At 38.8% G+C, this 54,099-nt stretch overlaps 1 protein-coding gene across 1 annotated transcript; it reads left to right on the plus strand.

Annotated features, from left to right (window-relative positions):
- The first annotated feature begins 7,016 nt into the window (after nt 1-7,016).
- DEUP1 (deuterosome assembly protein 1) lies at nt 7,017-53,716 on the plus strand. Its single transcript, XM_075425588.1, has 14 exons — nt 7,017-7,060; nt 15,898-16,069; nt 17,429-17,524; nt 22,992-23,126; nt 26,418-26,531; nt 29,344-29,553; nt 34,445-34,590; nt 35,217-35,322; nt 37,442-37,639; nt 38,671-38,757; nt 41,131-41,330; nt 47,043-47,184; nt 52,071-52,112; nt 53,546-53,716. The coding sequence occupies exons 1-14, from the start codon at nt 7,017-7,019 to the stop codon at nt 53,714-53,716; spliced, it is 1,863 nt and encodes a 620-aa protein (XP_075281703.1).
- Nucleotides 53,717-54,099: the final 383 nt, after the last annotated feature.

Consider the following 54,099-nt stretch of genomic DNA (forward strand, 5'->3'; position numbering starts at 1 on the left):
AATAATGACATTCAGATCATTAGAAAACTAAACATTGAGCCCAAAGATAAAAGAAATAAAATTAGTTAGGGCAGATTATATGGTTATCCAAGCATAACCTGAAAATACCATCTTCATATAACCAATACAGTCTTGCATTTTATATGAATACATTCTTATGCAAGTGAGTATTGCGAACTCCCATGTCATCTCCTCAGCTGATAACTGTGAAACCCTGAACGACAACTTAAATGTCACCACTGTTAATTATTTCTCTACAAGTTATTTCAACAGAATATTCACTTAATGTGCTTGAGTCAAAATAGTAGGCTTGCTCTTAAATCTATGCAAGATTACAAAAGTTCCAATTATCCACCTTTCAGTTGTCAGTCTTAAATGTGACCAAAAGCAGCTTCTACAATCCTTACCACACTTCGTGCCATTGAAAACTGTAATTGTAGAGATACCATAAAATAATTTAAATTTAAGATGAAACAAAAGGCACAGTTTGTTTCCTGCAATCCCTTCAGGCACTACAAACTCAAATTTATGCTATAGAGAGCTTATATTTTTTTATAACTTGCCTATTTTAACTGGAATAAATTTTAACAAATCCATATATCAGTGTGGCACAATACAGCAACTGACGCAACCGTGGCGCAATGATAAAGCAACACATGAAATTCACAATATGAACTTTAACAGAGATTTTTTTCTTTTTTTAATTGCAGATAAGATCACAGACAAGAGACTATTTCATTTTATAAGTAAAAACAAGCTAACCAAGAAATATTCTTGTCTATAGAGCACTAGAAACCATACCCATGCTGCTAAACCATAAAGTATTATTTTTATGCTGCAGTAGCAATAACTGTAAAGGCAAGACTATGCTATGCTAAAAGATGTTGCAGTAATGCTACACATTATTATGAATTTCCAGAAAAAACATAAGCAGAAAGCTTTAAAAGAGAGATGTTTCTTCTGTGCTTACATTATCTAGCATTAGATAGATGAGGTTCAAGGCCAAATGCCGGGTCCTGCCCTTGGGTCACAAGAATCCCATGCAACGCTACAGGCTTGGGGAGGAGTGGCTGGAAAGCTGCCCGGCAGAAAAGGACCTTGGGGTGTTGGTCGACAGCCAGCTGAACATGAGCCAGCAGTGTGGCCAAGAAGGCCAACGGCATCTGGGCTTGTATCAGGAACAGTGTGGCCAGCAGGAGTAGGGAGGTGATCGTGCCCCTGTACTCGGCACTGGTGAGGCCACACCTCAAGTACTGTGTTCAGCTTTGGGCCCCTCACTATGAGAAGGACACTGAGTTGCTGGAGCGTGTCCAGAGAAGGGCAACGAGGCTGGTGAGGAGTGTGGAGGACAAGTCTTATGAGGAGTGGTTGAGGGAGCTGGGGTTGTTCAGTCTGGAGCAGAGGAGGCTGAGGGAAGACCTTATTGCTCTCTACAACTACCTGAAAGGAGGTTGTAGCAAGGTGGGTGTCAATAGCTTCTCCCAAGTAGCAAGCGATAGGACAAGAGGAAATGGCCTCAAGTTGCACCAGGGAAGGTTTAGATTGGATATTGGGAAAAAATTCTTCACCAAAAGGGTTATCAAGCACTGGAACAGGCTGCCAAGGGAAGTGGTTGAGTCACCATCCCCGGAGGTATTTAGAAGATGTGTAGATGTGGTGCTTAGGGACATGGTTTAGTGGTGGAGTTGGCAATGTTAAGTTAATGGTTGGATTCGATGATCTCAAGGGTCTTTTCCAACCTAAACGATTCTATGATTCTATGATTATTTTTTGTCATCATGAAAGAATGACACAGAAAGACTAACTTGTAATTGTCACAGCAACAGGCCTAACAGCACCTTTACCCCCTTTCTGTATTCTCTTAGAGCACTACCCTTAGTTTTCAGGTTTCTGATTACAGCATAAATTCTTACAATTCTCCACTTTTAGACTAGGTCCCAGCCTACAGTATGACTTATCAATCAGTTTACCTGGCAAATCCAACTAAATCCAAGCTCTTTCTGTTCTTCCCTTCAGTGATCTCATAAGCTGCTTAAGAAAGCAGTAGTTCTGAGTTTAAACTAGAAACAAAATATTTAGAAACAGCACTCTGCCTCTATGTCTGTATTATGTCAGGATTTATCACCTCCTGCCAGAAAATTAGTTAGGCACCTTCAGAATCCTCAGGCAGATTTTATGCTTATCTGATTTTCACAAACGGAAATCCCTCTTGCAAAGGTTCTTTTTTAAATGTCATTCTTCTCTTATTGCTTACATCTCAGGGATTTTTTCATAGGTTTTATTGTCTCTCAGTGACTTCTGCATATTTGTTGATGGATGGCTTATAATGAGCTATTCCTTCTAACACAGCTTCTGTAAATTAAGTTGGTATGTTCATAAACATCCAAACTAACATACAGAATGTGATTATTAAATTATTCCAGAGCTGCTATGAATCCATCACATAAATATCACTAAACCCATATGATTACTAGGCTGAAGAAATGAGTGTGTTTCTTATGAGAGCTACACTGAGCTTACTACAACAAAATGGTCAATCGAATTTTTCATCTGAGATTGCAAGGTAAGGTGTAAATATATCCTGTAAATAAAAACTGTATTTAAGGTTAAATATACAAATGCATTTAGCTTTTACCTACATATTACACTATAAAAATAATTAATCTTGTAGAATTCAAGTGACAAATATCTAGGAAGGATAACTAATAGGTATATAATCATTTGTCACTTAAATTACAACTCAGTTATGGTACTCCCTTAACACCACCTCTTTTATTCTATTCTGGAAATATGCTATATTGAATTGTATATTATTGATTTAGTGTTGGAAATGTACCAAATTATCAGAATAATTATTAGACTAAAAGCATTTTACTCTACTTAGGACTTCTTTCAAATATCATATTACAATTTGGTGGTGGAATGGGTTTGTTAACAGAATTAATGTTTCCTCTCTTTCAGCAAAGTCTGTTAAAATAGCTATGTGCTTCACAAATATTATTGACAAGAGCTCGGCAACCTCATGTAAAGCCCACACCAGTGACAAAAGACATCTAGTGTGAAGAGATTCACTTTCTGTGGTTCTCTCCAAAACAGGAACGTCCATGGAATGTACTCTGTTGGTGACAGGATACCTGTCAATAATGTGTTGCAATGCGACATAAAAAAGCAGAAAATAATTTCAGAGTTGCAGATACTGAAAGATCAACATTTCTCTTTACCCTGCTTCTTCCAGTTTTTGTACTGGAGCTCTTCATCTCACCTGGGTGCATGCATCCCAGGACCAGGCTGAGCAAGGGGCATGCTCTTGACGGTACAGAACATTATGCACCCTGTATCACTCTCTTGTTACCAGCTAGTTGTGACAGTGGCTATCTTCCTAGCTAATTCCCCTTGTTTTCACGCAAACATCAATGTTGTGCCTTTTCTTCTCTGACATTTGGTCACACTCTGTTGTGTCCCTGCCCTGATCTGCCTCCTTTCCTTCTGCAGAAATGTGCTACAGCTTTCCATTAATTTTAGCCTATAGGCTGATTTGAAGGTAGTTTCCTTTTTTTTCTGGTTATTGTAACTTATAAAGCATGTGTAAAGCATGTTCTTTTAAATCAACAAGTTTTGCTTCTCATAAGACAAGCTCTAGTTGAAATGATGTGGATGAGCAAGAGCAAACAGAAAATGTCAACAATTTGATATGGGATTTTTTTAATATAGTGAATGAGATATTTAAAGGCACATCAGGGAGTCAGAAACACAATTCTGGCTAATGGCAGTGGGAATTGTCCTTCTAAAAAGCTTTAAAAATGTTGATATGTAATTTTAAAACTATTTTTCTGCATTTTTTTAAGTTGCCCCCCCCCTCCCAATTCTATTTGAGCGTGACAGATGGAAGTTAAATTTCTGAGTAACTGATTGCCACTGAGAGAGGATGAGACAGGGAGGAAATTAAAATATATGCACTGGGAATATGGCTGAAAAATTCAGTTCAGTGGCTCCAGATGAACAAATGGAAATTTGCTGACAGTTACATTAAAGATTATTTTTAGAACATAATACTTTAAATCATCCTAAATTTAAGTATTTAAAAATAATCATCCTAGATTTCACTGTTTCTTTAAAAAAAATCTTAAAACAGTATATCAATTAGAATAAATTATATTTTAAACATTCCAGGTATCAAAAAATCAAATATTTCAGTGTGATTTCTTCACATGAATTATATTACAGTAAGTAAATAATGAAGAAAAGTGTAATTACAGAAGTGTACTGAAGAAAATGCTTTCAGGGCCCTGAATGCAGCAATAGGTCCTGCAGCTTCTTCCCCTCTCGCCCAAGGGTTTGGCTGCCTGTCCCCAAGGCCAGCTCTGGCACGGTGCAGCCGTAACCTGGGGTAAAGGCTGCTACAAGACAGAACCGTGAGATGCTGTGCTGGGAGCGTGTGCCCTCCGCTCCGGAGCAGCATCTCAGCTCAGGGCCATGCCCTGGGCGCTGTCTGAGCTATGCTGGGGCTGTGCCTGCGCTCAGCACCGCGTCGTTGCTCCTAGGTTTGCTGAGTTGCGTTCCAGAGCCACCTCAGATCTGCCTGTCACCACGGGCTGGTCTGTGCATCCCTTGGCTGCCGCAGACGCCGGTCACTGTCCCTGTCCCCGCTCTGCTCTTCTGGCCGGGCGCTGTGGGACACCCCGCACCATCACCCTCAGCTCCGCGCTCACCTGCCCTCGCCCAGCAGCTGCTCCTGCCGCTGCCTGACAGACGAGGATCTCCAGTGTTCCTGGGATGTTGCTGAAATGAAATACGGCCATGAAAAAAGTGTAAAGCAAAAATAAAAGCATTTGTAGTGATCTTTTCAGAAAACTACCAAGGAAAATTGTCAGCCATTTTCCAGAGCGAGTAAGCTAACTTTACCACGAACTTTCTTGAAACTCTGTCGACAATTTTATTTTAATCTTTCATTTCTAAAAACATTTTTCATAATTCATAGCTTGATACAGTATTTCTACTGACATGAAAGCCATCTGCCTTAGCACAGTAGGCAGGAAACAAACGAAATAACAGATTATTCCTTAGAACTGGTATTAAAAATGCAGTTCACTTGGCTAATTTAAGTAAACAGTCCAAGCAGAACAAACAAAAGCTCAAAATTTAGTGTACATGACATAGACTCGCAGCTCCCGAGAATGCTCTGTGCAGTTTCAGGACAATAAATTCAAAGTGAATTGCACTGTCCTGGTAAAAAAATTCCCTAGTGCTTGAAGAGATCTATAAACCCTAAGTTTGGGAGCACAAATTATTACTGTAAAAAGCTGAAATAGCTGTGATTCTTAAAAGTGTTTCGTTGTCGAATAAGACAGGCTGAAGCCCACAGAAACCTAAAGGGAGGTGTCACCCAAGCCTAGGTCGTGTGCACAACAACCTGAGAATCATTTGAAGCCATTTTACAAAAGCAAGAAAGAAAAGGGTAACGTTCAGCCTTTGCATTATCTAGTGATAACAGCGTTGGGGGGGGGGGGGGAGAAAAAACCCACCCTGCCTGCCGATTTCTTAAATTATGCTCAAGCAGAAGGAAATGTGCTTTATCCCGGGTGACGCTGCCTGAGGTGAATCTCACCCCAGCTTCCTTCAGCCTCTTCAGGGCCCCGCGCAGGACACGAGTGACACCGGGCAGCTCCCGGAGCCTTTTCAGGGCTCCGCGGGGCCTCCTCGCACCCTTCGTCCCTCCCTTCGCGGACCGCAGCCCCCGCTCGCCGGAGCCCGCCGGGCCCTGCCCCAGCCCCGCCGCCGTGCCCTCAGCTCCCCACCGCCCCCTCCAGCACCCAGAGGTGCGGCACCGGCGTCCGCCCCTCGGGCCCCCCCCCGCCCTCCCCGGCCTCGCCCTTTGCCCCCGCGCCTGCTTGCCCTGGCCGGCCGCCTTCCCGCCGCGCCCCGCCGCCCTTCGCGTTACCGCGGCGACGGGAGCAGCCGCCCGGCGGGAGCTGGGGCGGGACGGGGGAGCGCGGGCGGCCGGGCCGCCGAGCTGATGCCGCGGCCACAGCCACAGCGGGTGCGGAAGGAGCGGCGGGGGGTGCGCGGCAGGTAACGGCCGGGGAGGGGGCGGCCGCGGGGGGCCGGGGGACGCCGGGGGTGCTCCGGTCTCCTCAGGCGCCCGGCACAGGCATGGCTGCCCTGGCGCCTGTGTCGCCTCGGGTGTCTGTGCCCCGTGGGGTCAAGGCTGGTGGCCCTGTGGCAGTGTCACCTCAGCTGCTGGTCCCTGTGGAGCCAGTGCGCCTGTGGCAGTGTCACTTCAGGTCCCTGTCCCCTGTGGAGCCAATGTCCCTGTAGCAGTGTCACTTCGGATCCCTGTCCCCTGTGGAGCCAGTGTCCCTGTGGCAGTGTCACCTCGGGTGCCTGGTCCCTGTGGAGCCAAGGCTGCAGCGCCATGTGGCAGTGTCCACACATCCATATGTACTGGTACCGGCGCCCTTGAGACCCCCACTGCTTGTCCCCACGGGGAACTGGGGCTGTTCCATGCCACCCTGTCACCCCTCCTGTGGCCAGCTGCTCTTCTTGCACGCAGCCTGGCTTGCCCCACATCCCGGTGTCCTGCTGGACCCACAGAACCAGACTGGTCCCAGAACCGGTCTTGTGCTGATCTTTCCGCCAAGGTACTTGAGGGCTGCGTGTCTCAGCGCCGCATCAACTAAACAAGGGAGCAGATAGTCAGTGGGAATCCAGTATTGTGTCTGACAGCAATTATAGCCTGGATATAGGTTAATTAGGGTCCGGGGAGGTATGAGACATGGTTGTTGAATGCAGCCATGAATCTGTGACAAATTTAGGTTTATGTGTTTTAAAGTGTCTTGGCAAATCATTGACGGCACCCAACAAGGAATGATCCGAAACAACTTCATGGAAATCCAGGGCTGTGCTCAAGCTAGCACCACTTTTGGTAATCTCAGTACTTGGCTGTGTAAATGCACGCATTTAAGAATCTGAACTATTTGATTTTTGTTGTTTCAACAGGTAAAAGAATGATCAGTAATATGGAACAGGACTTAGAATTGTTTCAGGAACAAGCTGTCGCTAAGTAAGTAATGACTTACTGTCTAGTAATTGAATATATAATGGAATATAATTATGTGGGTTTATTAAAAATGTGAAACAAAATATTAATGATTTTAGAAGCAAGCATGATTCTTTCTCAGTTTCTTCTGCTGCTTTCATAGAATCACAGAATCATGGAATGGTTTGGGTTGGAAGGGACCTTACAGATCATCTCATTCCAACCCCCCTGCCATGGACAGGGACACCTTCTGCTAGACCAGGCTGCTCAAAGCCTCATCCAGCCTGGCCTTTCTATGCAAACAGGAGAGGTTGCTGATAATTAAGACAACACATCTTGCTGCTTTAGCTAACAATCTACTCACTGCTTCTGTTAGTTACTTAAATTTTTTAAATCTTCATACCCGAACAAAAGGAGAAAAAATTAAAGCTGTGTGGGGTATTATTAAAATGTTAAGAAACGTTACTTTAAACTATTCTAAAAAATAGTTGAAGTTGCTAGGCTACAGTAGTATAAACTTACATATCACAGCTCTTAAAACATTCAAAAATCTTAAAAACAAGGCTATTAATGCTAAACCCTTACCCTTATTTTGCACAGGTAATAACCACAATTGTTCTTACCAAGTATTAAGTGCAGCTTTCATCACAATACAATCATCCTATTTTGACATAATCCAAGTTTAGTTCTTTTAGTGTTAATCAAAAAAAAAAAACTGAGTACAGCACAAAATCTTTCGAAAGAAATTTAAATATGGGTGAAGTCTGATGTAGGACCATCTGTATGATGCACATTAAGTGTAAAAGCATTTCTTAAAATAACAGAAACACACATATTCTAGCACACCTTATTCTAGCCCAATAATAGGATTTGGAAGTGTGCTCTGTTGTACTGAGGAATAATGTCTGCACTTTTCATGACAGAAAAAAATTGCTACATTAACATATTATATTCTGAACAGTGTGGCCCTTTTTACTTGCTTTGAGGGGCATTCTTTTTGTTAGTGATATGACTGGTAAATATGGTCGTATAAAAACTTGAATTAAAAAAAAATCAAAATATTGATATTTTTTGACACTTTTTTAACAAATCAGAGGCTTATTTCAAGAGTTCAGATCCTGCCTGGCCTTCATTGTAATCAACGTATGTGAAATTCCAGGCCATTGCAGATGAATCTAGAGAGTGATTTGTCCCACCATAAACCAGGTATTCTAGGTAGCTATTTATTTCCATTAACTATACAAAGAATCTGGAAGAGTACTTTAGAATACACATCCAGTGACAGGAGACATTCATTTCAGTCTGTGCTGACAGTATTCCAACAGTAATGCAGATAGCTTTAAAATTTGTGAATATGGCTGAATAATGGTGGTAGAAATCATGATAATTACATCCCAGGTGCAAGAAGTCATAAATCACAAATTATCCATCCACAGATGTGTATGATTCTGTATGGCTGAAAACTGGTAAATAAATGAGTTGTAGTTCATATAATGGAACTTTCAGGTGGAAGATTCTTATGGACTATTGTATCGCAACCGGTTGTTGTATTTCCTATGTTTAAAGCAAGTTTTAAGAAGAGAAAAGGAATTAATATCGGCTGCAGAAGCTGGATGAAGGGTAAAAACCTGATGAATGTACTACATAAGATGGAAATCTTCGTTAATGTTGTTCCACACAGGTTTTGCTTTTGTTTGCATAAATATGGTCATACATATTTTCCTATTTGGCAGCAAACTTGAGTAGTAAGGGAAGCAGGCATGAAGTAGTGACTGACAGCAGGAACCAAACATTTCTTAAGATGTCAGTTTCTAAATTACAACTTCTAAAGTGTATGGACAATTAGATGCTTTCTATGTCTACTAGGAAATAATCAGAAAAATACAGATCTGTGCAGAACTCCAAAGCAAAAGGCAGGTAAATAAAGCTAGAAGGTCTAACTAGTGCAAAAATCATTTGTGATAAAGGCCTGGAGTTGGTGAAACTTATTATCTGGATTTTGGCTTGTTCTAATTGGGAAACATCTAGGTGTTACTTGAAGATAAGTAGTTATCACAGCAGAATGTGAATCATCTCTAATTTCACCAATATGGAAACAGAATAAAAGACTAAGAGCTTGCCTACCTCACTTTAAAAATGAGATACCTTTAAGTGTTTTGAGCTGTTTCAAAGTAAATGCAACAAAAAAAACCCCGCCTGCCACTCGCATAAGGACAAGTCATTACTTCCATGTGTGAAGAATCCATTTGATGTATGCATTCAGCAGAGTGGGAATACTGAATTCATATGAGTAAAAACCCTATACTTCTGCTTTTTATGGGAAAACTTGGTCTTTATGTGTTTGTTTACCTGATGGCATATTAAACAAAAGATGCCAGAGTTTTCCGCATTCCACATCCAGTGGCCCAATAAATTTCTCATTATTATGATACTGTATGATTGGCCATATTTTCAGGGGGATAGTTAGCACTCTTTTCAAAACACTGAAGGGACTAAAATAATATGTATTAGGAAGAGTGCAGCCAGCAGGTCGAGGGAGGTTCTCCTTCCCCTCTACACTGCCCTAGGGAGGCCATCTGGAGTACTCTGTCCAGTTCTGGGCTCCCCACTTCAAGAAAAATGAGGAGCTACTGAGAGTGTCCAGCGGAGGGCTACAAGGATGGTGAGGGGACTGGAACATCTCTCCTACGAGGAGAGGTTGAGGGAACTGGGCTTGTTCAGCCTGAAGAAGAGAAGGCTGCGAGGGGACCTAATAAATATTTATAAATATCTGAAGGGTGGGTGTCAGGAGGATGGGGCCAAACTCTTTTCAGTGGTTCCCAGTGACAGAACAAGGGGCAATGGGCACAAAGTGAAGCATAGGAAGTTCCGTCTGAACATGAGGAAGAACTTCTTCCCTCTGAGGGTGACAGAGCACTGAAACAGGCTGCCCAGGGAGGTTGTGGAGTCTCCTTCTCTGGAGATACTCAAGACCCGCCTGGACAAGGTCCTGTGCAGCCTGCTGTAGGTGACCCTGCTTCAGCAGGGGGGTTGGACTAGATGACCCACAGAGGTCCCTTTCAACCCCTACCATTCTGTGATTCTGTGATTCTGTAACAGTTACGACAGCAAGTAGTACCTCTGTGCTAGTAGATGGGGGTAACTGCCAAATACATCTTTATGCAGATCTGTTTGTAGTGCCATGGCTGTGATACAGAGTAGTTCTGATACTGGAACAGCAGCAGTAATCTACAGCTTCAGGTACAGCTTTCCTTATTTAGCTGCAGGTGTACCTAAAGGATCTAGCTAAAGGAGTAGACCGAGAAGGTGGAGATAGACTGAGAAGCTGTTTCAGAAGAAATTTTTCCTTCAACAGCTCCCTTTTAAATATTGGTGGTCCTAGGTTCAAGAAACGTGCAAGAAATGTTGAGAGCAAATTTTCTAGCAACAACTGCAGGACTTGCCTTGTGCAGGATGGTTTGGAAGAGATGGGTGAGACTTCAGAGGGAAAGATGTCAGCTGTGCTGGGCCTGAAAGGGTGAACTGATGATCCGGGCTAGAGGTTGCATTTGCACTTGCATAACAATATTGAGATGATCCGTGTGACACACAATGAAGAAAGTAACTATTTCTGAAGGCTGAAATCAGATGGCTGAGTCATTGCTGGAGGGTCACCAAAGTGCTGCCGCCTGACAACATGCGAGGCTGGAAGGGCACAGGTCCTTACAGCAGTATCATAGAAAAGGTAACAATCCTGATGCGGTAGCACTTCATCTTCTGTTTTTAAAATCCCATTTTATATTCCACCCAGAGGAAATCCAAGTTTGTTGGATCATTAATGCTATTTTGAGATGAGTTTCAGGCATGTGCCGAGGGGATATTTTTGTTTTGTGATGTGTACATCTCAGTGTACCACTTGCTTGCACTTTGGTTATTATCATTCTATGACTCACATTAAATTTTAAAAAGGCATTGCTAACAGTTTTAACATTAAAAAGCCATCAAGATTTATGTGTACTTAAAAAGTCTTTCCAAGCTTAATGTTGGTAATGTGAAATTTTCAAGCATTTGTTGATACAAAAAAAGTTTTAAAGAATTTTACTTTAAAAAAATCATGTGGAGTTTTAATTATGATATTGTAAAGCTAACAAATTTGCTCCAATTTCCTGTAATAATTATCCCAACAAGAGATACGGACCATTTAAGCACCACAAAAAAAGATATTCAATAAACACAGACCCATTCATCCACTAGATGACCTTTAAAGGTCCCTTCCAACCCAAGCTATTCTACAATTCTGTGTTAAGGAACTCTCATGTCAGTGCAGCGCAATCAGAAGCTGAGCTTGCAGGATTTGAAGTGCATAGTGTGTGGGACCAGCACTTGACCCAGGGCACAGCCTACACACAGGAGACTTCAGGGCACTAGGAGGGCAGTCATCTGGAGAGCTGCCTGAACAGCTGGGACGTGAGAGACTACCAGAAAAGAAAGGAAACATTTCATGCTAGCATGATACCACACAAGATGGTGGTATCAACTACCAGGAGTAAAAGCATCTGCTTGTATTAAGGTTTAGTTTGCACACTCTTTTACAGTAGAGGACTTGCTGTTCTTCAGCGATGTGCTGGCAGCACGCTCAGCAGCTGAAGGCTCGCTGGCATCAGGGATGTTACCTCCGAGTGCACGGCGCAGTTTGTGTTTGGTGAAATGTGTTTCTGATGAAGCAGAGTTCCTAATTGCTTGGCACGTTCTTGGTTGCAATGTCGCCAAAAAATGTACGCCAGATTGTAACATTCGTGACACAAAATGCCATTCTGTGCTAATTTTGGGTATTGAAATCCTCTCCAAGGTTTCCTAGGATGGTGCGGTTACAGACACACCGCTGTGCTTTTTAGCATTAACTCTTTTGTAGGTTGCTGCTACATTATTCAGATGCTACACCATCTTTTGTCTCTGTGTGACTGTCTCTATGGCAATTATTTCATAAAATAATAGCTATGCTCATTTTAAGGAAATAGCTATGCTCATTTTAACAAACCATCGTGCCAGAGAGATATGAGAATGGCTTCAGAATGATTAGCATTCATAACGGCACTTTATGTGCACACGGAGGTGCACACAGAGGTGTGTACCATTGGCAGTCAAGAGAATACATAGCATTTAAATTTTTATAACTTAAAGAACCAATTAAATTATAACCAGTGGCTATCACTTTTAGATTTGGAGAAAATGTCAGTGAGATAAATAATATTATTAAAAGGAAAATGGAACATGTCATAACTCAAAACCATGTCACAGCATTCTTAGATTATTCTAAGTGAAGAAACTTGTTTATAGAATCATAGAATCGTAGAATGGTAAGGGTTGGAAGGAACCTTTAAGATCATGTGGTTCCAACCCCTGTGCCGTGAGCAGGGACATCTTCCACTAGACCAGGTTGCTCAGAGCTCCATCCAACCTGGCCTTGAACACTGCCAGGCATCCACAGCTTCTCTGGGCAACCTTATAGGAAGTTTAGAAGTTTATTACAACGAAAAGTAAAAGGTTACAATTTATTTTTTGCATCAGTTTAGGTATCAGGAAGGATAGTTAACAAATTTAGGAAAGAACACAATTGCTGATTATATCAACAGGAAATTCAACATAGGCTTCTAATAAAAATCGAAAAAAGAAAGACTTAAAAATTATGCAATAGTATGAGGAAATGAAAATCAAATGCAGGTTAAACTTCAGTTGAACAATGGATAGTCACTGTGACAGATTTAAGAAGTGAAGAGAAAGCAGGTATGCCACTAACAGTTTACAAACAGTATAACTGGTTGAGATAAGGGAGAGAGAGTTGAGAGTGGAGAAACAACACTGGTTTTATTTACACCTTCATTTAGATATTGCAGTAATTGGACACACTAATCTCTAAATCACTGCAGAGAGAAAAATGCAGAAATTTTGAAAAGATGGAAGAAATTTTGAGAAAAAAGAAAAGAGTGATTTGAAGATTTTAAATAAGAATTTTTTTTCATGGCCAAAATAAGGTTGCAACAACTACAGATAACGCATTTCAATACATTCCAATAGAAGATAAAAGTATGTCCTCTAAAGAAAGTCATGAAGGTGTATATTAGAGTAGTTTATAAATGAATATCTTATTCAGAAAAAAAAATGTAAAACAATTAAAACGAGAACAGGAAACAAGAAAGTTATAAAAAAGGCTCTAAAAACTCAAAAAGAAGTAGAAAAGTTTATCAACAGTTAACTCATGAGAACAGGATATGCAAGGTAATAGATGCCAGTAAAAAAATTGTGTGGAAAGTAAATGTTAACAGAAAGTGAAACAAAAGAGATGCTACTCCTCAAAAGTTTAAAATTCAACACTTTATTCCATTGGCTAAAAACAGTCAGTGAAAGGTTTTCCTTCACTTCAATGAGATATATGCCCCTTTTGGTACTGAGTAGAAAAGTTGAGAGCAAGTTGAGAAAAGTAGAAAAGCTGGAGAGCAGCTCTGTGGAGAGGGACCTGGGTGTCCTGGTGGATGACAGGTTGACCGTGAGCCAGGAGTGTGCCCTGGCTGCCAAGAAGGCGAAAGGGATCCTGGGATGCGTTAAGAGGAGTGTGGCCAGCAGGTCGGGGGAGGTTCTCCTCCCCCTCTACGCTGCCCTGGTGAGGCCCCATCTGGAGTACTCTGTCCAGTTCTGGGCTCCCCAGTTCAAGAAAGATGAGGAACTACAGGCGAGAGTCCAGTGGAGGGCTATGAGGATGATGAGGGGACTGGAGCATCTCCCCTATGAGGAGAGGCTGAGGGAGCTGGGCTTGTTCAGCCTGAAGAAAAAAAGGCTGCAAGGGGACCTAATAAATATTTATAAATATCTGAAGGGTGGGTGTCAGGAGGATGGGACCAGACTCTTTTCAGTGGTTCCCAGCAACAGGACAAGGGGCAATGGGCACAAAGTGAAGCATAGGAAGTTCCGTCTGAACATGAGGAAGAACTTCTTCCCTCTGAGGGTGATGGAGCACTGGAACAGGCTGCCCAGGGAGGTTGTGGAGTCTCCTTCTCTGGAGATATTCAAGACCTGCCTGGACAAGGTCCTGTGCAGCCTGCTGTAGGTGACCCTGCTTCGGCAGGAGGGTTGGACCAGATGACCCATAGAGGTCCCTTTCAACCCCTACCATTCTGTGATTCTGTCATTCTGTCCAAAGGCAGCTCTTACCATTAATGGAATAGAATTCTGCTTCTTTTATTTTATGGGGAGGAAGTAGGCAGGAGTGTACATTATCTCTTTTATCTTTTTCCCAAACCCTAAAATCCTTGGTGAAGTGGATAAAGAAGCATTTAAGTCAGGAAAATAAAATGTTCAGGAACATTTCAATAAACAGTTTTATTTAATTATGATATAAAGTTTTCTTCTAATTGGAATGTTTCACTGAAAGTTGAAACATGAGTTCTGGAAAGATTCTGACTTTTAAATAAATCATTTCAAATCTGAAATGCCAGCTGTAAATTTACAGATTGAGAGAAGCTGTCAATTCATAAAACAAGTGAGGTTAACTGGGAAATAAGCTCTCCAGAATAATTCAGGAAAAAAAAATCTCATATAACCTGGAAGGACTGTATAATTTTGATGTGAAATAGTAATTTCTACAAATAAAAATTTTTAGAGTGTAGAAATAATTATGCAATTTCTTGCATAAAAAAAGTATCCAAAGCCAAATTTTCTATAGCCTTTACCTTTCTTATTTCAAATTTTTCTTACATTCATCATCACATACAAAGTTGGAATGGATATGGAATAAAGAAATCTCCATACTAAAATTCAGACACTTTGTATATATCTGCTAGATAGCACACACCAGCTGATTTAAACATTATTTGACACTGTCTGGAAAAAGTTTCATTTTTTAAAATTAATATACTGCTCTTACAGAAGTCTCAGTATAAGAGGGCAACTAAGAGGGCAACTTTGACTGTTTTCAGTTTTTGATGGCCCTTCTAATATACCGTAAATTAAGCATATATAATTATTTTGTTACTAAGGTCACATCATATTCCTAAAGCAACAGCATAAAACATTGTCTATTACTAACAGTGAAGTTGTAGTGTAAAGGATGTATTCTAAATTTAATCTCAGAAGTTTGGGAAAAAATGTAATGTTTATGTTGCAGATGTTGTACAGATCTCCATGAAATCCAGCACACAGTCCCTTCCTTTTTCGAAATGCACTCACTTCTATGCTTCCTAGTCAAATTAAAACTTACTATTATACAAGTCACCTTGTTATTTAAGTCCACGTTCCACAAAGAGAATTGGAAAACTGGGTGTAAAAGTCGAACAAGCAATGAAGAATTGTGGCTCGCTTTCAAGCCAGCTGTTTAATAACTTCTTCCAACAAACTCTGCCTCGGTCACAGAATCACAGAATGCTTGGGGCTGGAAGGGACCTCTGTGGGTCATCTAGTCCAACCTCCCTGCCGAAGCAGGGTCACCTACCTTATGTACCCTTAGTGGGAAGTCCTGTGCCCTTAAGCAACTGAATATTCAGCTTCTCCTACTCTTGTCCATTGTCCACTGCATACTTTCAGCTCAACTTATGCTCATTTGACAGTTAACCCTGAAGGAGTGAGAGGGTATCAAACAGCATTTAAGCTCGGCAGATAGTCCAGAATATGCTAAATACTCTGATTTTGACTTCAGTCAAACTTAAGACACATGAAGTGAGATTCCACCTGCATTTGAAGGCATCGTTTAGCTTTCCCATTTCTTTCTTTCTGATGTTGAAAAGTGGTTATTTCCATCAGAATTAAAATAAAATCTTAGCAATGTAAATAAAAAATTGTTTTCTCCCTTATTCTTTATTTGAAAAACTAAATCTCTTTTTTTATATTATTAGAGCTTCTCCGTGTGAAGCTGAACTTCAGGAATTAGTGCATCAAATTGACATCATGGTAAACAGCAAGAAAGTGGAATGGGAAAAGAAGATGAAAGCTTTAGAAGCGGAGATGGATATCCGGGATCAAGAATTAGCGAGTGCCCAGAGCGAACTGAATCAAAAAGGTCAAGAGGTATTTAAGAATATCATGTTCTATGAAGAAAGTATTTATTCTGGGAGTTAGATGATAGTATGCTCTAAATGCTTTATAAAGAGACCTGTTTCTTCTATCATATAAAAATACCAAACACCCTTTAAAGGTCACTAATTATCCTTAATGTTTTGTTTTGAAGTGTGCTTCTGTTCTGAAAAGTGATTGTAAAAATTTCATTGAAAGTCTGATATTTCTTCTTTTTCCCTAAAGTCTGAATCAAATATTCTCAGTTTAGCTGTGAAAAGATAATTTGATGTTTTTTTCTAAATGCCAAAACTTTTAGTTTCATCAGAAATTTTAAATGGAAATCTACAGTTCAAAAAGTTTAGCAAAATTATGTGTCTGTAATTCCTGTTTTTACCAGATTTTTATGATTTTACATGATATACTGTCTTTGTATGATAATTTTATTATTAATAGTGAAGATTCATGTTGTATTACCACTTAGTCTTGTTTATCAAACTGAAAGCCCCAGTGTACCTGATGTCCGTACTTCACAGTCGTGTCTGCTGAAAATTCATTCAGAAGCATCAGCAAATCCTAGCGCAGCATTCAGTTCTAGTTCAAGACATCTGAGGTTAGGTGTTTACACATGGGCAGCCTTGTGTGAGCTAGGTGTCTAAACTGTCAGTGGGACTTTTGAAAATTAAAGAACTCTCCCTAATGAGCAATTAGGAACTTGCCCTTAGCCATTGCAGTCAGAGGAGCCAAGAGAATAATTCAGCTAGCCAGTCCTTAAAGCATCAGTTTATTTGCCTGGACAGAGATGTTTTCTGAAATATTTTAGCGTATTCCACCTAGCTTCCAGCTGCCCCTCCAGAAAAACATAGATGTCATGTATGCTTTTTCTCATATTTCTCAGATCTTTGTGAAACTCTCAGATAATTCAAGATATCTCAAATGGCACTGTACTCAGGGAGCTGAAATGAGTCTACAGCATCTCCCAATAATTTGTACATAAGTAGATGAAACTCATTCATAGGATTATATAAGCCATTCAAGCAAAAGTTTCACAACGAGGCACAGCGTTTCATTTGCGTAGTTGGGTTAGAAATGCTTTTGTTAAACAGTCTTCATGACAGACTCATACAGTATTATCATTAAATCATAATATAAGCATACAGTGGGATTTTTTACTGTAAAATATCTAACTTCAGGTTGATACAATCTGAGTTTGTGGTTTACAGTTTTATTATTAAGTTACTGAATTAATATATATTTTTAATATCTATCTTTTAAGCAACAGTCTTCTTTCAAAGTTTCAAATGACTCTTCCAAAAATTGCATATTTTGGAACACTTTCGAAAAGGTAAATTTGAATGCTTGTTTTAACTGTAGGTGGGTCTGCTTCGACAGAAACTGGAAGACTTACAGAAAACTAAATATGAAATGGCTCAGAATTATGAAATTCAGCTTCAAGCACTAAAATCTCAAGTAAGAAAAATGTCAGTTTCATTACTTTATGATTGCAGTATAAAGGGTTTATACATGCCTAATGATGTAGATGTACTTTTATGGATTTGGGAAAGATGAATTTTGTCATGTAAATGGTGATGACTACAGCTTCCTACCAGGCCTCATTATCATTTCTGTACTGACATGTCCAGACTCTTTGGATGGATTTTGATGTGATTGTGACATCTATTATGAAGTCAGATACTCAATTTCCTGATTTTCAACTAATAACCTAAAATCTTGGTGAACGAAGAAAATAGATTGTTAGAGTCATGCTAATAAGACTCTGATGTACATTAGGAATTTTAAGATTGAAACTGTTCTTGTCATGTCTTTGCTATAATTTTTTTCTAGTTCTAGTTTGCCTGATTTACAGGGATTATTAAAGTAGTCTGACAGCTTTCCATAAGTGAAAAACTAGAGTAACCTGGATTATTGACACTGGGAATTTGTTTTGGCTTTATTTATTTCAGTGTGCACTTGTAGCCCAGAAAATCAGTTGTATCCTGGGCTGCATCAAAAGCAGGATGGCCAGCAGGGCGAGGCAGGGGATTCTGCCCCTCTGCTCTGCTCTTGTGAGACCCCATCTGGAGTCCTGTGTCCAGCTCTGGAGCCCCCAGCATAGAAGGACATGGAGCTGTTGGAGCGGATCCAAAGGAGGCCACAAAGATAATCCGAGGGCTGGAGCACCTCTCCATTGAGGAAAGGCTGAGAGAGTTGGGGCTGTGCAGCCTGGAGAAGAGAAGGCGGCAGGGAGACTTTATTGCGGCATTCCAGTGCTTAAAGGGGGCCTATAGGAAAGATGGGGATAGGCTTTTTACCAAGGCCTGTAAGTGACAGGACAAAGGGTAGCAGTTTTAAACTGAAAGAGGGTAGATTTTGATTGGACCTAAGGCAGAAATATTTTACGACGAGGGTGGTGAGGCCCTGGCACAGGTTGCCCAGAGAAGCTGTGGCTGCCCCCTCCCTGGCAGTGTTCAAGGCCAGGTTAGACGGGGCTTTGAGCAACTTGGTCTGGTGGAAGGTGTCCCTGCCCATGGCAGAGGGGTTGGAACTAGGTGATCATCAAGGTCCCTTCCAACCCTTACCATTCTATGGTTCTATGATTCTATGATTCTATTTGGCTGTGTTTGCTCTGTGCCTGTATTTTTATTTCTTCACTATTTTCCACTTCAATCATGAGTGTAAATTCTGAGCGAACTTCACTCTATTCTGTTTCTCAGATTTTAACAAGTTAATATACACAATTCTACATTGTTTTTCCTTCTATTCTACTGTTTCCTTCACTGGATTCTCCTATCAGAGATTTAGTGTTATAATTAAAAATTTCCAATTATCACACTTATCGTAGAATCATCTTGGCATGCATAAATTGAATTCCATTATTTTCATTTAGGGGTGATAACATTTACCACCCAAATCCATCAAACCAATAAATACATAACTTATTTTTAAGGTTATGTTGTCTATTTTTTCTTTTATATATGGAAATTGGTTTGGCAAACAGTTCTGTGCGTGAGCAGAGAATGTTTCAGTTATTATGTAATTAACACTTGTAATCCTTTGGTAAAGTAGCTAGAAACAAAAACTGTTTTAGAATTTACACAATTTATGGAAAAAGAAATATCTTAGCATGCTTATTGAGAAGATAAACATCATACAATGAAAAACGGTGTGACTTTTTACATCTAAGTTGTAAGGTATCTCTAGCAATGCAGAACTATCCCCCAAAGTACAGCAGAACTCTCTTTTCTCATCCTTTTTCACATTTCCTGCAATATTTTTCACTTTTTTTTTTAATACATGCTAAAAATGGCTGACTTTATGTTACATGTTGTTGCTAAGAATTTCACTGAAATTGAACTTTCTGAAATTGCAACCTCAGGTCTTTTTTCATAATTTTTTAAATTTTGAAGTTGTTATTTACCCTACAAGTCCCTTCCATGGGCAAATAGAATCTGTTTTCTCTTTGTGTTTTTTTAAAGAATCTTACAATCCCTAACCTACAAATTTCTCTCTGTAACCCTGGTTATACTTCTTGCCAAGATTCTCCTTTTTAGTTACCCCTCAGACCACCTAACCTTTCTTTCAGTTTCCTGATTGCTTCTCCTGTTATCTTTATGCAAGAAGTTTGGATTTCTAGCTCTTCAGAATATACATCACTTTCCCAATCTATGCCTCCAAACATTTCCTGCTCTCTCAGTCATCCTATTTATTTTATCAGAGGTTCCAGCACTGATGCCGTTTGCCTTTTATTTTCCAATTCCCATTCCTCCCCTTTCACCAAACCATATTTCTTCATGAAATATCCATTCAGTACGCATTGACCCAAGGAGTAAACTGTTAAGTGCCTAAGTTAGGAAGCCTGCCTAGATTCTGTATGTGATAAACAGAAAGTTTGCCTGTCAGAATAATTCCAAGCACCTATGCTAGATAGTAGGACTGTCTTACTCATCTCCTCTAGCTTTTACCATGTCTCCTTACTGATTTTCTTTCTTAAATTACAGTCCTGCAGCGTCTACAATAGAATGACTTCAATGTCCCCGATTCTGAGCTGCACAAAGTCATATTTAATATATAGAGCTTTCCTGACAAGATTAATCTTAGCCTTATCATCTCCTTTTTCTCTCTTCCTTTGGTTCTTATCCTCACTTGAAAGTTATACCTCCTTCTACACTGTATAATCTTAAGAGCTACAATTTAGTTTTGCACAAATGGGATGAGTGTTACTATTTACCACTGGCATTGTATCTTTCTCTGCAGATATATTCGTAAAATACCTCCTGATTTTTGTTCCTTCCTAATCTTGGTAGAAATAGAAAGGATCACTTTTTCTAGCTCTAAGAATGCTAGGCTATTCAGAACAAATTTCTGCCTGATGTACTGCTTCTGTGGTCCTCAGTGCTTTTTACCCTTGATATGATAAAAGCAGCTATTTAACGAGCAACAGTCCCACTGAACTGATTGTGTGCCCATCGAATGCAGTAAAACCTGTATTTTTCTTGTATTAGGGAAATAGTTCCTGGTATGTCACCTGAAACTCTTAGGCCACGCTGCTGCACTCATTCAAATGTACAATATTTTGTCATAATTACAGCAAAATCTTTAGGGGTTCATCTTCATTACTTTCTTCCTTCACTTTTTTTGTGTACAAATGTTTAGTAGTTATTCTAATTTTGAAAATGACAGAAATCTCTCAGCAAAAGATCAAGAATCTATTCTTGCTTTAAGCCCTTTAGCAACTAATTGCCTCACTTAGACATTTAAAAGCTAGATGGCTATGTCTGAGCTACCTCAGGCTCCCTTTAGAATCAATGAGGAGAAACGGACAGCCCTAGAATATGATTCATCTCAGTGTATGACGAGAATTTAAGAGAGCTGAAATGACTAAGTCTTTGCAGGAAGCTTTTTCCAAGGCAGAGAAGCTTAGGCTTGGATGTCTAATTTTCAGAAGCCTAGACTTAGGTAATTCCCATCCCAGAACTCAGTAAAATGCCTCAGCTTTTTTCTAACTTGTACAATATGCAAGTAGAACAACTTGCACCTTATTTTTAAATCACATATATAGTGTTAAATGGTAAGATTCTTGCCTTTTAGTTAGTTGCCGGTCATGATAACATCCAGACTATAATCTGTCTGAAATAATTCCCTACTTTCATTAATCTAATATTCAAACTAAATTTTCTCATTTTGTCCATTCTGTTCCATTTCAGATGGATTTGGTGAAGTGTTGGATCCCCTGTTTCCTAGCCTTTCTAATGTGAACAGGCTAATACTTATCTTCATCTGGGTTTGCTCTTCCCAGGCAGTTCACATATGCCATAAGATAATCAAGAGCAAAACTCCTGTTATTTGAAAAAGGATATGTTTCTTCCAGAGGCAATGAGTTCCATGTTGTTTGAGCCTGGATAATCTGACCCATTTTAAATATTTTATCTTAACTGTGTTTTCCAGCAAGGTAATTTTCAAATACAGGCAGCTTCTCTGCAAGACTTTTGATTTAATTTTGATTTAATTCATCACAAGGTGGTATCTGAGCTCTGTAAGTCCATGTTACAGGATTTCTATTCAGAAATTCCAAGCTGTTCAAATCTATCCTTGGATCTCCTCATTTCATGAAACTTTCTAGTCTAGGACAATCATCTGCTGGTCTTTTCAATTACTTTTGCTGTTTCATATTATGAGTTCCCAAAATCTTCTCAAAAGTCTGTAGGAAGTTTCCAGGTGATCTTTGAACTCCAGTTTCTGTTCTGTATGTTTTCTGGGCCTTTTTGGCCATCGTTGTTATCTGCCCAGATCTCAGTTGCTCATTCCAGGTTTGTTCAATAGGATTCCATTCTGTTTCCAATTACTTCCTTGGAAGTAAATTTTTTTTTTCCAGACAGTAGTTTGCTTGAGCAGTTAACAAAAATATGAGGTTTTATGGATTTTGTTTGGTTAGAATTTTATGTTAGAGTCAGAATTTTTTAAGTGAAGCTCTAATTATTACAGAGAATGTAAACCATCATAAATAACTGAATTTAAAGGAACAAAACACTAAGAGGCATGGTCAGTATTCATAGCTTCTTTTCTACTCAACATTCTTCACAAAGTTCTTTCATTCAGCTTCCCTTACGACCATATTTTTAGTGTTTCCTTTGTCAATATCCTTGGTTTTCCTTTTAATTTTTTTTCAAAACCAGCTGTACATATCTCTACCAGGCAGCGACAGTTTGCTGTATCAAGCCGGTAGATGGCCACTAGCCCCCTTTCTTGTGTAGTATAGCTAACTGTTGATCAGACTGGCCATTCTTCTGAAGGGGCTGCTACCTTCTGAAGGGGCTGCTACCATTTGAAGATGCTGGTACTTCTACAGGTATCTTCCCTTCTCTGCCTCTGACTCTTTGCCACTGACTCTGCCATTGACTCCTTAGCCATGCTTTCAGGGTAAGATCAATAGGCTGAACAGTATTTACTGTCTAATTCTCATAGATACTCTTTGGTACTTAAGGATTCCAGAAGAACACAATCATCACATACATAATATTTCAACAATTTTCATGATTAAAAAATAAATATGCAAATTTAAAATATGTTAATAATAATCCTTCATGCTGGCTGGTGAAGCACCCTTTAAAAATGTCAACACAAGATGGCAGTAAACAAGTGTAGAACATTTCATATAAACATTGTAGAGGAAATGACACTATGGGTAACAGTGCGATAAAGAACTTCAGCAGAATGAAGTAGCTGTCAAATCAACCCATTTGAACAGTTAGTTAGCATTTATATGAGAGCTTAGTCTTGGTCATCTCTAAGACATTAACTGTATTAATTGATTCGTTGTTACATTGGTTAAATATTTAAAATGCTGAAGCTGCAGTTGGCAATTCTATTTTAAAGAAAACTTTGACCACATGGTCATCGTTGATAGATTCTGCATGTTCAACTGTCCTTTCATTTTTAGTTTTCGAAGTTGACAAATAGTTATGAAAAGCTACAGTCACATCAGTTAAAACAAAAAAAGGTTGAAAGTAGAGAAAAATGTGAGAAAAGCCCAGAGACACCATCTGAACTGAGCAATTTATACAAGAAACTAGAGGTAAGAATACTTAGTTTTTATATTCTGATTTTAATATATATTTAAAATTAATTTGTGGTTTATGGTGGTAAACTTTAATTTCCTGATAATTCTACAAAAATTTTTTATTTTTTTTGCTCTGGCAAGAAAAGGTGCATAGTTTAATATTCAGGTTTTGTTTCTTTATCCAAGTTTTACTATTTTTTTTAGTAGTTTTATGAGTTAATATAGATAATTTTCTTCATAAGTGTAATTATAAATTCTTACCTTTTTCCTGATCAATGTAAGTGTCCTAGATAATATAATCTGTAGAGGTATGAGACCTTTTACGTATGCAGGATACTGTCACGTAATACCTACCATTAATTCAAGTTTTATAGACCCCAGAACAACTTTGACCACGTAGGGCTAGATAGAAAAAGGAAGGTGGTGAGGCACTGGCACAGGTTGCCGAGAGAAGCTGTGGCTGCCTCTTCCCTGAAATTGTTCAAGGCCAGGCTGGACGGGGCTTTGAGCAACTTGACCAAGTGGAACATGTCCCTGCCCATGGCTTTAAGATCCCTTTCAACCCAAATCATTTTGTGATTCTATGATGTAGGATTGGAAAACTGTTTGTTATACACATCTCTTGTGAGCACCTATGTGCCAGAGGCAACCCACAACCTTGACCTCAGTGCCTAGTTGGCCTGAGTAACTCATGAGGATCAGGCACTTACGTAAACATACAATACAAAATCCAACATACTGAGTGGGGGCTCGATACTGTGAGATGCTGAGGACAGGATTTTGGCATATTCCCTATCCTTCCGGACACAGAATGGATTTTAGCCAACTTATTCCTGGATACAGGAAGATACTGATTTCTGATCATAATTCCCGGTCTTGACTTTTCAGCGTCAGAAGTTACTTTATGATCTGTGGAATAATCAAATATTTATTGGGCCAACAGGAGAGTTAGCCAGCCCAGAGGACTGGCATATAGAGAGTGTGCCTCCAAGTGGTGGCTGCTCCCCAGATACTTTTCTGGCTGCATTCACTGCTGCAGAAAGGGATATCCCTCCTCGTTTCTTATAGTTCAGACATGTGATCTCTAGCTGTGCTAATTTTTGCTTGTTCTTTTTAACTTGCCCAATAAATTTGCTGGTATCCTGTGTAAAGTAAAACAACTTCAAGAGGAAGAATTCCAGAGCCTTTTGAAAAATAACATTTGTGTGTTAGGTAGAAAATTAATATGGAAAGATTCTGATTCAGATTGTGTCTGGAGAGAAGATTATGATACTGAGTCTTCCACATATGGGAAGAACAGTCTAACCACTAGTCTGATGAAGCATTGGACGATCACAAATGGGCACAAACTGAAGCATAGGAAGTTCCGTCTGAACATGAGGAAGAACTTCTTCCCTCTGAGGGTGACGGAGCCCTGGAACAGGCTGCCCAGGGAGGTTGTGGAGTCTCCTTCTCTGGAGATATTCAAGACCCGCCTGGACAAGGTCCTCTGCAGCCTACTGTAGGTGACCCTACTTCGGCAAGGGGGTTGGACTAGATGACCCACAGAGGTCCCTTCCAGCTCCTACCCTTCTGTGATTCTGTGATTCTGTGTGAGCTAGCTGCCCAGCTGCTAAGCATTGTGAAGACTTACAGGCTTATGATGTAGATTTATGCTGTAGATTATTTAGGCACTTTGAGAACTTTACAATCAAAAAATTAAGATCTAATAGATTATAAGTACTTTTGTACTTAAGCTGCAGTTAAGAAGGGTTTTAGGATCTTTATTTTGGACTTGCCTGTCTTCTGTGTTATTCTAGAAAACATAGGACTAACTTCTGCGACCTTCATATGACTGTTCCTACATAATAGGACACATCCTAGACACATCCTAGGTCTACATAATGTTGCTGCCTCTTCCATGTGGAAGAGTCCTCACCATCAGAAAAGTTACTATGCTTTGGACGGCAGCATAGCTGCCAACATCTGTTACTATAAGAATGATAAATGGGTTAGTGACTATCTATCTATAGTCTATCGTTGACTAAATATATCACTACTGTGAAACTGTCTGATCCAGCTAATTTGAGAATGACCTTATTCAAGATTAAAATGTGAAAATAAAGTAACACAATGCTATAATTTGATTAATTGTGCAGTATGAAAAATGAGTACTTGGAATATATTCAGCAAATTCTTGCATTCAGGAAATAATTACTGTGTGGAAAATCTACTAAGCTCAGCAGTGCTTTAGTAAGGCCTTGAACCTGCAGTCCTCGTTAAGTAGTCTGAAACTCCATTTGTATCACATTTTGTAAAATGGGAAGATGTTTATTGGTTTAAAATGCCAGAGTAGATATTAGGAAAGCTATGAGAGAAGATTTGTATCAATATGTGTTGGAAAGCATTTGATTTTGTTTCAGTAGCATTTAAAATTTGAGGAGTATGCCAGTTCAGGGTATTCGTAAAAAATCATGGCTTTTTGGAACCAACATTTCCATTGTGAAAAAGGAAGTTCTCATAACAGCTTAAAAGTATTACAGTTTTCACTGTATAAAACAGTATACTGTTATTTTGCTTATTCTTCAAACTCAAAGAGCAACAGCTCTAGTAACTGGAGTTGTCCTACTGATTTATAGGATACTGCCTTTGAAGTCTAGTTGTGAACATATAAGATCTCGTATCAGTTAAGAGCAAATTCAAATACACTGTAAACAGCAGTGTAAGTGCAAATACAAAACCAGTATTAGATAAATCTGATATAATAAAATTTGTTAAACAAGATTTTATTTAAACTCGGTGAACTTAGAACCAGAAGCAGCAATTGTAGAGAGACCAAGAAGTAAAATTTATTCACAGTAGCTGCTGTCCCATTTGTTAAAAAAAAAAAAGAAAAAAGCACGCACTCAAAATATTTGTCTGAAATGAAAGGTTTGATTCCCTGCTGATTATTCTACTTGACACTGATATAGCTTTAAAGTCACAAGAACTATCCTCCAATGAAATGGGTGTATTACAGTCATAACTCTTAAGATCTACAGCAATGGAAGTGATTTAAAATACTTTATTATTTTTATTCAATGATTGTGTTAACCACCCATTTTTTTCAGATTAACAGCCCTTAAAACTGAATTTTTTCTGGTGGGGATGGCTGGGTGGCTGGTTTATATCATTGTTCTTTTTTTATTCTATCCAAAATTATGGAAAGATTATGTAATAATTAAAAAGCTACATTTTCCTTAGAACAATACAAATTACAAAGTTGTTTAGATTAAGGAAAAAAGTTATTTTCCCTGTGTTTACTTGTCTTGTTTTGATCTCTTTCAGGAATTTAAGGCAAAATCAAGAGATAGGGATAAGAAGGGGACAGTCTGCCAAAATTGTCTTGTCTATTTAGATGCTCAACAAAAATTATTGTCCGAGAAATGTCATTTATTTCAGGTAAAATTCATACCTTCCTGCTTTAGGAAGAAAATGAGAATTAAATGACCTGTTAGCTCAGCTAGAGTTATTTTAACTTAATTTTAAAAATCCTAACACCACTAAGCTTATAGTGAATCTGACAGTTCATGGATCTATTGGTAGTGAGTACATTGCGTTAGATAAGGCAGACCCGTACTGAAAGATCCGATGATACATACAGTTATTTTAATTTTATTTTTCTCATGGAAGTGAGAAAATGAATAAATATAATAATAAAAATTACAATATTTTTAAAATACAATACAAAAAAATCCTGCAAAAAGCAGTGCGTGTTCCTTTTTACTTTTTTAGGTATACTGTGGTTATACTTTTATCTTCTATGATATTTACTAATACACAATTAATTGTGATAACAAGCTATTGAAAAGTATCTTATGAAGTAAGTAGTACATGCCATTACTATGTTAACTCAAATATAAAGTTCCCTTAAATCTAAGATAGTCCTCATTTTTTTGAAGATGATAAATATACATTAATATAATTTATGCAGAAAAATGAATTTCTATATGCCACTCCAAAATCATACTTGCAGTTGTTTGTTGGATCACTTATGCCTTTTTTATCATATTTTTCAGCTTTCAAGTTACCATTCAGTCATTGGATGACTGAGATTTTTTCATTTGTGAATTTGCTTATTACTTTTTTTATATAGCCTACTGTTCTAGCTTTTTTTTTTTCAGTTCCTTCCAATACAGAACAAAATATTGATTTAATGATGTCTTGATGACCTGTCCTGCTCTAAAAAAATTAGAAAATAACTTACAAATTCATTGGGCCACACGGCAGCTTGAAAATTAAGTAATAGGAATCCAGTTACATTGCTGACTGGTAATCCCTTTTTCCGCTGTTACTAAGCTCATTGGGTCTTAATCTAGGGAAACACTTCCTTAACAACTCCTGTGAGACTCTTTACCCATATCCCAAGTTTGCAAAGATGGCATTTAAGTTTTGTTTATAGATGCTGAAAGCATTATATTGCAACTATTGAGCTTCCATACAAATGTGTTAGAAAAGTAAGGCTTTGATTAGACGAAACTACTGACTGGTGCATGTTGACTACGTAGTTAGACAAGTCAAAATAGAGGACTCAAGGTGATCATCCACATTTTCCTGTTGAGGCTTTCACTGCCATCAGTGAATTTTCTTGGAAGACAATTTTCTTCACAACTGTGACATAACACTGGCTAATTTATTAAACAGGGGTCTGATGGACTGTTACCCCTTAACTGTTTCAAAACATTAATTGGTCCTGTGTCTTTGTCTCGAATTCCTCTTTTGTGAGGTCTTTGATTTCCAGCTGGAATCTAGCATTTTGGTATGCCAGACTCCATAACTTAGACGTCAAGGGGACCATAATTTGTTATCTATAGAAATGCAACTTGCCTGCAAATTTCTTTTGGCTTTTTATTTGATATGCAGACAATGGTCAATTCTACTTAGGTGTTCAGCCAACACAAATTATCGGAACATAGTCAATGACATGAAAAGCTGTTTAAAGCATGGCTTTTTGAAGTCCTTGTCAGTGAAATATGGTGTTTGTAACCCTGTTTCTTTTTAATATACATTTTCTTGCTCAACTTGATCTCTGCGCATGATGTATGGTTTCCAGGTTATATTTTGTTATCATTTTTCAGCTAATTCTCAGTTTTCTGAAAGATTACTGCTGCTAGTTAATCTCCCAGTAGAGGGATCCATGCGGATAGTTTTTTAAAAGGAAAAACAGTTGCCATAGTAATTATACTTCTTCACAGTGCCTTGTGAATTCACAAATGCTGCCAAAACCAGTTTTCTGAAGTTTTGATTTTAGGACTTTAATTAGTACAAGAAACTGAATGGAATGTGGGACTCTCTGCAGAATGTGCAAATGATTCTTCCCCAAGTTTAAGGACAATGATAACAAAGGCATACAGTTCCTGTAGTAACTGAGCTGTTTATACATGATCTATGTAATGCTAGCCCTCTAGTCAAAGGTTAATGTCTGTCCTGAGGCACACACACACCACTCCTACTGAGTTCAATGAATCAAAGAACAACATCTCTCTCAAATTATTCTTTATAGGTAACTGCTTTTAGCAGGTCATCATAATCACCTTTTTCACATTTGAGGCTAATTAACATTAAGTGCTAGGGAAATACACAGCAGAGGAGAAAAATCCTTGAAAAAAATCTGTGCCCTTGAAAGTTTCTGAAACATGTTTTTTATTGAGGGCAAGGAACACGAGACTCAAGAAAGGAAGTGTCCTTTTCAGCCTGAAGAAGAGAAGGCTGCGAGGGGACCTAATAAATGCTTATAAATATCTTAAGGGTGGGTGTCAGGAGGATGGGGCCAGACTCTTTTCAATGGTGCCCAGTGACAGGACAAGGGGCAATGGGCACAAACTGAGGCACAAGAAGTTCCGTCTGAACATGAGGAAGAACTTCTTCCCTCTGAGGGTGACGGAGCACTGGAACAGGCTGCCCAGGGAGGTTGTGGAGTCTCCTTCTCTGGAGATATTCAAGACCCGCCTGGACAAGGTCCTGTGCAGCCTGCTGTAGGTGACCCTGCTTCGGCAGGAGGGTTGGACCAGATGATCCACAGAGGTCCCTTCCAACCCCTAACATTCTGTGATTCTGTGATTTAAAGAAGTAATGCAAACTGTTCCAGTTGTGCATCTTTTGCCATCTCCTGGTGAAGATCAACATAGCTTTATGATTTTAGTAGTAATGGTTTGGTCCTAGCAATTTACACGTAATTGTTGAATTTCATTTAAAGGATTTTCTTTTTTTATAGAAGCAGGCCCAGAATTATCAATTCCAAATAAGCAATGAAAAACAAACCCAAGATGTAATTAGCTATGGCCAGCCTGAAAATGGAAAGGATGAGTTGATTATTGAAAAGCTAAAGGCAACTGTGAATGAAATAGCAATAAACAAGAATAAACTAGAAGAGGAAAATCTGAAACTCCAGGAGGTTCTAAAAATGTACCAAAACCAGTTCCAGGTAGTAATGGTTTTTCTTTTTCATGATGACCGTGGAATTAATGTTGGAGAATTGATTACCGAGGAGTATCGTTTAAAAAGCTGTACTGAGATGACTATATAAAAGATCTGTATATTAGGTATATTCTTTGCAGGAACACAGAACGAGCTGTGAACAGTACAATTTTTGAAGTAACATTTAAAGACAAAACAGAAATATGTTTGATATGTAGTAGTATATTTTATTCTTGTCTCTTTATCTAGGGTTTTATAACTTTCCTATATCCGTATCATCTACAGGAACTTAGCCTAGTTCGCTTGGTTCCTTGTATATAAATGACTTCTATGAAATCTCTTTATCTGATTTATAACTTATTGTCACTGTGCCATATGACTAGTATATAAGTATATACAAAGTGTATGGTATACTTTATTATTATTGAAAGAAGATTTTGCAGTCAGTGAATTTTTAAGTTGCCAGCCATGTGAAGAACCACCAGTTTTTATTTTATCCTTAGTTTACCGTTTTTCAACGTAGCACTGACCTAAGAAAACAGCCATTTGGGCCTCTTCTTTTGGTCGTGATATATGAGTTCTGACAAGATTGAGATAATACAAGATTTTTGCAGCCTTCTTTATTAGCTAGTTTGAAACAGATCAGCAATGAAATTCTCATTGCTCTTTTTTTTCTGGTAACGTATATAAATTATTCTTTTGCTTATTCAAGGTTCAGTAATATATTTAGTGGCCTATAGTAACTTCGACTGTTTCTGGAGAAAGGGAATCTATTCCTTTTTGTAGACAAACTTGCAGAGTTATAACTTCATAAGCAATATACTTTATAGGAATTAACATATATGTGGGGGAGGTTAATTTCAGGTGTTGTCAGACCCGCGAAGTTTAGCGCATGGGATATTTTTACATTTCATTTGCACATGAGTTCATGGACTCATTTGCCTGTATAGAAGTTATAGATACGCGAGCAAAAACCTCTGTTTTGGGGCCTGTTAAAAAGGGAGCATCAAAAGTAGTGGGGCTAGAATATGGAGTGGAACGAATCATGGCAGCAGGAGCAGGTAGATAGATGCTGTCCGACGGAGAGAGTAGATGTCATCTGTGCTGTAGCCTTTAAGAAAATCTTCAAGCAAGAGGATTTTTGGAATTGCATGAATAGAATACAGGAGCTGTAGGAAGCACTGAAGACATTGTAAGTAGAAGTGGAGCTAGATGTACATAACATGATCAGGTAAAGGGCAGAAAGTTGCAGAGCAACTGTGCTGGTGGCGTGGAATACTGCTGTGTTAGTTAGAAAAGCCACGTTTGCAAATAGCTGCAGAAGGGAAACACTGATGTAAAGTCAATGTATGGTGAAAAGGTGTAGCTCAGAGCCAGAAGATGTAAGCAGGTTTGCTTGAAGGAGTGCCAGCAGCAGGATGGGAACAGTTGTGAGGAACAGGTGGGAATCTCGGTGAGGAGAAGGCTGATGGCAATGGCAGCAAGCCTAGTATTGTGCCTCATACGTCTTCTATGCCTATGACCATTTCATGTCAGCTTCTAAATATTTCTCTCATACTATTAATTACCAAGGAAACAGTGATAAAATGAAAGGTATGGAAGACCAGTTTGTTGGCTGTACAGAAAATACGAACTTCAGAAGATCCAAATGGAGACCGCAGTCTATTTCTCTACCTTATGAATTGTCTGATAAACCCAATTGCAGCCATACGTGAGAGGCAGCCTGAAAACAATCACACAGGAGGTTTGGTTTTTGAAAAGTCTGCATAAAGTCAGCTGCTGGACACTTAATTTACAGAGAAATGCAACATATAATTCTATTTAAAAGGCTGAACACTGTATTGGGTTTGCACGGCAAGGTTTTGGTAGGAGGGGGCTGTAGGAGTGGCTGCTGTGAGAAGCTGCTGGAAGCTTCCCCTGTGTCTGATAGAGCCAATGCCAGCTGGATCCAAGACGGACCCGCTGCTGGCCAAAGCTGAGCCCATCAGCGATGGTGGTAGCGCCTCTGGGATAATGTATTGAAAAAGGGGGAAAAAACTGCTGTGCAACAGCAGCCAGAAGAGAGGAGTGAGAATATGTGAGAGAAACAACTCTGCAGACACCAAGGTCAGTGAAGAAGGAGCGAGAGGAGGTTCTCCAGGTGCCAGAGCAGAGGTTCCCCTGCAGCCCATGGAGCAGACCATGGTGGGGCAGGCTGTGCCCCTGCAGCCCGTGGAGGTCCATGGTGGAGCAGATCTCCACCTGCAGCCTGGGGAGGACCCCACGCTGGAGCAGGTGGATGCCCGAAGGAGGCTGTGACCCCATGGAGAGCCCATGCTGGAGCAGGCTCCTGGCAGGACCTGCGTGCCCGAGGTGAGAGGAGCCCACGCTGGAGCAGGTTTGCTGGCAGGACTTCTGACCCCGTGGGGGACCCACGCTACAGCCGTCTGCTCTTGAAGGACTGCACCCTGTGGAAGGGACCCATGCTGGAGCAGTTCCTGAAGGACTGCAGCCTGTGGGAGGGGCCCACACTGAAGCAGTTCATGGAAGACTGTCTCCCATGAGAGGGACCTCACCCTGGAGCAGGGGCAGAGTGTGAGGAGTCCTCCCCCTGAGGAGGAAGGAGCGGCAGAGACAATGTGTGATGAACTGACTGCAACCCCACTCCCCGTCCCCCTGCGCTGCTCGGGGGGAGGAGGGAGAGAAACGGGAGTGAAGCTGAGCCCAGGAAGAAGGGAGGGGTGGGGGAAAGGTGTTTTAAGATTTATTTTTAATTTCTCATTACCCTACTCTCATTTGATTGGCAACAAATGAAGTTAATTTCCCCAGGTCGAGTCTGTTTTGCCCATGACGGTAATTGGTGAGTAATCTCTCCCTGTCCTTCTCTCGACCCGTGAGCCTTTCCTTAGGTTTTTCCTCTCCTGTCCAGCCGAGAAGGGGGTGATGGAGCAGCTTGGTGGGCACCTGGTGTCCATCCAGGGTCAACCCACCACAAAGAGCTTTGAGTAGAATTAGAACAGGAGCTCATCAGGAAATTTTTTAGAGTTCCTTTCGATATCAAACAGGCAAGCTAGTTGAAGCAAAATTTTTCACAGAAGAAAAGAGGGGATTTGGTAAATTTTTCAACTTGAAACAGATTCTTGAAAAAGTTCTGTTTCATTAGATATTTTCTAAACAAAACCTAAAGTTTTCTGGTTCAAAGTTAATTTTCATTTTGGTGTTTTATCTAGATGCAATAAATATTTCCAAAAATAGTAAGTGGTACATATCTAAATGGTTTTTTTGAAGTGGTGTGTGAAACTCTTGACCTGAAGTTCTGTGTCAGTTATTATTGTGGCTGCTGCTGTGGCTGCTGTTGTTCTTGCTATTATTATAATTCACAGAAGAAAATACTATTTATGAAAATAGGTATGATGACTGCAGTCTGCCACAGATGATACGACTTCTACCGCACAGTTGTGCAGAATTCATTCCCCTTATCCACCCTAGAATGAAATCAGAGGGGTAACCCTCCCACAAATTCACATATTATAAAATAATTGTGGCTATTTCTTGAATGTTGAAGTCATGAAGATGATCATAAGCAAGTCTTGCAGACAATTTTAACAGTTTATTAAGCTTTATTTCACTTGAATATGCCCAGACTTGCATTTCAGAATTTAAAAAAGCTCTCTCAGCCTTAATTTAACAAAGGATAAGATGAATGAATCTGTATATGCAGCCCCTATAAAAAAAGGTGAAAGCACTTCATATCTGTTGTCAGCAGCCCTTTCAGCCAGAGGAGAACCACAGGCTTCTTGGGAGGAAGGTCATTCTCATACGAGGCTCTAAGGGAAAGAAACCTTTGATGTTCCTTGCTTGCGGTGTCATTTCTGGATTCCAGTTGTCTTTTGAAAGTTTAAAGGCTGTATTTTTGCTTTTAAACATAGAAACTATATTAAAATAAACTGAAGAAATTATGAAAAATCCCAGTGCTTTTAGTGCAATAGTTTTAAAGGCAAAGGATCAACATCCTTGGAAAATCCTTTCTTTATCTGGAACAGACTTTTGGATCTTGGGTGAGAGGAAATAAATATTCTCTGGATATTATTATTGCAAGAATCTGACTACATTTGTTATTTCTGCATTATATTTCCAAGTTCTTTTCTTTAGTATGTTTTCAGTACATTTTGGGGAAATTCTGTTTTTTTGGGGAATTCAGATTTTTTATTACCAAATATAACATGTATCTTCAGGTTGTCTATCACATTATCAGTCAGAAATTAAAGGCAAAATAGAGACAAGCTTTGTGGAGTCCCTAAGAAAAATCTTTTTGTGGTTACTTAAAATTTTGTGATGTTCATTTAAATAAGCAATAGCTCCATGCAGATAGAACTGGTTTTGGGGATGATTGAGCATACACCTTATCTAAGTGCAGGTAGTATCTGGTCCAAGCTTCCAGGCAATGTTTAATGATGACGTGCACCTAGTCCGCCTTTCTGTAGCCTTGTACTTTTCAAGCTTATAAATTTGGAAATGCTGCTAGGAAGATAGAAAATGCAAGTTACTTCTGGCACTAATTCCTGCATGTGAAGCATGTTCTAGGGTGCAGAACCTGCTGAAACAACCAGAGTATGTATTTTAGATGCTTTTAGTACAATAAAGAACTTCTGAATGTTGTTTCCTATGATAGTTTCAGAGACAGATGCAGTGGAGAAATAGTTAAAGAATATTCGGTATCTGATTTTTTAGATGACATTTCCAGAGGAAGGAACTGACATGAAAACAATGCCTTTTTCAGAAATGAAACTCAAAGTAAAAGCATGTGTGTTGTTTCATGCAAGTGATACAGATATGGAAAATTATGTGTTAAAATACTGCATTTTGAGCTACTACTGTCTCATTTTATTTAACTGTTTATGTATTTGCTTGTTTTTTAGAACATGGAGGCAGGCTTTTCAGAAATGAGAAATGAGCTGCAGTCACGGGATGCTCTCTGGAGAAGGATACAACTGGAATGCCAACAGCTGCATGCAGAATTACTGAAAATCAGAGAGTATAAAGACATGCAGGAAATTCAAATAATGTATGTATGTTGAAGACAATATTTAAATTAACAAGTACTTCTGAGCTAACAACTTTTCTTACATTTTATTTAAATTAAGCCCTTTTAAAAAGATACTCTGAATTCAAATGTCATATTCTAAACAATTTTTGAATAAACATTTTCATAGCAATTATATATGACAAGATTGCAGGCAATAGATGCAGGCTATGTTAAAAGGCTTTAATGCTGCCTAGATCTTTACAAATGAATGCATTTCATTTGTTTCTATTTATATGTTTACGGTGCCTTTCTTTTTCTCGGCATTAAAACACTTTGGAAGTAGTGCAATTAAGATTCTCCCTAACCTCCTCTGAGTAAAATGTTCATCTTTTTATGTTTTATCTAATCTGCCATATCCATTTGAGATTATATGAAATACTAATTTGCAAGACATTTCAGGATTCTTTCTGGATGCACTTGCATTGTCCTTAATCTCTAGATATCTTCCAAGATCGAACCTGGTTTATGCCAAATCTTCTGGTTGTTTGGGTTTTTTTCATCCGTGAGCTGGTCTTTCATGGTTTTGCACTGAGTAGAGGATACTGTAAGGTAAAGGTTATTGAATGTTCTGCTTGTTTCATGTTTTGTTTATTTCCTATTTAAAGGCATCAGTCATCTTGCATACAACTTACTGAGCAACTAGAAAATAAAAACGCTGAGTTACTACTATTGGCACAAAGTCAAGAACACCAACGAGAAGAGCTAAACAAGGTATTTCATATTGTTAAGTATTTCCAGATCTTAACTGCAATGTAGGATTTTAAAAAGAGAGCAGAGTACTGACCTTGGACATGCGCATATGCAGAAGAGAGCAGGAGGATAAATTGTGGCTTTAGGATAGTATGAAGTTTTCATATATGAAAAAGTTTTCTATATGGTTGCATTTCTGGAGGAAGTTGTATAGCTGTAAAATTGACATTCTGATTTTGTGCACTAACAACAGAACTAGCTACTTCATTGAAATAACAGAAAAGACCATGCCTAAGCATCAGTGTGATTCAGATAATACCTTGCAAGTAATAAACCTGCCAAGGCTATGAGTTATTAATAGGCTGAGGGAGGTAAGTAGTAGTCATAGATGTAAGATATGCTAACAGCTCAACTGATAAACGTCACTATGGCAGGTACCCACATGTTGTGGTTTAACTCCAGCCAGCAACTAAGCCCCCTACAGCCGCTCGCTCACTCCCCTCCATGGGATGGGGGAGAGAGTCAGAAGAGTAAAAGCAAGAAAACTCGTGGGTTGAGATAAAGACAGTTTAATAAGTAAAGCGAAAGTCACGTGTGCAAGCAAAGCAAAACAAGGAATTCATTCACTACTTCCCATCAGCAGCCAGGTGTTCAGCCATCGCCAGGAAAGCAGGGCTCCATCACGGTTACTTGGGAAGGCGAATGCCAGAACTCCCAACATCCTTGCCTTCCTTCTTCTTCCCCCAGCTTTATATGCTGAGCGTGACGTCATACGGTATGGGACATCCCTTTGATCAGTTAGGGTCAGCTGTCCCTGCTGTTCCCCCTCCCAGCTCCTTGTGCACCCCCAGCCTACTCAGTGGTGGGGTGGAGTGAGAGGCAGAAAAGGCCTTGGCTCTGTAAGCACTGCTCAGTGATAGCTAAAACATCCCTGTGTTATCAACGCTGTTTTCAGCACAAATCCAAAACATAGCCCCATACAAGCTACTGTGAAGAAAATTAACTCTCTCCCAGCCAAACACAGCACACCACACCAGGCTAAGCTTAGTCAGTCACCTGCTGCACAGCCTAGGGCAGTGCTCTTTCGTTTGAACTTCGCACATTTCAGAAGTGCTGTATGCGGGCAGCAGTGGCGTGGCACTGTGGAATGGCGTGTGGCTTGGCCGGCCAAAACCCTTTGGGAGTAGAGGATGCTCACAACTCCTCTTACAGGCATGTTGTGGTTTTGCTGAGTAGCAGTGTAAGCAGGAATATCTCTAATTGGATGCAGCTGACTTGGATGCAGAAATTTTGGCACGATAGTCATCATCCAGCTCTTAGTTTTTTTGCATCTACATCTATTTGTTTACAATTCTAGAATTTCTGTGTACTTTGCATAAATAAAAATGAAATGCCATCTGTTACTGATTGTGTACAGTACTGTGAGGAATTATTAAAATGGGTTCAAAGGTGGTTATGCTGGTTTTTGTAGTTTTGTTTCTTAAATAACAAAAAAAATCTATCAGTACTAAATTGTTAGTTATAGTAGAAAGATTATGGAAACAATCTTGGTGTTGGTTCTTTGGAGAACTCTGCACAGGAGATAGTGCAGAAACTTTGACCTTAAATTTTATATATAATGGCAGGAAAAAATCTCACAAAGTCATTTACCATATCTACTTTTTATTTCATATTACTCATTAAAGAGTCTCCAGATTGATTTATTTATATTGCTCCTAAGTTAATTTAGGCTGCATTAAACTTATTTTAAACCTAAATTAACTTAGGAGCAATATAAATAAGTCATACTTAGGTTTACTGAATGGATATTTCCTTGGATATTCTTTGCCATAAATTCAAATTCTTAAAATTAACATTATGTTTATTACATTCTTTTTAAATGCCATGTATTTTGTTAATTTCTAATACAAAATAAGCAAAAGAAAGCACAAGAGAAGGGTTGAAAAAAGATGTAAAAATAAATAAAGCTATGTGCACTGACTCATGAAGACTTTTTATTATACAATCTCAAAAATCTCTGATTCACTTCGAAGAGTTGGTGTCTTGGAAGCAACAGCAAAAAAAGTCCCTGGTAGGTAGCAATTGATGCAATCATATTTACTGCACAACATTTTTTCTTTTTGAAACATATTTCCTACAGATAAGAAACCATGTTTCTCGAGAGGAGCAGTCCCATCGCTCTGAGCAGGAGAGAATGAAGACAGAAATCTCTGACCTCACAGAAGAGCTTCATCAGAAGGAGATCACTATAGCAACTATCATGGAGAAAGCTAGTCTTCTGGAAAGACAGTTAAAAATGGAGTTAGAGATAAAAGACAAATTGTTAGCAAAACAACAGGTATGCAAGGAGGCAAAACCAGCCTAGATCATTTTACTCCACACTACTGATAATGACATGCATTATCTGTGAAAAAAGACATTACATTTCTTGCTGTAGTTTTCATCAGCCGTGCTGTAATCTCTGTGAAGTATTACTAAAGCAGCCAAATTGATGCTGGAACAAGAAAGCACCAGTAAATGTCAACTGTACATCTAAATTGCAAGTCATTGTGACCATCAAATGTAGTTACCATTTTAACATGCAAAAGATCTTGAAAACTTCCAGTTTGTCATTATTATATGTGCTTTATCATTAGAACCATTTATTAGATTATCTAGAATGTTTCCTAATTTTTCAGGTGGTTTTAAAGCTTTTTGAAGAATGTTGCAAATCTGCTTAGAAAATTCTGGTAATTTTAAAGCTGAAAACTGTAAACCACCAGTGTTTCAATGGAAAATTTCAGTTTTAAAAACACGTATGTTATCTTCATTACTCACTTTTGTAAACCAAAAGAACCTTCATATTTAGAGGTTTCTGAGTATCTCTGGGTTTTCTGAGAGGGTCACTGCGTAATGAAAATTGTGATTAATGTAATACTTTACTTTTGACAATAGGAAAGTTAGTGTTTGGGAAAATGAGAGACGTCTTCTGCTGTGTGGCACCCTTTACCAGGCCGTATTCCCTATAGTAGCACTGAAGCAGTGGATGTGATGCCTACGCTTCATGACTAGGATTTCATCCAGCTTCAGTGGCCTGCAAAATCTGTCCTCTTTGTATCTTGTAACTGCATGTAAACTCCCTATTTTCCTGACTGATTACTTCTTTCAAAAAGGTAAATCAAATCAGAGGCATTGCATTTGTATATCTTCTATAGGTGGTTTAAGACTTCTTTCTGCTTTAGTATTGCTGTATTTAAAACAAAATAATTATAGTTTCGTGATTCTTTATGTATATTTTGTAAAATTAAACTTACATATATCTATACTCAGTGTTATTTCAAGTTAACAGTAATATTTTTGTATTTAACTAAGAATTGAATCTTTTCCTAGTTGTTGGATTTCCAATACAAAGTTATCAAATCTGAAAACACACATTTAAAAGAGATGGTGGAAAACCAGGTGTGTAAAAGTTGCATGGTAATTTTTTTTAATCTATGTGATATGCAGAACAGTTACTTATATTTATTGTAAATATAGATTGAGATCATGGCAGATTTAGAGATTTCTGGCTTGGTAAAATAAATAAACAAAAACAAGGTGTGTGACATAATCAAACCCAAGTGGTATTCACACACAGCCTGAAGATGGGTATAGCAAGGAATAATTTTGATCTTAATGATACTAAACTAGAAGTAAGGTAAATTTTTCAGTAACTATCTAGACACAGTTTCTGGGAGCACATTTTGTGTAAGTTATGTCACTTATTTCAGAAAATATTTAAACAGTCATCATTCTCACAGATCCAAAAATATATCCCATTTTTACTATTTTACCCCTTTGTTCATATGAGATTTAAATAACAGTGTAAAAAACTGACACATTTTGCCCCCACCCAGCTTATTTTCAGAGTTTAGTATTTATCTCTCTCGAAACAGGGGATAGTTAAAGTTTAATTCATAAAAAGTGTGCCTGTACACTGTATTTACTGCTGTAAATACATCTTTGGGGGATTTGTAGCCTGTTAATTGTCTTACTGTAGACTGACAAATGCATGAAAGAATGTCACGTTTTTCCACATGCTTGAAATAGCATATATATCTATCAGTCCTGTGTTACCTATACATACATATACACTATTAAGGATATGTGCGTGTGTACGTATGATGTATTATTGTGGAAACATAGGTGGATGGGTGTATGCAAGTCTTGCTCTTCTCTACAGTGATATTCTTCATGAAGACTGAGAAGAGCTGTCTGACAAGAATCCTTGTAGATATCACGTTTGTTAAATTTTAACAGTAAAATCCCATTACTAGATATACCACTAGATAGATCGATGTGCTTGTGGACTTAATAATTCTGTCCTGCTTCACTAGCGTATTGTGAGGATCTAAACATTAAAGATTGTGAGGTATTTGATATTAAGATTATAGGGGCTGGAGAGGTTTTTATGGATGTGTTTGTACAGTACAGGAGAGCACTACACAGACTCCTCACGCTAGTATGGTGTAACTCATCCTCAGGTAGTGTTACTTGTTTAGATCTCAATAGCAAGGTAGCTGTGCCAGCCTGGTTTTGGGGTTCGTGCCATTAATCCCTGTACAGCTGACTCTAGAGCTATTAGTGATAGGGGGACTTAGCACTCTCCTTCCTCTGTTCTGCCACTCCTCTCCACTTGGGAGACTCAGCTGAGCCCCTGGCCCCATCCTTGCACAAAATATTAAATTTTCTTATACTTTCTGGCACTTCCATGCCAGCTTGGCTCATAATTTTCCCCTAAAACTAGCTAAGCAAGGCAAAGTTTACAGGAAGAGATGACATCAGACCAGTTAGTGCAAGGAATAGACGAGCTTTCAGGTGCAGGAGCTCAGCTGTGCTAGCAATATACTAAAACCCAAATCCTTAATACTCGTGAGTTACTGGATTCCAAAAGAATAAGGTGAATCTAGAAACAGGTGAAAGAACAACTTAATAAAATGTATGGGTTTTTAGTCTTTTGTGTGTAATCTGATAAATCTTTTGAGACTTTTCTGTTGATGACACTATACTGTTATTGCGAACATATATTACACAATGCAATGCAGTATTCTGCAGAGAGGTCGTTCCAAACTAGCTAGCTCAGGTGTGCAACATAGGCTTCATGGAGTAAGTGACAGGACAAAAAAGGAATGGGCTATCATAGAATAGTTTGGGCTGGAAGCTAATCTCCATCTTCCCCTCTTGATATCCTCGTGGATGGGCCTCTTCAGCCCCTGGTCGCAGTGCCCGTGTCGCTTCCAGTGGCTTGACCACCGTGTGGGCTAACCCAGCTGAGAAGCAGGGTTTAGTGACACAGACCGAGAGCACTGGGCTAATGTGGCTCTACTTTACTGCTTCGGAAGCTGAAGGTGACTGTATCTCGACACCGATATTAAATTGCGCCTGTAGGCATACCTTGTATCTAGTATAGTAATGAACTTCTATAATTTTTCTTGTTATTTTTGGTGGAATTGTTACTGGAGGGAGCAATACAGTCTGCAGCTATAGCTGTTATGGTTGCTTTCATGTCATAAGTTTTACAAAGCAAGCGATGAATTTACAACAATAACATTTTGAATGCATGTTTGTTGAGAAATTTTAATTTGTTTTCTTGTATTATAGAGACTGTTATCCCTTCTTTTCCATTTGTCTACAGTATTTTTTTTCTGGAGGCAATTCTCTTGGTTTGCTATAAGTGCTGCATGATTATATATGGTAGCTAGGTCTTTCTTTAGCATAGAACATTATTTTGTGTTTGCTTGTTAAAAATACTGACATCCATTTATTGTGGAAAAAATAACCGTTTAATTATGGTTTTAGCTCTTTTCACAGAGTATAGATTTATCTGACAAAGAACGTGGGAATTTCACAGCCTCCATTCAAAAACTGGAACATGAGAATGTAAGATTACAAAACAGTCTTGTTAAACTACCAAATGACACAGAAGCACCGATACTGGGTCACATGGACAGATATGGAGAAACAGAGCACAGCTACCAAACCCATTCAGAGATGCAAGAAAAGGAAGAGAGGTAATATTTAGATTGTACACATATATGAAACTTCCTATAAGTTTTTTGTAAGCATCTAACTGGGCCAAACTGTTAAGCGTTTTTTCTGTTTCTGTTCATTCAGAACTCCCACCAACATAAATACCAGACCCAGACAGTATATTTGTAAGAATTTTGTACAGTTTTCTGAGTGGCTAACTGAATTTGGCAATAAATGAAATCCCAGAAATGTTTGATCATTATTTTAGTATTTGTCACATGAAACACCGTTAAAAACTTTTTATGTGCTGCTTAAGTTATTCTTAGTTCCAGGTTTTGCAAAACAGGACAGAATGTATTTTTACTGCCAAATAAAAACAAGACAAGGAAAGGATATAAAAACCAACATGAGAGGTAAACTGCTCCACAGGAGGTTATCTTAATAAGCAGTTTAAACTACAACTCCTGCTGAAAAGCATTGTGTCCTGCCAGTTTCATTTGTTGGAAGTTTCATTAAATGTATTTTAATGCTTTGTCTAGTTTTGGTGTTCTTGGGTGACCTGATTTTTAAAAGAAACATAATTTCAGATGCCCTGAATAAATCATTACTACAATAAACTCCTTGTTAGGGAAAAATAATGAGACTCAAGAATACTCCGACTCGTAGAAAAAGTAGTGATGACTTCCTTCTTAATTCCCTGTATTCAGTGAAGCACTGAATTACCTTCAAACATGTTATCATCATGGCGTTGCAGTAATAAAAAGAAAATCAAACACCCTGCTAAACAGTATTTCACAGTACAGGAGAGTAAAAATTAAGAGGAAGTTAAATATTTTGATCATTTGTGATAAAGAACTTACATGATATCATTAATGTAAAACAGTTCTGTGAAGCAAGTTTTAAATAACTGGAGCCAAAATTCTACAGGTTAAGATTTCAAACTCACACATTCAGTCTTTGGCAAAAATTAAAGTGATTTTCTTTCTGCCAAATAGAAAGGCAACCCAATATATGTAGCTACATTCTTGCCTAAAATTTCCTTTTAAATACGATGTTTAGTGTTGAAGGCAGTATTCATGTGTATGTAAATATATATATTATGTGTATGTACATATATATATGCCTGTACATAATACACACACATATATATCTATGGAAGTGGCAGGTATGGCTGTTTTCCTACTGAGTTTCAAATGATGTTGAAGGTTTTGCTGAAACAAATATTTACAAACCAAGACACAGGCTGTTCTGCACCTGCAGGTCTCATAATTTCACCAAAAATCGATCACATATATATACACATCGGCCAGCCAGTGTTTTTAAGACTGGGCCCTCTCTATACTGTCAGTTCTCTGCTCCCAAACAGGGAACTACTTCAAGATTTTCACAGAAAATGAAAATTAAATTTTTAACCATCAAATGTATGCAGATAAACCAGGCAGTTGATGTTGGTTCAGTTAAACTCCGGGGTATGTTTTATTTTATTGTGAACATAAACCATGTTATTTCTGTTTTAATTTGCAGTTCTGTTTCCATGGTAATTATGGCACTGGAGAAAGGGCACAAAGACTTTTTTTACATAGTGGAAAAAATAGAAAACATGGTGTTTGTGCAAGGGGGGTGTGTGTTTGTGTTTTAAATAGTAATTTTCAGAAGCTGCACTTTTTAGTTTTCCTATTTAAATTCAGAAACCTAGACAGGTTTGCACAATGAAAAAAACCGTCTTCAACCAAGTATATTCCACAATATTTTTCAGTCATGTCTCGCCATCAGTACTAGAATCCTAAGCATGGGCACAGTCACTCGTTAGATAGGAGACCTCTAGAGAAAATACAGGAAATTGCAGGATGTTTTATTGCAAGTTAGAAAGAGGCGTCATTTCTTCCTTCTTTCAGTATACACTGATTTTCTAAATATTACAAAGTAAGATATGCAGGGGTGGCATCTTTATGCTAAAAAGAACTGTGGCCACATCCTACCTATAACCACTTTAATTAATTACTGTCCTTATATGTGATAATTGACTGACTTCTAAATGCCACTTACATAAGCTTTCCCCACCCAAAGACTTCAATCATTTATTTAGACCTTGGCCACATACAGGTGATTTAAATTTTGGCATGGTTGAAGAGGGCTTGCTCTGATGAAGCTGATGGGTTTCTTCCAAAATGAAAATGCGCATGTGAGTTCCCAAATGAAAGGCTGCTTATTTACCATAAAAATACATGCAAAATAGGTAATGGGTTAAGCCAAACTGCACTTTAATCATGTGGCAAAAGTGAAGGGGTAAGGCTAGGACCGAAAGCCTGCTGAGGTATCTCTGACAGGTTTTGTGCTGGCCGTGGCGTATCTGTCTTACGGAGGTTTTCACCGCCCTTTGGAGGCTGCACACTCATAGTCATCATCACCACTGTATCAGTTACTGCAACAGATAAACTAGAAGCAGGGAAAACAATCACTTCAGGAAAATACTTTTTAACCATCTTTTAAATCAAGCCAGCAGTTACATGTGCAAGGTAAAAGCACCACCACAAATTCTGAAGGCATTCTGGTCGTTAAAGACGAGGTGTTTTCCTCCTCAAGACTAGGCACGTCGGCCAGCACAAGCTGTGTAAGGAATTTGTTTTGCACCGCTGAAGTCATTGATCACATAGGGACCAGGCTGATTTTATATATGAGTCTGGAAAAATCGATCCTGTCTGTATAAATTCCCTTTGCGAAGACATTGTTCTTTCACTTCTTGTCCCGTGTGTCGCCATGTCAACAGTGATATTATTTTTGTGAAGTATTTGTGTATGTCAAATACTCTATGACAGCCAACCCACTGAAACCATAAGTTATTCAGCTGCGATTGTGGTGTATTTGCACTGCCAGTGTTAACAAACGGACAGTTTTTGACAAATTTGCAGATATTTGCCTAGCTTTACATTTGTATTCAAATATTAGATATTATTTTGCACTGAACCAGAAGAAATTTAAACCCAAACAGTGAAATCTCTCTGAAGTGAAGGCATAATATATGTATCAAAGCACCTAAATGCAGGTGTCATGTTTTCCAAACAGCCTCCGCAGTCCTATGGATTTCAGTAGGAATCACAGAATCACAGAATGGTAGGGGTTGGAAGGGACCTCTGTGGGTCATCTAGTCCAACCCCCCTGCCGAAGCAGGGTCACCTACAGCAGGCTGCACAGGACCTTGTCCAGGCGGGTATTGAATATCTCCAGAGAAGGAGACTCCACAACCTCCCCGGGCAGCCTGTTCCAGTGCTCCGTCACCCTCAGAGGGAAGAGGAAGTGGAGTTCCTTTACGAAATCAGTCCTTGGGGAGGGGGGAGCTGGCTGGTTTTACTATGTAAAAGCTACCATAACTGTAGGTACCCCAGTCTGAAAATTCTGGTCTTAGTGAAGTAAGCTATAACATAACAGTAATAACTGTTATTGAATGCATAGAGAAGTAGTTCTGGGGGGAAAAAAAGAACACAGGTCATATAAACTTTACTGTGGGTTTACAAAGGAAATTACTTCCAAAAAGGTCAGGACACAAGGTCAAAAAGAAAAAATCTGTGGTTTTATTATTCATGCCGCCTATCTTCAATTGTGGCAGTTTTTTCACCGTGCCCTTCATCCAAACAATAGATGGAATGGACTTTAAAATAGGGGGAAAAAAAGAAAAAAAGTATTCTCCTGTGCCTGAAGAGCAGAGTTTATTTATTTAACGAAAAGCATAAAAGAAAGGAGAAAGCTCTGCTGCCAAAAGGATAAACATCTTAGGTGATTTAGAAAACTGGAAGGTTTTGTGAATATTCTTGGAGATTTTTATGTTAGAATGTATAATAATATTACTATAGTAATAATAATATTATAGTATCATGCTTATAATTTGCTTTCCTGTAGCATTCAGAGTATCTTAATCACTACTTCTTTTATAATCAGAGACAAATATGTTCTTCATTAGTTCCCTGAGTTGTTCTGCACAGTCTGTTTATGGAGTACTCAGTTTCATGTTTCGGGGCTTATGTACAAGCAGGGTCTATTTAGACTGCACAGCCACGTTCTCCCAACACAAAATATTTACATCAAGATTAGAAAAAGATGGTGTGATCTTTCTGCAGAAAACACTGTCCTTTCCCTGTGCTTGGCAAATTCTTTTTTATTTAAAAAAACCCAACCCTGTTTACCTTGGATCTGAGCAGCACTGCATACTTTTGAATATTTATAATTACTAAATTTTAGTGGCAGAGAATTTGATCTTTAAAAGCTTTTATAGCTGCATTTCAAATTAGTAAAGTGCTTTAGGATATTTGCAATGATAGGATCTTTTCAAACAACTCTCGTGTTTTAGTAGTTACTCCCAAGACTAAAATTTCAATTTTATCATAAGCACGGACCTCAGTACAATGGAAATTTTTATCTCAGTCAGAAACATTGTAACAGAAATGAAATAAAATTTGAAATAATTTAATTTTTTTTTGCATGTTTTGGTGTATAATACCAAAGTAAAGTTGCAACTGAAAATGAGTCTAATTCAGGAGACATCTGGGCAAGCTAGTCTCAAAATTCTCTCTGCTCTTATAAATATGGCTTCAGAATTGTTCAGTTAACTGTCAGAAAAAGAAAATATTTTGAATGGGAAGAAAATAGCTTTCTTTTCTTTTAAGCTGCTGTTAACCATAATAGTTTTTGCTTCACAGAACTACAAATGAATACAAATATATGCTTTCACAGCCATTCTGATCACGGCAAGTGGGATACAAGAGTTATGGAACATCATAATGAAATACTTCAAAATTCTTTTGTAAGCATGAAGATTTCACTTATTGCTACAAAAGCATGTGCTTGTACAAGTTTAAAAAAACCATATTTTAAACATTTCTTTATTTTTCATATGAATCTCCAATGTGTTATCATTAAATCAGTGGCAAAATTCGTATAGCAGTAAAAATGCAGTATCAAAGATCCTGTCGTATTTTAAAATTTAACTTATTTAAATCTTTATTCTAAATTCTAGCTATTTGAACATAGTTGTTTAAGGTGATATTAGACCAAAATTGACTAATTATCCAACCGCTAACAATAGTTTTTGTTTCCCATCTCACTCACACTTTGATATTTCACTCCCTCTATTTGTGTGGCTAAATTCACTCCAGCTCCCACCACGCTGTAAGCTAAGTTATCCAGGCACGGCTGAGGAGTGCTCACATAGCTTCTGCCGCTGGAAAGCTAACGGGACGCTAACCTCTGGCAAAGGATGGGAAACAGACACTTCAGGAGGACTGGCATCTTCCATACCTGAAGCGAGTTTGTGTTGTAGCTCTTGTCCTGCCACAATTATAAGGCAAAGTCACTCAACTTAACTCCAGCGAAAGGGTTTAAATGATTGTGGTTTAAGTCACAGCTGAAGCAGACAGAGAATGCATGCTCAGATATTTACAGTAAGTTAGGTGGCAAGTTCCTGAATTGATGCAACTTGGGAATGCTTAATCTTATGCCCATAACTTGGTGTAAAACCAAATAAAATAAAATATCTTGGCTTTGCTGTGATGGCTTTGAGTTTTAACTGGGTTTCATACTTTGATTTTTTTTTTCTCTTTTAGAACTTTCCAAAAGAAAGATGCGTGGGAAATGGTACATCAACAGGCTGCAATGATCACAGCCAGTGGATATCACAGAAACCGTAATCCTGCTTTATATGGCCCAGGCAATATCACGGGTTCAAAAAGTGATAGCAATTTATCTTCTTATACACTTGACAGAGGTTGTGAAAAGAAAATGGATGATAAATTTCCATCCCCACCAATGGGGTATCCTTTGGGCTTTGATAGGCTGTTCCCTGAAAGGGGCAGAACAGGCAGCTTACTGAGCCCTGCTTACAACATAGAAGAAACTGAATTATCTGTAAGTAACTATTTTCCTGTAACATATATATTCTCAAAGATCCATCTGTGGACCAAATGCAGCCTCGGAAGGAGCCAAAAATTAGTTCACCCTGTTGTCATTATTATTTATACAGTGCCAGTCCAGCAAAAAATGTAAATACCTTATCGTAACATAAATGCTGTTTTTCTGGAGATTAGACATCCCCTACTGGGCCATACCTCTGTGCTAATAATGATGGTGATAATTACCTGCCATTACGTGACTGTGAGACAGACTTCTACATTTAGCTCGTTGCTAATTGCCATTCTATATTGGGGCACTCTGCTTCGTATTGCTTTCCGTAAGGGCACTCTGCTTTAAGTGTATTTCCATAATGCCTACAAATTTACTGCCTTAAGTGCTGTTAGACAGATCAAGTTTCTACAGCCTTTGATTGATGGATGAAATTAGAGGAATTGCTGCAACTATTTTTGATGTGTTAGCTGTTGTATTTGAAAAGTAACAGAAATGATAACTGCTATAATCCTTATTTTTCTTGAAATGAAAGAGTAATAGTGCAGCATTCTTTCTTTCAGTATTCATAGGCTGGAGATTACCAACCTCCATGACAAGCAGGATAAATCCACTTTGCCTAGGGCAACTTGTTAGGAAAAACTTTCTATAATTCTTTGACTTTAGATCTCTCTTTAAATTGGAGCCTCATGCTCTTCCTTAGAAGCTTCTGTTCTTCCTTAGGCCTCCACTGCAGGCCACTATTTTTTCCACCTGAAAACTTAGCACTTATTTTCCAGACCTCAAACCGTGCAACTGCACCATCATTAAAGAACAGCACTAACAGATCGGTAAGGAACGGAGGGTAGCCGTCTCTCTGTCCCGCTGTGACACGTGCATCTTTGTACCAAGGAGATCCTGAGCTGCAGGTCTGTGGCTGAGCCCGCAGAGAGAGAAGAGGGAAGACTTCAGCGTTTACTGGGGGGAGACAATAGGCAATTTTCTTGCCACTCATCACCTTAAGTAGGAGCGAAGAGGCATCACAACACCAACAATCGTCTTCAAGCAGTTCGTGGTTGTTGTACCCCAGTTCTGCTGTCCACTTCAGAAATGGGCGCACATCCCTTCCCTTTGGAGACGTGGCTGCTGGAGGACTGTCTTCATAGTCCCGAATCTCGCCGTAGGTAGGCAGCACCATAGCGACGGCCTGCCGGGGAAGCAGGGATTGCAGCGCGGCCCCTCACTGACCATGGCGCCAGAAGTGGTGCCCCAGGTAGTCAGAGAACAGGGAGAAAACCACATAGTCCGGGGTGTTTGACCTCACTTCCATTTTTCTGTTCTACGCTTCACACTGATTTTAAGTAAATGGCCATTGGTTTCTCATGGCTTTGGAGTCTTCATCTTTAAACTACTAATTGTGAAAAGAATTGTTTGGACTTTTTCAGGAGAGTCTGATAAACACAGTTCCCTCCCTCTCTTCTATCAGAAGTGTCAGACAGAGACACCAGACCACAAAGCTGCTGTTTCTAGCCAGCCCAGGGAAAATGTCCATTCTGAGACACCTTCGCAAGCTGCAGGGAAACTATTTCCCAGCTGGCCCTCAGGACAGGGTCGATGCCAAGACAGTTGACTAGATTATAAGGAAAACACTTTCCAGCTGGTGTGTGGGCAAAGTACATAATGAAACTGTTAAGCAAGGGATAATTTTCATACAGTGTCTAAGTCCAAATCAGTGGCATCAAAGCAGGTACAAGTTCAAAAGATCGCCAAAATTAAATCATCGCTCAGAATGACCTTGGATACCACAGCCTAGTGCAGAGATGATTCAACAGTCCGTTGCTTTAGAGCTCAGTGTTCAAATGGAAAGCCATTGCATCAAGGACAAAGAAAAAAAGACCATACAACCTGCTGTAAACCAGAGTTCTTTCATAGAGTTTTCAGGACTGACGTTTCACCTAAGTGAAATCTCCAGTACGTGCAAAACTTTTGGAGATGTTGTAACAGACCATTTTTCTGAAGAGGATTTGTAGAGTCAACTGAAAACATTGGAATTGCAGGTGATGTCCTGATACCTACCAAAATTACACTGTTGGTATTTAGGGAAGAGAGAAAATAGTCTCTAGGGCTTTAGACAAAGACTTGTATCTCCTCCCAGTAGAGAGTACTTAGTAAATGTTCCACTGGAACCTCTGTCCTTTCACGTTCCTACTTAGAGGTTACATGTGTAGAGAAAGTCATTCTTGCCTTAGAGTAAACTAGAAAGCTCAGCTGGGATTCACTTAAAATTCCCATAACCCCGAAATTCTTGTTTCAAGGCTTTTCAAAGCTAGGGAGATACTCCTTCTCTGAGCAGTACTTCGGGGTGTGCTCTCTTCCTGAAATGAACAACTTCAGAAAATGGTTGTCTAATCCATTCCCAGTCTCTGGGAAGACTATTCCATAGAACAGTCCAATGTCCAGCTTCAAGTTTAATCTTTCTCACAGAAAATAAATAAATAAATGGACAGATAAAATAAGCAATATGAGTATTTGCCACTTCGGACTAGTCCATTTCTACACAATTTCTCTATTTCAGCTGGAGCAAGCAGTTATGTACATTGTGCTTCCAAGTCTGGATCTTTAACTTGTAGTCACAAATACCTTCTCATGTTTTTTTTCAGATGATGGACAGATGTCTGTTCTTGCTTTCAGTACTTGGAAAGAGAAGAAAGACTTAAGCTGTAGCAAGGAAAATTTAAATTCAGCATCATGAAACTTTCTAACGTTAAGGATGGGAAATTGCTTAATAAATAGATTGCAGTGGAAAGTTGTGGAAATTCTTCCACTTCACATTATTAGGAATGATTTTGACAGTCTTGAACCTACCCTGAGGCATGCTGTGGTCCATGCCTTTCACTCTTAGGTATTAGTACTAGCTAGCTGGTTAGGTACCTAGGCCCTCTCAAAACCTTCCTATATGGCATGGCAAATTCCTAGGCATCTCAATTTTTATTTTCATATCTAAGCAGAAGCCTGTTGAAGACAGGCATTTGTACCTGCTGCCAGTGTAAGGTTAGAGGAAACTACCCCCAAAAGCCCCCAAATTTAATCACAGTGAAACTAAAATTAGCCAGATCGATTTCTAGTCTTGGTGTTACAAGAACTTCCCTGGAAAGCAGAAGGGGCTAAACATGAGAAAACTTTAACACTCTGGGATTTGACCACTCATGATTTGACCACTAAATGTTAGAATATCCTAAATGTTAAAGCGTTCTCGCTGCCCTGCTGGAGGTGCACCCAAGAATGCTGGGACACCTCATGGGGCAAGAAAGAGATTAGGCAAAGTAATCAGGCAGTCTGCGAGAGAGAATAGACATAGCTTCCAGAAGTGCTTCTCCCCAGCAGTCCAGAGTTCATTCATAGGCACTTTGGGTAGTTCTTGCTTAAGGAGAAAAGATATTTAACACATATTTCATATGTGGAAATACGCATCTCTATGAGGTGCACTCCTTTATTTCCAGCAAATGATGAGGCAAAAAGGTGATCCGCATTACTGGTCTACACCAAAGAAATATGGGATCAGCTGACACTGTAGAAATGAAAAAATAGAATTCCTCTTGCCTAAATGCCTAAACAAGTTAGGCTGAAAGCTTACCAATGAACCTGTTTCTACCCAGCTCCAGTCAGAAAACCGAAAGACATAAGAGAAGTGTTATGTGAGCAAAAGAAATTCAAAACCGGGGACCATGAATCTCATCTGAGACAAAGATTAAAGCAGTTTCTTTATGGTTTTTCTTCCTCAGGCACTGAAAGTAAAGACAATAAAGAACATACTGAAAGAACAAACCAGAGGCTTGGAAAGCAAAGCTTAGTTGCTAACAAGAAATGTTGCCTTTTAGACCTGTTTAGGTACAATCTTCTCTCAAAGTGAATAAAAACCAGTGCATTAGGGACCTATCTAAACTGATAGTCAGTGATGTCTGACCCTCGGGTAACGAGCTGTAGGGAACCATGGTCTGCTTATTCTAAGTGATAAACATTCTCCTCTCAACTCTGAGGAAATTCAGAAATGTTTCATTTGGAGTTTACAGTGTATTTCAAGAAAAAAACACATCAAAGGAAGTACCAGTTGAAGCAAAGGACACTAGCATTTTAGGAATAGAGCTTGATCGTGAAGCCAATATGTTTCTAATGACAAGTCAGAAATTGTAAACATTGTTATAACGAATCTCTGAGAATCTCTCATAACTTGCTGTAACATTTCTGAAGACTAGCATTCATGTCAATCTGCTATCCATAGCAAAAAGCCCAACATGACTTTTTCTCTCTAGGCGATGACACCTATTAAATTCACATTTCAGATTCACATTTTCCTAGTTTCTTACGCTTCTCGCTGGAAGTATTTTGTTTGCTTAGCCTTGAATCAGTGATTTCTTCAGTAAGCAAAATGCATGGTGTTTCTCTAAGTAAAGCTTCCAAATCCAATGTCTTCTTCGTAATACAAAAGCCCTCTTCAAATACTTCAAAATAGTACTCTATCATTGCCTCCAAACATCACAAGGAGCTATAATTGTGACCTAGCCCACGAAGGAATAAATGTGCACGTAGCCATGGCATGCAAAATCTCCAGAACAGCTCTTCATATGAAAACAATGATGATTTATGGATGGGAAATCATGCATGTGTTTATGAGGAAAACCAGAAGGCAGGTGATCTCCCTCCAGAGTTCCTCAGACATTGGAAGATTAACAGTCTTTCTTATCCCTGCTAGTAGTTGATAGAAAGGTGGTGTGGCACAAAGTGATCCAATACCTTTGGGTTCCTTATTCCTGCATGGCAAATTAAGTCACTTTTTCTTCCCTGCCCCATTAAAACACTAATTTGGAGGGACTGAGAAAAGGAAGATTCTGCTCTATCTGTGACTTCCATTTCAGGAGCCCTATCCATCAGAAAGCCTGTCTCACTCTGGAAGGATGGTATTACATACGCTTACTCACTGTACTTTGAAAAGAAAAAGGGGTTTCCCTATAGCAATTCTCTAAATCTCATCTCGAGGTCTGTGGCAACGAGTTTGAGTAGAATAGCACTTTAAAGCATTTCTCTAGTTTGTATCTTTTGGCCTGAAAAGCTGCTAAAGGGCAGTTTTAAACCAGGCTGAAAGCAAAGCCCAAGCCTGCCCCTAGTCATCATGGACATAGGGAATACCCCATTCTGATACAATGGAGCCTAGAATAAAAATTTACAGGGGTAATTGAATTGGCCTTTTCCACAAAACATTTGAATATTTAAATCATTTGAAACCATTCCTATTTGATGTGCTGACAGATAAACTCTCCCTTTTTACATTCTAAGAAAAACAAACCCAGAGATTCTAAACCAATAACTCAATCAGTTATTAAAAACTATTCAACATATGATTTAATTAAGATAATAAATGTCAATCATCTTTCTCAATATATGATCATATAAAGACAGAAAATTATCTTTCTCTTACTCAGTGTTACAGCTCCTATACTAAGTTTTTTCTCAGTTGACTGTTAAAAATTCATGTCATAAAATTGTATTTATCTATACAAACAAACATTGAATTTATTTAAACAAGCATAGTATCTTTAGGCAAGGAAAAATTATTTCATAATTCTTTTGATAAAGACATTCCAATGAATGCATGTTAAGTATTAGCAAAAAAGAATTAACAAAAATTGCTGCATAAAAATTTAAAACTTGTTCCAGCCAAGACTCACTCATGTCTTTGCTTTGTACAGCTCTGCATCCCATGACAACCATTTCAAGACTGATTTTGGCATGGTTTATGTCTCAGTCTACTAAATGCTCATTAAATGCAAAGAAGATTTTTCAGTGAACTACTTGCAGCAAATAAAATTTAGTACATTCTCCAGAATATCAGGGCTTGAAGTTGACAGGACTGAAATGAGCATAGGTTTTCTTCCTTTCCACTGAAAGCACCACATCACAGAAGCAGAGAGCTAAAATTACCGGAGGCAATCAGCAGTACCCAACTCTAGTTATATTCTGTAATTCCAAAAACCAGATTATTGTCCTCTGTCCTGGTCTACATTATACAAGTGACGAACATAACCTTTAACTCATCCAAAGATTTTGGAGGTTCTGAAGCAGCTTAATTCTGTCTAACGAGATATTTAAACTTATAATGGCAAATCTACATCCTAATGCGGTGAATATCACAGGTGTTCAAACATCATGTTCACATTATGTCATTTAGGCACCAGAATACCTTAAAAAATGTGTGCCCAAATTCATGATTTCACGTTACAGCATTATTAGCTGCTGTAGGTTAAGATGTTTTTCAAATCTAAAATTTGATAATGCAAATATGTTGTAGCACCTGCTGGTTTTTACTAACCATGATTTTCTCCCCATTGCTCAGTCTTCCCCCGAGATGTCCTTCCTTGCAACAACAGAGAAGTTCCTTCAAGAGGAAGAGAAACATGCAAGAGAGTTTGAAAAACGTTTAAATTTGCGCCTTGAAGAACTGCAAAGACATTCTGAAAATACTCTAAAACGATATGCCTGGATACAGCAAAGCAGGCATACTTAAGCCAGTCACACAATTAAGAAAATAAAACTAAGTAATCACCCATGAGTTTCTGAGAACTAACATCTGGAACTAGCTGCTTAATGTATTTAGGCACATTGCCAACAGCATGGGTTTTTAACACCAAGGTTTCAATAAGATAATCATTATCCTATGGATTAGGTATACTGTATCTTGGCTATATTACAAAATACAATAAACACATTTTAAAATATAGAGGTTGGTTTTGCATAGTTAAATTGTGTGTAGCAGAGACCCTGTTGCAGCACCGTAAATTAAGAAAGATACTTTCAATTCTGCCATGTACAGAGGGCTAATAAGTGGAATTATTCCCCTGAAAATATAATCAGCCAAGAGAAATTCTCTAGATTGCACAGAAAATAATA

Source organism: Opisthocomus hoazin, chromosome 1 (genome assembly GCF_030867145.1).
Source record: "Opisthocomus hoazin isolate bOpiHoa1 chromosome 1, bOpiHoa1.hap1, whole genome shotgun sequence".
Classification (NCBI taxonomy): Eukaryota; Metazoa; Chordata; class Aves; order Opisthocomiformes; family Opisthocomidae; genus Opisthocomus; species Opisthocomus hoazin.

Coding starts and splice junctions, on each gene's coding strand:
- DEUP1 (XM_075425588.1), top strand. CDS start 7,017: ATGGAACAGGACTTAGAATTGTTTCAGGAACAAGCTGTCGCTAA. Junction 23,127..26,417: donor ATTTATACAAGAAACTAGAG/GTAAGAATACTT, acceptor GATCTCTTTCAG/GAATTTAAGGCAAAATCAAG. Junction 35,323..37,441: donor AACGAGAAGAGCTAAACAAG/GTATTTCATATT, acceptor TATTTCCTACAG/ATAAGAAACCATGTTTCTCG.